Source organism: Bufo gargarizans, chromosome 7, assembly GCF_014858855.1.
Source record: "Bufo gargarizans isolate SCDJY-AF-19 chromosome 7, ASM1485885v1, whole genome shotgun sequence".
NCBI lineage: Eukaryota > Metazoa > Chordata > Amphibia > Anura > Bufonidae > Bufo > Bufo gargarizans.
In genome coordinates, this window is record NC_058086.1 from 185,421,662 (window position 1) to 185,482,609 (window position 60,948).

Below are 60,948 nucleotides of genomic sequence, written 5' to 3' on the forward strand. Positions count from 1 at the left end.
ATCCAATAGGAGGCTCATAACTATTTGCTTAGTTAAATCCAGGTGGCGACTTTTTTTTTTTGGACAGGCAGTGTATCTTGTACAGTGCTCCTGTGGACTGCAATACATCCGTAAGGCCTCTTTCACACGGCCCTTATTTGGTCAATATTTGATCAGTATTTGTAAGCCAAAAGCAGGAGTGGGTTCAAAACACAGAAGAGATGCAAATATTTCCATTACATTTTGTCTCTGTTTTGGACCCACTCCTGGTTTTGGCTTAGAATTACTGATCAAATAATCAAATACTGACCTTCTGAAAGAGGCTTTATGGAGGCTCAAAATGCAGGCTTAATTTTTTTATTTTTTTTAAGGGATCGTCTCTTTTCAAGGGTCACACTCACAGATATCTCACCAGACAACGGATTTTCATGTCCAAACTGTGCATTTATTTTGACAGTCTTCTTATAAAGAATAGTCCAGTTATACATCACTGGGTGGGGTGAGGTTCCCGCACCGCCAACACTTAAAACACAAATAAACTCCTGCCCGTCTAGGCGCTACCTAAACACAATACGTCCCTACCTCACTCATAGAGCTCAGTTCACACATGGACAACATATGTGGCTTTCCTCAGCCAACATCAATACTGCAGCCTCAAGGCTGTGGCAACTCCAGTACCTTTTGGGGGAGTGTGGCCCAGTAGTCCTCCAGACGCTGGGCATGAAACCCTCGTTCTCTAGGTCCTCCAAACCTCAGGCTATTCAATGCCTTGTGGCCCCTCAGTCCTCCTGACTGAGACCACACACAGAGCCTCTGCTTCACAGAACAATCTTGCTCTCCCTCCTCAGACTGACCTACTCTGAGGCGCTTTATGCAAGCCTGATTACAGCAGGCCTCACCTGCGATCACCTCAGGTAGAAAGAAAAACCCATACTGGAAGGGTGTGGACTGGGAACTCCCTTTACCAAGCCTAGCCACCAGTCCAAGTAAAATACAGCCCAGAAAATGTATACAAAAAGTCTCAGCAAACTATGCTTTGCTGAGACTACTGCCACTCTCTGGATTTTATCTGTCTCACATATCTGAGATTCCTGAAGTGGGACAACACACCTTCCAGCACTGTTCAGATTACCACATATCCCCCCCCCCCCCCCCCCCCCCTCTTCTTCAGACCGGAGGTCTGGGGATTTTCCCACATCGTACCATGCCCTCTGGAAGATGTGGTCAGTGTCACATATTTCTCTCTATTCTGCCACCCCCAGGCTAGCAGAGCTCGGTTTTTCATAAACACTGACTTTCTACCTAGCAGACAGTGTCTAATGGACTCCTCCTTTTCCTCTTTGCTGGAGAACTTTTTCTTAGCTTTCTGGCTTGCTCCTTTTCCAGATTTCTTCTTAGGTCCACGACCTCTAACTTCCGCAATCTTTAAAGCCGTGTTTTCCATGAGGAGCTCCCACCTCCTTTTGTTGGAGATCCGGCTGGTCAGTTTTACACCACCCTTTAGCCGCTCTGGTGTCACCTGCTCACACTCGCTTTGTTTCTTTCTTCTATCAACAGATAACACTTCACTTTTTTCTTTACTCCCCACAGGGTTTAGCTCATGTTTGGTTTCAGTTTCAGAGTCTTCTGCTTCTTCCACTTCGGCAGACTCTTCTTCAGCCTTATCTTTGGTCTGTGGTACATCTGAGAATTTCTCCCACTCCAACTCATCGGCCTTAGCTTCTTCAGCCTTTGAGTCTCCTTTGGAGTCTTCATTCCCTTTGTTGGCCTTCTCATCTTTCTTGGACACGGCATATACTTGCATTCTTAACCCCTCCTCCTCTTTCTCATCAAAGTTGGAGGTACTGGAGACACCAGAGTCCTCATCAGACTCTTCACCTTCTGGCATTTCCTCCAGAGGGTCACCCAGGATATTGTTCTCCTTTTGGGCAGGCTCTAGGAGAGCCATCTCACAGTAGTAGACAACATCTGTTTTCTGGAAGGCATTGACGGCAGAGGGGACATCTTTCATGACCCGGTCCTGGCTACTCATTGCCATGAGTCTCTTGACTTCTGCCTCCACATCAGCTTCATCAACTTGTTCAGAAGAAACTTCTTCCATCTTCTCCAACTCATAGGCGTTCTTCCCAACGATTCTCCATCTCTGCTCTGGGTTGCTTGTTCAGCCTCTCACATTCCCCTCGCTCCTCAGCTCTGTCACGTTTTTCGTCATATCGGGCCGAGCCGTACTTCTCTATATGAAACATAATTTGCCTCTGGTGGTCCAGGTCCACCATCAGATCATCCAATTCTCGCTGAAGTTTGTTCTTGGTTTTGCGCACAAACGTGAAGGAAGCGCCCCGCTCTTTGGCTTCCTGTTCTAGCTGCTCCCCGCTTTGCTCTGCTGCAGCAGCAGATGTAGGCGTACCACCATTCTCTTTTGGACACCCTGTGGTGGTTCTACCCAGAGTCTCTTTAAGCACATTGTCCATGTCTACCGCAGTTTTCTGTGCTTCTTTGGAGCCTTTACTCTTCACCTGGATATCAGGCAGTAGATCCTTCAGCTCACTCATCTCTTTCTGATTGCAGCTGTACTGACATGTCTGGTCATCTACCACTGCCTGGTTATAGGTCTCAGTCACTTTCACTAGGCTGACATCTCCCCACTTAACTCTCGTCACGTCAGGTATAACTATTGTCTGGTCACTACTAGCAACTACTTTAATTTCGCAAGACCTTGACTGGGTAGCTTCTTTCTCCGAGTTGCTATCGGCTACGGCATATGCGTCACCTATATTACTTGTGTCATTATAAGTTCTGACCTCTAGGGGCACCGATGCGCTAATCCCCACATTGGACACTTCCCCAGCAACCATAAAACCCCGTGGGTACTGCATATCCACCTCTGGTACTTGTGGTACACCCTCTGGGCTCACAACATTAATCAGCATTTTTGTATCACATATATTTTTACCAGGAGGGGGCATTTCTCTCCTGATCACATCCTGAATGCAAAAAGGCATGTCATCATCATATACTTCACATTTTCATTTTTCACTTCAACTACATCACTGTTTTCAATGGTCCTTTCCCTTAAAGGGACAGGTACAAGTTCTGCAGGAGTTTTTGCACTCTCTGCAGAAGTGTCACCATTACTCCACAACTCCCAAAACAAGGGGAAATCACGGCCTAAAACTACACTCAGTGAGAGCCACCGGCTAGTCCCTACTATCCGCATGATTGTTCCGCACATAGTCCCCAGCTACCAAGCTGGCATGTACCAGGCTCACCTGGCACCTTGCGTCCAACAACGCCTGGACTGAACTGCCATTCACTACAATGTTGCACATTTTCGGCGCAGTCTCTAGTTCCAGTGTCTCAACACCTCCTGGCCCAGCATATAGCAACTGCCCCCGGCTCACACCACAGTTCACGGTCTCTGAGGTACCAGGGCCCTGGTCAGTCACATGCCCAATCTCCAGAGCCGGGCTCACTGTCACGTGGTCTGCTACACCAGCACTTACAGGAACGATCCTACCTATTGTCGCCTCTGGTTCGTCCCTCTCACGTGCGATACGTCCATCTCCACAGTAGACATCCTTTTCCAGGATGTTGGGAACCTCCCATCTTGGATTCCTGGTTATAGGACAACCAGGTGCACACCTTCCCACTTGGCAACATCTCCAGCAGCACTCTCTCTGTTGCCGGACAGCTGCCTGCTGTTGAGGTTGGTTGCTCTTAGCAACAGCATTACGGCATCTTCGCACATCCTCTCTAGGACTCTGTACACCTTGGCAGAAAACACTTGAACTCTTGAAAGCCGCACTGCTCTCCATCTCACTCTCTTCCCGTCGGTTGCCCTTGGCAATGGCATACACCACCTCTGCATCCAACCGCATCCTGAGAACCTGCAGTTCTTGGCTCCTAGTCATGAGGTCACTGCCCAGTTCCTCCGTACAGCGGTTACCATGGGAAACGCCTTGGGTTAGGACGTCTCTTGGTTTGTCCAACCCGCACATGAGCTTTTCCTGCTCCTGTTGCCACATCATTTACCTTTGGCTAGCCTTCAGATTGGCCCGCATCAGCTGCTTGGTGAAATCCTCCATCCACCCCATAGCAACAGATAGTCCTCTCTAGCAACACAGCAAAAGGGAAAAAATATATATATATATTTTTTTTTCAAACAGGTCAGTCTCTTTTCTGGGCTTCTGGCCCTTTAAATCTCTGCACCACAGCAAAAAATAGTCCACAATAGCATGAGCAGCCCTTGCTCCACCGAATAAACAGGCTTCCTGCCTTTTAAACTCCAGCACAGCAGGATTCAGCAGCACCTGCTCTTTCTCTTGTTGTTGCCCCTAGCAACCGACTGTTGCCCTTCTCTCATGGACAACTTGCCCGCATCCGACACCATACGCAAGGGATTGTCTCTTTTCAGGGGGTCACACTCACAGATATCTCACTAGACAACGGATTTTCATGTCCAAACTGTGCATTTATTTTGACAGTCTTCTTATAAAGGATAGTCCAGTTATACGTCACTGGGTGGGGTGAGGTTTCCGCACCGCCAACACTTAAAACACAAATAAACTCCTTCCCGTCTAGGTGCTACCTAAACACAATAGGTCCCTACCTCACTCATAGAGCTTAGTTCACACATGGACAACATATGCGGCTTTCCTCAGCCAACATCAATACTGCAGCCTCAAGGCTGTGGCAACTCCAGTACCTTTTGGGTGGTGTGGCCCAGTAGTCCTCCAGACGCTGGGCGTGCAACCCTCGTTCTTTAGGTCCTCCAAACCTCAGACTATTCAAAGCCTTGTGGCCCCTCAGTCCTCCTGACTGAGACCACACACAGAGCCTCTGCTTCACAAAACAGTCTCACTCTCCCTCACATATCTGAGATACCTGAAGTGGGACAATACACCTTCCAGCACTGTTCACATTACCACACTGTATTTTGGGGATCCACAATTTGCAGACCACAAAACGGCTATGGCCGTGTGCATGAGCCATATTGTACAGAGATATAAAGATAACAGCTTTGTACACCGATCCATTGGGTTCATTTATCAGGATTGGCATTTGTAGGCTGGTTTTGTTGTCACCTCAGGATGGGTCATCAATATCAGATCAGCTGTTTGTAGAGAAGGCAGCGCTCATACAAGATGGAGCCGTCCCATATAAGCGAATGGGAACGCCATACTTGTAATTACAATGCTCACCACTGCAGTTGCTACAGCGAACAGGTAAACAGAGCAGAGATGAGCGCTGTCTTCTCTTCATACAGCTGATTGGCGGGGGTGCCTGGTGTCAGACCCCCCGCCAATCTGATATTGATAACCTATCCTGAGGATAGGTCATCAATACTAAAAAGCAGACAACCCCTTTAACCTCTCGCCGCCACAACCAGTTTTGACCTTCCTGACAATATTACATAGCCCGTCAGTGCAACACTCTTAAGCAGCTTATTGGGCCCTGCCGATGCAGTGAGAGATTGACTCTATATTCCAAAGAATAGAGCGTTATAACCGCATTTAGAAATTCGGTGGATCGCAATCTTGATGTATAATTACACCAAATTGTGGGAAGGGTTAACTAAAAATGTCCCATTTAAAAAGTACAAAATGACACGTGCAAACTAATGGTTGGTGCTGATTGTTTTGCCAAGTTTTAATATATTTCCGCAAGGAAGTTGCCAGAGGCGAAAACATTTTGCCATCTGTATACTGGGTGGTAAACTATGTCACTGATTTTCTCGCTATAAAAGGGAGTAGGATCCACATTTGGGCAGATCTCAGCCATCTACACAATGAAGATCATCATACTATTTGCACTGGCTAGTGTCGGTGTCTGCACGGGTAAGTATAGTCAGCAGCACGTTTTATATATGTACTATAAGATTTGTATGGGGTTACTTAACGGTGTCTTTTGCGTGTGTTTTAGTGTCTGGGAGCTCTGATCCGCCTCCACCAAAGGAATGCTCAACATGTGAACCATATCCTCCCACATTTGATCGCTGTGATGGCTTTGTAAATGAATACGCGAATGATGAAAACTGTTTGCCACATGCGTTGGAGGTAAAAAAATACTTTCCAATATCTAAAAAAAAAAAACATATAACTAGAGGTTTCCATGAAATGTATCAATAAATATGGTGAAGGCTATAACAAGACAGCACCTTAATTGACATCTGTCAGCAGATTTGTACCTATGACACTTGCTGGCCTGTTATATGTGCGCGTGGCAGCTGAAATCATCTGTGTTGGTCTCATGTTCATATGTGTCCGCATTGCTGAGAAATATGATGTTTTAATATATGCAAATGAGACACTAAGAGCAACGGGGGCGTTACTGTTACACCTAGAGGCTCTGCTCTGTCTGCAACTGCCGCACCCTCTGCACTTTGATTGGCAGGGCCAGGAAGTATAAATGTGATCACACCTAGCCCTGTCTTCTCCTAAAGTCAATGAAAGTGCAGAGGGTGCAGCCGTTGCAGAGAGAGCAGAGCCTCCAGGTGTAGCTGCAATGACCCCGTTGCTCCTAGAGGCTCATTTGCATATATTAGTATTTGCTTAAAAAAACAACTGCCATTTTCTCCCTTTTGGGGGAAAAAGTACATCTTATGGAGCAAAAAATATGGTGTCTTACTATATTTGTGCATTTGTATACTTGATCCACATTGTATAAGTATGTACAGTATATATATATATATGAGTAGAAGGAAATCAAGGAAGTTCAGAGCGATAGTTTATTTGCAAGTGAAGGAATCCAAAGTTAAGCGGGTCATACACATTAGATTTTGGCAGGTTTGGCCGGCCGTCTAATATGTATGGTAGCTTCCTGACTGTCCCCCGAGAGCTGATATCCGGGGAGATAGCGACTGGACACATTGGATTCAATTGCCCGATCCTTTTGGTAGCAGGGAGATAAACCGCTGCCAGAGGAGAGTGTGTATGGGGTGTGGGGAATTTGGACTTGTACATATAAAATTATCACTTTGAGCTTCTTTGGAGTTCCTTCTACTTGTATGCATTGGTTTGGAGTCCTGCTCCTTCTCTCTTCAGAACTCAGCAAGGGTGCACTTAGTATAAGAGCTTACTGTGAGTGTATACACTGCACATATATAGCGGGTGTAATTGTCTGAATATGTGCACGTCTTAGTCTGTTACAGTATATGTTATTTGCATATTCCACTTCATTGTTATCATACATGAACTGTTTATTACTATTTTATGATTTTGCATAAGTCAATTAGATGCTCAGTGCTGCTCATCAGTGACTGCCATGTGATTGTGTTTTGTTCACAGAGTGTCCCGCAACTGCTGGAAATTGCAAAGAAATTGATCTGTAAGGGAAGAAAGAATAAGGTACAGTAAATGTAATGTAAAACACATTAAAGCGGTTATCCCATGATCAATGAAAAAATTAAAATCAGACATCATCTAGTACATGTCAGTCTCTTGCTAACAAACTTAGAACCAGCCCGGTACCTCACATGGATCCAGAGATCTCCCCATTCATTGCTCCAATTGATCTGCTAGATTTATTCCAAGCTGGCAGCTTAGGGGGTGTGTACTTTCTAGAGGGGCGTGTCCCTTCTACTGCAGCTGGTAGCAGTTGAGGGCTGGAACTGAGCATGTGCTTCCATCTCAGGGAGCAGGACAGAGAAATTAGAAAAAGAGCAAACAGCAGGTGGCGCTATGCAGATACTTTTTACTCGGTGGTTATGCAAAGTGTTTAATTACATGCAGTTACAAAAGTAACAGATCCAAGTGCTGGTTCCTGAATCCTGGCTGTGGGACAGCATCTGATCAGTTTAGCATTCATGGACTCCTTTAGCGAAATTGAATTGTCTCAAGAAAATCCTATTACAATGTAAAGAAAATACCCTGTAACTTGACTTGCAGCATAAATGTGCCGTTTTCTTGTTATCTGCCAAGTGAACTGACTTTTAATGTATTTTTTGACCTTGCAGTTGGATAAGAGCTCCGTGTACTACGCAGAATTTGAAAAAGAAATGAGGGATTTTATGGTAAGAAGAGCAAACAGCTATTATTAATTATTAGAATTAGGGCTGAGTTCACACTTCAGTTATTTGGTCAGTTATTTCCATCAGTTATTGGGAGCCAGAACCAGTAGTGAAGCCTCCTGAGAGATCAGGTGTAATGGAAAGATTGGCAAATGTTCCGTGTTTTTGACCCGCACCTGGTTTTGGCTCACAATAACTGATGGAAATAACTGACCAAATAACTGAAGTGTGAACTCAGCCTAAGCAGCACATTTACATTTCAATCTCTTTATGGTTTATGAAACTGTATTGAATCCTCTTTTATCTATAAATTCAAAATGCCTTTTTGGGCTCTGCTGTTATTTCTCTTTCTTCAGTTGTTTTTGACTGTCAGAATAGATAGGAAGGTACAGCACTGCATTCAGCACAAAAGACATTCTGATACCTGACTAAGTCTTGTCTGACCCATTATACCTCAATGGAGAAAGCAGCAGGTTCTGCCCAATGAGTTATCGCTGATCACAGACTTTACCCCCAGTATCTGTTGTTTAAAACGGCAATATAATCACTTTATATTGAGCAGCCATACCGGTATGTATTAATACATTATTGAGGGATGTCCATACACATTAGCCACTTGTTGACCAAACAAGCCATTTCACCTAGTGCCCCATGTATGCTCGGCTTGGCCAAGAATGCAGGTGTTCTAAACAAAGGGAGGAGAGAAAGCAGCTGCCAGACTCCTCTGGTGGATCTCCTTGAGAAAGAAAGGATCAGGCAAGTGGAAATCCAGCTGCCCAATCCTTATGGCCTTTGGGGTACAGTCAGGAGACCGCTATACACCTTAGATCAGGGGTCAGCAACCTCTGGCACTCCAGCTGTTGTGAAACTACAACTCCCAGCATGCTTCATTCACTTCTGTGGGAGTTCTGCGAACAGCCAAGCTAGTGTGCATGCTGGGAGTCGTAGTTTCACCACACCTGGAATGTGGAAGGTTGCTGATCGCTGCTTTAGATGGTCGTCTGGTCCTGTCAAAATAACTGGTTTTGACCGGTGTACATCTATGTATGCCCAGCATAAACTGTAACGTGAATTTGTATTTAAAGATGACCTTTTATCCCTCCTGACGGGTCTGGTTACCCAACAATTGTGGAACACATTTATGACTGGGTGTTATCATGTCTCTTCATCCATTGGGTGTATCTCTACACAGTCTGGCACTGTCAGCAAGGATTGGACAGAGGCAATGTGCAGGGACACACCCAGAACTGGTGACACCCAGGTATCTACCTATTTATACATTTCGATGAGGAATAACAGAGGAACGGTGGACTGTACTGTAGTTACACACATTAGATTCTCCAGAATTGTTATTTTATAGGAACTACAATTGCAGCGTTTACTAAAACAGACGTGAGAGGCGAGAGCTCCTCTCTAACCTTATGACTAGCGCACTTTTCTCAATATCTGATATTAAATCAGAATAAACCTTTCCTGTATTTGGTGAATTAGGATTACCATAATTATTATTATTTGCCAAATGCCAGAATAATGAGAGAGAGAGAGAATGTTTTTTTAAGGGGTATTCTCATATTAATGATCACTGTTAAAATATGATCAAAATATATTTATTTAACAAATTCCCACCCCTTAGAAGTAAATAAACATATGCTTACCTGACTGTTGTCTTCCGTCTCCCCTGGTTACGGCCACGGCTCTTCTCAGGAATCGCGGTGGCCGCGCGTGCGCAGATGACTTCTTCTGTTCTCCCGGCCTGCCGCGCGCTGTACTGAACGGGCACGCCGAGGGCGCACATGTGCTTTGGTGATTTCTTCCTGGCCAGTATAGTATATTTGCCAGGAAGAAGTCACCAGGGCGCATGCGCGGCCTCGGCGTGCGCGTTCAGTACAGAGCGTGGCCCGGCCAGGAGAAGACTTCAATCAAGATGGAGCCCGCCCCCTGCCGAGTGCCGAAACCAGGAAGTGGACAGCGCGCCGGGAGCAGGTAAGTATGAAATAGAGTCTTGAGAATACCCCTTTAAGGCATTTTTATTACTTTCTGCAAAGTCAAAAGTTTACATATATTTCATTAATATTTCGTACTATTGCCCTTAAACTGTATGACTTGGGTGAAACGTTTTGGATAACCTTCCACAAGCGTCTCATAATAGTTGGTCGGATCTTGGGCCCATTCCTCCTGACAAAATTGGTAACTAAGCCATGTTTGTTGGTCGCCTTGCTCGCTCCTGCCTTTTCAGCTTTGCCCATACATTTTTAATAGGATTGAGATCAGGGCTTTGTGATGGCCACTCCAAAACATTGACTTTGTTATCCTTAAGTCACTTTGTAACCAGTTTGGCAGTACGTTTCGGGTATTGTCCATTTGGAAGAACCATTTCCACCCAAGCTTTAACTTCCTGTCTGATGTCTTGAGATGTTGCTTCACTATTTTCACATACTCTTCTTTCCTCATGATGTCAGTTATTTTGTGAATATTTTATTTCTCCCTTTTTCCTTCAAACATAACGATGGTCATTATGGCCAAAAAGTTCAATTTTAATTTCTTCAGACCACAGGACATGTCTCCAAAAATGTAGGTCTTTGTTCCTGTCTGCATTTGCAAACATTAATCTGGCTTTTATATGTTTCTTTTGGAGTAATGGCTTATTCCTGGAAGAGTGGCCTTTCAGTCCATGTTGATACAGTACTTGTTTCACTGTGGATATTGACACAATCTTACCAGCTTCCGCCAAGTCTTTTGCGTTTGTTCTTGGGTTAATATGCACATGTCGGACCAAAGCACATTCATCTATGGGGCATCTCCTTCCTGAGCGGTAAGATGGCTGGACCTTCCCATCTTGTTTGTACTTGCGTAAAATAGTTTGTACAGATGAATGAGGCACCTTCAGGAATCTTGAAATTGCACCCAAGGTTGAGCCAGGCTTGTGCAAGTCCACAATTCTCTTCCTGATGTCTTGGCTGATTTCTTTAGACTTTCCCATGATGCTACACAAAGAAGCAGTGTGTTTCAGGTGTGCATTTAAATACATCCACAGGTGTGTCTCTAATTAACTCAGATATTGCCAGCAAACCCAGCAGAAGCTTCCAAACACATGACATCATCATATGGGCAGTCCAGAATTGTTGAAAGGCATAGTAATCTTAGTGTATGAAAACTTTTGACATTGCAGAAAGTAATAAAAATGCCTTAAAATATTCTCTCTCTCATTATTCTGGCATTTGGCAAATAATAATAATTATGGTAATTCTAATTGACCAAAAACAGGAAAGGTTTATTCTGATTTCATGTCAGATATTGAGAAAAACATGAATATGTGTCATTTTATATAGTGCATATAAACCTCTGGTTCAACTGTATGTTACTTTGTAACGATGAATGACGTATTTCTTTCCCTTGGCAGGGATGTACTGGCTGTTTTGTTGGCGGGACACTTGGTCTCGAAGAGTTACTAGTAAGTGACTAAGGGTGGTTCACATATGCGTTGTATATTCCGGTATACCGTTCCGTTATAACAGGGTTATAATGGAATATAACGGAATTTAAGGACATAGTAACATAGTAACATAGTAACATAGTACATAAGGCCGAAAAAAGACATCTGTCCATCCAGTTCGGCCTGTTATCCTGCAAGTTGATCCAGAGGAAGGCAAAAAAAAATAATTAAAAAAAAAACCTGTGAGGTAGAAGCCAATTTTCTCCACTTTAGGGGAATATAAACTTCCTTCCCGACTCCAATCAGGCAATCAGAATAACTCCCTGGATCAACGACCCCTCTCTAGTAGCTATATCCTGTAATATTATTAAGCTCCAGAATGCAAAACAGAAGCCTTTAGAGGCATTCCATTCTGATCCATCCTAATATGGGCACAAATAACGGTTCCGTCTTGTTCTGTAATGTAAGACGGAAAAAAAAGTCCTGTTGAGGGATACTTGTAAAATATCTATTATTTATTTGTCCTCGAAGTAGGCCTAATTGGTTTAGGACAGGGATGCCTAACATGTGGCTCGACATCTGTTGCAAAACTACAACTCCCAGCATGCCTGGACAGCTTATAGCAGGGATGGCCAACCTGAGGGTCTCCAGCTGTTTCAAAACTGCAGCTCGCAGCATGCCCAGACTGCCTACAGCACGGCATGGTGAGAGTTGTAGTCTTACAACAGCTGGAGAGCCGCAGGTTGGTGTTGCCTGGCCTGTAGCTATTAGGGCATGCTGGGAGTTGTAGTTTTGCAACATCTGGAGGGCCACAGGTTGAACATCCCTGGTTTACAACATGAAAATAGGGAATTCTGCTATAGATTTTACTTCTTTTTTTTTTTCACTTATATAGCGCTGACATATTCCGCAGAGCTTTACAGACATCATCACTCACTGTCCCCAGTGGAGCTTACAATCTACATTCCCTATCAGTATGCCTAGGGTAGTGGTGGCAAACCTATGGCATGGATGCCAGAGGCGGCAATCAGAGCCCTCTCTGTGGGCATCCATACCTTGGAAAAAGTCTATGGTATACCAATATGCAGGGCACACATGAACGGCACAGGCAGAGCACTGAATGTAGGCAGGCTATTATAGCTACAAGATAAAGTACATGGAATATATACTATGTTGGACTGTAGTATTCAGGGTAAATTGCTGTGTTGGCACTTTGCGATAAATAAGTGGGTTTTGGGTTGCAGTTTGGGCACTCGGTCTCTAAAAAATTCGCCATCATGGTCGTAGGAACTGGAGGGGACGGGGGGATGGATCCCCCCCAGGAAATAAGGCGGGGGGGGCAGGTATGGTGAAATCCCCCCCCCCCCCCCAGCGGCAGCGCAGCGGGGCAATATGTGCGGCGGCGGCGGGGCACTCAGATGACCGGACAGCTATACAAACAGAAGGCTGTGCGGAGGAGCAGGGGAGAGGTGTGTCTCTTTCCTGTTCCTCTGATGAGAGGCCGGCGTAGGCGGCGCGATGACAACATGGCGCCGCCTGAGCCGTACAGTGCGGGACACAGGCCGGAAGAGGCCTGCATCGCTACGCTCCAAAGAGATAAGTATAAGTGTTAATTTTTTTTTAAATATATACAATATTTTGTTTTATTGGAACATGATTGGGGGGGCCAGGCCCTGTTATTACTGGCACATAATGGGGGGGCTTGTTATTACTGGCAAATAATGGGGGGGCCCTGTTATTACTGGCACATAATGGGGGGGCCCTGTTATTACTGGAAAATAATGGGGGGCCCTGTTATTACTGGCACATAATGGGGGGCCCTGTTTTTACTGGCACATAATGGGGGGGCTGTTATTACTGACACATGATTGGGGGGGCCCTGTTATTACTGGCACATGATTTTGGGAGAGCTGTTATTACTAGCACATAATGGGGGGGCCTGTTATTACTGGAACATGATTGGGGGGGCTGTTATTACTGGAACATGATTGGGGGGCTGTTATTACTGGCACTTGATTGGGGGGGCTGTTATTACTGGCACATGATTGGGGGGACTGTTATTACTGGCACATGATTGGGGGGCTGTTATTACTGGCACATGATTGGGGGGACTGTTATTACTGGCACATGATTTAGGGAGAGCTGTTATTACTGGCAGATGATGGGGGGGCCTGTTATTACTGGAACATGATTGGGGGGGCTGTTATTACTGGCACATGATTGGGGGGGCTGTTATTACTGGCACTTGATTGGGGGGGCTGTTATTACTGGCACATGATTGGGGGACTGTTATTACTGGCACATGATTGGGGGGCTGTTATTACTGACACATGATTGGGGGGCCCTGTTATTACTGGCACATGATTTGGGGAGAGCTGTTATTACTGGCACATAATGGGGGGCTGTTATTACTGGAACATGATTGGGGGGGCTGTTATTACTGGCACATGATTGGGGGGGCTGTTATTACTGGCACTTGATTGGGGGGGCTGTTATTACTGGCACATGATTGGGGGGACTGTTATTACTGGCACATGATTGGGGGGCTGTTATTACTGGCACATGATTGGGGGGCTGTTATTACTGGCACATGATTGGGGGGACTGTTATTACTGGCACATGATTGGGGGGCTGTTATTACTGGCACATGATTGGGGGGCTGTTATTACTGGCTGATGAGAGGCACTGGGGGCTGATGAGAGGCACTGGGGGGCTGCTGGAGAGGCACTGGGGTCTGCTATGAGGCATGGGGCTCTTATCTGAGGTCTGATTGGGGGTCATTCATATTGGGGTCTGAGCTGAGGTGTGATCTGAGGTCTTATTTACATTGGGGATCTTATTGGGGCTGTTAGCTGAGGTCTGATTAACACTGGGGGTCTGATTGGTGGTCTGACCTGAGGTGTAATGAAAAATATTTTTTTCTTATGGTGCCCACTTCCAGCCCGGAGCCCAGCTGCCCAGAGCACTGATCCGGAGCAGCTTGGAGTAAAAGGCCTCACAGTCTCTCACACTCCTTCTGCCCAGCCAAGCCAGCCAGCACCCCTGAGGCCAAGCCAGCCAGCATCCCTGAATCTTCAGAACTATAAGTAAATTATATATAAAGGGAGATTATTGTTTCGGCGGGGGGGGTTGCCAGAGAAAGTACCCGGAATAACTGAAATATATGCCAAACGTTTGGATAATTTCTGTGACCTAATAAACAAAGAACTGTTCCTTTTGCATATTGTTTTGTTGTGAGATTTTTCACACACACTTAAAATTTAACTATATAAAAAACTCGCAGTTTACTGAATAAGAATATATCCGGCGATTTTTGGGGGTTCCTACACCCATGTTCGCCATCACTGGCCTAGGGTATGGGAGGAAACCCACGCAATCACGGGGAGAACATACTAACTCCATGCAGATGTTGTCCTTACTCAGATTCAAATCCAGGACCCCAGAGCTGCAATGCACCAGTGCTAACCACTGAGCCGCTATGCTGCCCATTTTCTTAAAGGGAATTTACCACCAAAATTCATAGGCAGATGTTTCGGAGCACTTGCCCCTCATCAGTACAGAGTAGGATTCTGGGGGGCTGGGTGTGGTGCTTTGGATGCATTGGCCAGCACCCTGAAACAGCTCTCTATGGATGTATCTCTGGCTTGGCTATTTTCCCTTGTTATGTCCCAAGGCTTGTTAAAAAAGTTGGATTTTGACTCTGATAGGGAGCCACTTCCCCAATGTGACACTGGCAAGGCAGATCTCTTTCCTTGGGAAACACCTCTTTGCATATTGTTTTCCCACAGAGCAATACGAGCTAATAAGTCAGAGCCAGAGCCAATAAGTCTCCATAAGTCTCTCTGCAGAGTTTAGGATGGTGTAGATAAGCTGTGATATCACATATTGTGAATGGTGGATCCTGTATTATTTGTACACATACAGTTGCAAGAAAAAGTATGTAAACCCTTTGGAATTATATGATTTCTGCACAAATTGGTCATAAAATGTGATCTGATCTTCATCTAAGTCACAACAATAGACAATCACAGTCTGCTTAAACTAATAACACACAAAGAATTAAATGTTACCATGTTTTTATTGAACACACCATGCAAACATTTACAGTGCAGGTGGAAAAAGTATGTGAACCCTTGGATTTAATAACTGGTTGAACCTCCTTTGGCAGCAATAACTTCAACCAAATGTTTTCTTGACCATTCCTCTTTACAGTTCAGCAATATCCATAAGATGTCTGGTGTGAATCACTTTCTTGAGGTCATGCCACAGCATCTCAATCGGGTTGAGGTCAGGACTCTGACTGGGCCACTCCAGAAGGCGTATTTGCTTTGGGCCGTTGTCCTGTTGCAACATCCATCTTCTGTTGAGCTTCAGCTGGTGGACAGATGGCCTTAAGTTCTCCTGCAAAATGTCTTGATAAACTTGGGAATTCATTTTTCCTTCGATGATAGCAATATATCCAGGCCCTGACGCAGCAAAGCAGCCCCAAACCATGATGCCTCCACCAACATACTTCACAGTTGGGATGAGGTTTTGATGTTGGTGTGCTGTGCCTCTTTTTCTCCACACATAGTGTTGAGTGTTTCTTCCAAACAACTCAACTATGGTTTCATCTGTCCACAGAATATTTTGCCAGTACTGCTGTGGAACATCCAGGTGCTTATGTGCAAACTGTAAACGTGCAGCAATGTTTCTTTTTGGACAGCAGTGGCTTCCTCTGTGGTATCCTCCCATGAAATCCATTCTCGTTTAATGTTTTACGTATCATAGATAACAGGGATGTTAGCATATGCCAGAGACTTTTGTAAGTCTTTAGCTGACACTCTAGGAGTCTTCTGCACCTCATTGAGCAGTCTGCGCTGTGGTCTTGCAGTAATCTTTACAGGACGGCCACTTCTAGGGAGAGTAGCAGCAGTGCTGAACTTTCTCCATTTATAGACAATGTGTCTTACCGTGGACTGATGAACAGCAAGGCTTTTGGAGATACTTTTATAACCCTTTCCAGCTTTATGCAAGTCAACAATTCTTAATCGTAGGTCTTCTGAGGGCTCTTTTGTGCGAGGCATCATTCACATCAGGCAATGCTTCTTGTGAAAAGCAAACCCAGAACTGGTGTGTGTTTTTTATAGAGCAGGACAGCTGTAACCAACACCTCCAATCTCATCTCATTGATTGGACTCAAGTTGGCTGACACCTCACTCCAATTAGCTCTTGGAGATGTCTTTAGTCTAGGAGTTCACATACTTTTTCCACCTACACTGTGAATGTTTACATGGTGTGTTCAATAAAAACATAGTAACATTTAATTATTTGTGTGTTATTAGTTTAAGGCAAACTGTGATTGTCTATTGTTGTGACTTAGATGAAGATCAGATCACATTTTATGACCAATTTCTGCAGAAATCCATATCATTCCAAAGCGTTCACATACTTCTTCTTGCAACTGTAGGTGATGTCTGTCATTGTACTCCTGTCAGTAATGATAAGCAGATAACTGAAGTAAAATGATCTGTACAGAGCAAGAAGTGGTGCCTATTTTAGGCTTAGTGGCCAGTGTGAAAACTGAAGTATTTTAGGATTATAAAAAAATAGATATCACATGTTATAACGATTAAAAATAATCACCAGATATTTTTTACCCCTTAGGGACTTAGGGCGTATTGGTACGCCACGTTTGCCGAGTCCTTAAGGACTCAGGACGTACCGGTACGTCCTAACTTTAAATTGCGATTGCGGCGCGGCGGCGGTTAATTGCAACAGGATGTCAGCTGAAATCATTCAGCGGGCATCCTGTCACAACGCCAGGGGGGTCATGTGACCCCCCCCCCCCCCCGCATCGGCGATCGCAGAAAACCGCAGGTCAATTCAGACCTGCGGTTTGCTGCGTTTCCGGGCCATGCGGGTTTCCGGTGACTCGATGAACATAAAAAACTATGGCTCTCAGACTCTGGAGACACGGAAACAATTATTTTTTTTCAAAAAATCTGCGGCCCTCCAGATGTTGTAAAACTATAACTCCCAGCATGCCCAGACAACCTACAGCCATCAGCAGGGCATGGTGGGAATTGTAGTTTTACAACATCTGGAGGGCCGCAGTTTGAGGATGCCTGCTTAGTGTCTCCAAAGTCTGAGAGCCATACAAATTGGGCATCGCCGCGTCCGTAAAAATCTTCTCTATAAAAATAACATTTAACCCAATCTCCCGGATGAACAGCGTTAAAAAAAAAAAGTGTAAAGAAAAGCCATTTTGTCACCTAACATCACAAAAAGTGTAATAGCGAGCGATCATAATGTCATATGCACCCCCAATTAGTGCAAATAAAACCGCCATCTCATCCCGCCAAAAATGAGCCCCTACATTAGATAGTCGGCAAAAAAAATAATAAAAATAATGAGCTCCCAGGCTTTGGAGATACTAAAATAATTTTTGGGGGTTCCTAAAATGATAATATAGTGTAAAATCTAAATACATTTTAAAATGTAGACATATTAGGTATTGCCGCGTCCGTACGAATCTGCCCTATAAAAATAACATTTGACCAAACCCCTCGGATGAACAGCGTTTAAAATATAAAATAAAAACGGTGCCAAAACACCAATTTTTTTGCAAAATTTCCATTTGAATCCTTTTTTTCCGGTAATAAAGCAAGGGTTAACAGCCAAACAAAACTAAATATTTATTGCCCTGATTCTGTACTTTGCAGAAACACCCCATATGTGGTCATAAATGGCTATATAGCCACACGGCAGGGCATAGAATGAAGGGAACGCCATATGATTTCTGGAAGGCAGATTTTGATGGACTGGTTTATTTATACCATGTCCCATTAGCCTAGACTAGAAACTCCAAAAAAGTGACCCCATCTAAGAAACTACACCCCTCAAGGTATTCAAAAGTTACTTTACAAACTTTGTTAACCCTTTAGGTGTTCCACAAAACTAAATAGCGAATGTAGAAACAATTTTATAATTAAAATTTTTTGTTACCTTGCCTCAAAAAAGTGTAATATAGAGCAACCAAAAATCATATTTATCCTAAAATAGTCCCAAAACAACAACCACCTTATCCCGTAGTTTCCTAGATGGGGTTACTTTTATGGAATTTCTACTCATGGGGTGCATCAGGGGGCTTGAAAGGGTACATGGTGTAAATAAACCAGTCCAGCAAAATCTGCCTTCCAAAACCATATGGCGTTCCCCTTCTTCTATGTCCTGCCGTTTAGCCAAATAGTAGTTTACAACCACATATGGGGTGTTTCTGCAAACTACAGAATCAGGGCAACCCATATTGAGTTTTGTTTGGCTGTTAACCCATTTTTTTACAGTAATAAAGTAAGGGTTAAAATGGAAAATTTTCAAAAAAATAGAAATTCCAAAATTGTTTCTCCATCTGCCATTAACTCTTGTGGAACACCTAAAGGGTTAACAAAGTTTGTAAACCCAGTTTTGAATACCTTAAGGGGTGTACTTTCTTAAATGGAGTCACTTTTTTGGAATTTCTATTTTAGGGGTGCAACCCCGTTGAAATGGGGCATGGTATAAACAAAACCAGTCCTGCAAAATCTCCCTTCCAAAAACCATATGGCGTTCCCCTTCTTCTATGTCCTGCCGTTTCGCCAAACAGTAGTTTAGGACCACATATGGGGTGTTTTTGCAAACTACAGAATCAGGGCAACCCATATTGAGTTTTGTTTGGCAGTTAACCCTTACTTTTTTACTGGAAAAAATTGGTTAAAATTGAAAATTTTCCCAAAAATTTAAATTCCAAAATTGTTTCTCCATCTGCCATTAAATCTTGTGGAACACCTAAAGGGTTAACAAAGTTTGAAAACACAGTTTTGAATACCTTGAGGGGTGTACTTTCTTAGATGGAGTCACTTTTTGGAATTTCTATTCTAGGGGTGCAATGGGAGGCTTGAAATGGGACATGGTATAAACAAAACCAGTCCTGCAAAATCTTCCTTCCAAAACCCATATGGCGTTCCCCTCCTTCTATGTCCTCCTGTTTGGCCAAACAGTAGTTTAGGACCACATATGGGGTGTTTTTGCAAACTACAGAATCAGGGCAACCCACATTGAGTTTTGTTTGGCAGTTAACCCTTACTTTATTACTGGAAAAATGGGTTACAATTGAACATTTTCAAAAAAATAGAAATTCCTAAATTGTTTCTCCATCTGCCATTAACTCTTAGGGAACACCTAAAGGGCTGTCAGAGTGGTTCTATCAAGGTAGAGATTGACCAATTATTTTGGCCGAGAAATACACAGACAGATGCAAATAGATATGTCTGAGGAGATCTGATTAGACCACCCATAAGGACTTTATTTTATACACATCTCATTATAGGAGTTACAAGATGAGCTAAGATGTTTGCAGTATTATGATTGGTCAATACAAGTTATATAATTACACGTGATACATATTGGCAATGAAGAGTCTTACACAATAAGGTAATATTTCAATATGACAAGGTTCAAGATTTAAAAGGTCACGTTCCCACAGCTGGCTTGGATGCATCTTGATGCTGGCTCATCAATATCAATAGTTCTTGGTATTTCAAGTACATTGTCACAAGGCCAATTTGATGATTATCCAACAACCAAAGTTGCGCAATAGCCTACAAAAATCTCCCTAATACTCCCTTCTTACTCCGGTTATTCCTCCGGTTATTTTGACAGACTGCTGTCTCGTCTCCATTTATATTCAGATGACCTTAGTCTTAGTAAATGTGCTCAGTGGAATATATGATAAAGGTTACACCTTTAATACCTCAAGCAACACCCAACCACTCTCACAATTCCCCTCTTTTTATCACTATTCCACTGCCTATAGAAAAAGTCAGAGCCCTGACTCCCTATGTTATAATATGAGAATGGACTGGAAAATCTTCCTTCTTACACAAAGTACAAGAATACTAATTCCTATAGATTGTGGGATGTCCTGCATCTATCCAGAAGACTTTCTTACATGGCCCTCTCACTACCATCCTTCAATTCATAGTCAATGGAATAATGAATTATGAATAGTTTAGTGTTGCTCGACTGTGGGATTTCCACAGTATATACAATCGGTTATATGTTTTTGACACTCTTTTGATTACAATAAGAACAATCATCTGCAGGCACTTCTGAGCTTAGGATTGGCGTGACAATGATAGTGTCCGATTCGTTTGATGTTGAAACAGGAGACATCATAACCATAACTTGAGAAGGATTATCCTTTGGTTGTATCACAGTTGTTGTGGTTTTTCCTGAAAAACACTTAGACTTTAATATCTTTTTACAAATCAACAAGAAAATCTTTATCACTATAAAGATAATCAAGATAAGAAAGAATCCTTGCAACAACATATGGAATATTCCTGAAAACCATCCTCCTATTCCTTGGAACCAATTAAGTGGGCTAAGCCATGATAATCATTTAGGCCATCCAACATCAGGTGGGGTTTGATGTGCCTCTCGATATCCTTCCTTTTATTTATTTGCTTGTTGCAAATCATGTGATACTCGAAACATTCCTTGTGGGTCTATATAATGGCAACAGGATGGTCCTACTATCTGACATAATCCTCCTTGTGCTGCAGTAAGGTAATCTAAGACTACAGCATGCTGATTTTCAACAATGATTACTTGCCTCAGATATATTGAATTTACTTCAATTGCATCAAACAAATAATCAGTCACATTATAAAATAATTCACCCATATCTTCAATTTGCTTAGCATTTTTTTTAAACTGTAGACATATAGTATGTGCTTAAATACGGGAGATACATTCCCGCCTTGTCCCAAGCAGATGGTTCGGCATGAATTAGTTTATCAGGATGGTTGAAATAAGGTCTGGCAGGGATAGTAGGTAATACCATAGGTTCAAGATCTCGCTTTGCCAACATATGCCTGGGAATATGCTGATAAGGGAGATCATTTGTTTCCCATACCCAAGTAGCATGTTCCAGCCTAGCTAGAGTACAGGTACCTCCTGCACCACGAGGGAGCCATTTAAATGCTCGGTTTCCACATACTATATATATATTTTCCTTTAGCCAAAATTGATGTTTTCGAATCATTGCATCTACTATAGAAATTAGCATAGTGGTTTTCTCAAATATACACCAAGAGTTTGGATTTTTTCAGAAGTGACTGTAAAATAATAAATAAAGGGAGCACAACGTTTACTTGGGGTTTGCTTTCTGTTTGGGTCTATGCTCATGGATTCACTTCCGTCACCTTTATAACTTTCCAGATCTTCTTCTGTTTCACCATAGCTGGGCTCATAGGCTTCTAACATAGTACACTCACCCTTTTTCCCTAAAACAAAATAACCTGTATAATTCCATTTAACATCACGAATTTCCCTATTTAGATGGTATCGTAGTTTCTTAGTTTGGTCATTAATTTTAACATTTTCTCTAATGAAACTTATTTTAATTTCCTCTGCAGGTACCTCCGCCACTTCCAATATACTGGCAGGTCTAGTTTTCCATCCATCATTGGTAGCATCATATTCATACCAAGTTCCTATTTTCTCTGAAATATTTACCTGCCACCATGGATACTTTACCCATCCTGTAACAGGAAGTGAGACCACTGTGTCTCCCTGGGGAGATTCTAGACTCATTGGAATTAAATCTGAACATAGGTGATCTAGTAGTTCCGTCTCAGGGAGAGGATTGGCTACATATGGCATAGAAGTGGAAGAAACAGGTGAATGACTACATATCCAACAATCAGATAGATCTTTCATTTGTGCAACAATTTTATGATATTTGATGAATTTATTGTCCCATCCCATATTTTCTTTTTCTTGCTGATTAGTGAAACAGGAGTAAAGCAAAGTGTTTATTATCAAATACTTTCCTAAATTCATATTTTAGCTTTTTAGCAGCATTTTGCAGTGTGAAGCGTGGATCTAGGTTTTCCTTCTAATTTCACAGAAGTTGGCGTAGTCAACTGGACTTGGAATGGCCGTCAAATCGAGGGTCTAAAACCTTCTTGATATGTCTTTTAACCGTGACCCAATCTCCAGGAGCTAATGCATGCGTTCCCTCCAATGAAGATGGATCTGGAATGGAACTAAAAACACGGTCATGAGTTTGCTGTAATCTCTTACACAATGCTCCCACATACTGTGTCATATCTGAGTGAAGTGCCTGAAGCTGCTGTGGAAAATACAGGCCTGTCTTTGGTGTTGTTCCAAACAATATTTCATAGGGACTCAGTTTAGTTTTCCTATGTGGAGTTACTCTAACTGAGTATAATGCTATGGGCAAACATTCAGTCCGTGGCTTACCAGTTTCTGCCATGGCTTTTAGAATTTTTGATTTCAGAGTTCCGTTCAAGCGTTCCACTTTACCACTGCTTTATGGTCTGTATGGAGTATGGAACGCTTGCTCTGTACCCAAGGCATTAAGTATTTCCTGTAATACTTCTGAAGTGAAATGAGTACCTCTATCACTTTCTATTACCTCAGGAACACCAAACCTGCATACAACTTCAGACAACAGCTTTTTAGCAACAGTTTTTGCATTTGCCTTTGCTATGGGCCATGCTTCTGGCCATCCTGAAAAGAGATCTACACATACCATTACATACTTATATGTGCCAACCCTGGGAAGTTGTATGAAATCAATTTGCAGTCTCTGAAACGGGTATAATAGTTTTGGGGTGCACCGTGGGGGCACCTTTACAGTTCTCCCTATGTTATGGCAAGCACAGACCATGCACCCTTGGACAAATTCTGCAGCAGCATTGTTGAACCCCGGCGCCACCCATCCTTGTGTTACCAAACTTACCATCGCTTCTTTAGACTGGTGGTTTGGGCCATGTGACAGTGCACAGATCATTGAGTATAATAATCTAGGAAGGCAGAATTTGTCACTCAACGCATACAAACCCTCTTGATTCCTCTTGGCCCCATGTTTTTCCCACTCCTCTCTTTCTGGTTTAGTGGTTTGTTCTTGAAGTTTCTGGAGTATCTCCAGGTCTATTTCCCCAGCCTGTGGTACTATGTCCACTGAATGGCTAGCTATGGAGAGAGGTAGCAGAGCCGTCTGCTTTGCAGCCGCGTCTGCTCGTCGATTTCCTTTAGCTTCTTTTGTTTGTTCTTTTGTGTGGGCCTGAACTTTGACAATGGCCACCATTTTAGGTAGTTCCATGGCTCTAAATAATCGAGCCACAGATTCAGCATTTTTGATAGGCTTACCAGAGGATCCCACAAAGTCCCTGCTTTTCCAGATTGGGCCATAATCATGTGCAATGCCAAACCCATAACGAGAATCGGTGTAAATATTTACCGTCTGATTTTCACCCATTATACATGCCTCAGCGAGGGCTGTCAACTCCGCTTCCTGAGCCGAGCATCCTGGTGGGAGTGATCCTTGTCTCACAACTTCTTCCAAGGTAGTTACAGCATACCCTGTGTATGGTTTCCCATCCAGGTAATATCGTGATCCATCTACGAAAAACTCAACATCAGCATTAGGAATGGGTATTTCAGTTACATTATCAAGTTCTTTAGTTTCAGTTTTCATCAGTTCAAGGCAATCATGATCAGCAACATTATTTGACATTTCCTGATCTAATTGATTAGTTTCTGGAAGCAATGTTGCTGGGTTTAGAACAGTACACCTTTTGATTGTTATATTAGGTGGAGTAAGCAATGCAACTTCATATTTAGTTAATCTCATCATTGACAGATGACGAGTCTTTGCCTGAGACAGTAGTTCCTGTACAGCATGAGGGACATAGATTGTAAGAGCATGATCCAGCACTATATCTGCAATTTTTCCTGTTAATAGTGCGCAAGCTGCTACTGATCGTATACAGGAAGGAGCCCCCCTCGCTACCACATCAAGATGCAATGAGTAATAGCCTAACGGTCGATGTTTTCCTCCATGTATCTGAGTCAGTACTCCTTTGGCATGTCCTCTATTTTCATGACAAAATAGATTGAAGGTAAGGTTATAATTAGGTATTCCTAAACAGGGTGCTGACACTATTGCTAGTTTCAACCCTTCAAATCCTTCAATTGCTTTTGCAGTAAGCACAAATGGATGGCCTTGATTACAAGCTGCTAGGACATCAAATAACGGCTGCATCAGGGATGACGCAGAGGGAATCCACTCTCGGACATAACTGACGAGTCCAACAAATGTCCTCAGTTCTCGAACCGTAGTGGGTTCCCTCAGCTGGGCAACAGCTTTTTTCCTTTCCGGGGTTATGTTTTTAGCTTGCTTGGAAACACAATGACCCAGGAATACTACTTTGAATTTTGCCATCTGCAATTTGTCTTTTGATACTCTGCATCCTTCATCGTGCAGGAATATCAAGAAAGAAAGCGTCTCCTGCAGACACACTTCAACATTCACAGTACAAAGAAGCAAATCATCAACATACTGAAGTAGTAATGTGTCTTTGTTCATTGGATGCCACGAAAGCAGCACTCATGCCATGGTTTCAGAAAATTCAGAGGGAGATGTGGCACCCCCCTGAGGCAGCCTTGTCCAGCAGTATTGTTTCCCATTGAAGGAAAATGCCAAAAGCAGCTGGCTTTCTTCTTCCACTGGAACAGAAAAAAAAGCATTTGCCAAGTCTATTACAGTGAAACAGCTAGAATTGGAAGGAATCGGATTAAGCATTGTATGTGGATTTGGCACAATAGGAGTTTTATGATCATTCATTTATTAATTTCTCTTAGATCATGAATCATCCTATATGCTTGGGGCTTTCCTGGTTCAGGCTTTTTCTTTATTGGGTAAAGAGGAGTATTATAAGGGGATCGGCATTCCCTTATGACTCCCACCTTGAGATATTCTCCTACTTGTACTGCTATTGCAGCAGTTTGATCTTGACTCAAGGGATATTGCTTTATTTTAACAGGCTGCACTCCTGGTTTTAACTGGATCTTTACTGGTTCTACCTGAAGTAGACCTACATCAGTTTTGCTTTTTACCCACAACCCCGGTGGCACCTTTGCAAGCATATCTTCTATTGCTTTCAATTGTGTGGGGTCTTCTTTCTGCAACCCCCCTTCAGGCAGTGGTTTTACCAAGGCAGTTAATGCAGTTAAAACAGGTTCCATAAGGGGCCCTGTTGCCGATACTCCCTTTTTCCCAAATCTTATAATTGTATTGACAGCATGCAACATATCTGCACCAAGTAAGTTCACAGGGCAATTCTCTGACAGGGTTAACAAAGTTTGTAAACCCAGTTTTGAATACCTTGAGGGGTGTACTTTCTTAGATGGAGCAATTTTTTATGAAATTTCTATTCTAGGGGTGCAACGGGGGGCTTGAAATGGGACATGGTACAAACAAAACCAATCCTGCAAAATCTGCCTTGCAAAAACCATATGGCGATCCCCTCCTTCTATGTCCTCCCGTTTGGCCAAACAGTAGCTTACGACCACATATGGGGTGTTTCTGCAAACTACAGAATCAGGGCAACCCATATTGAGTTTTGTTTGTCAGTTAACCCTTGCTTTGTTCCTGGAAAAAATGGATTATATTGGAACATTTTCAAAAAAAAATCGAAATTCTAAAATGTTATGTCCATTTGCCATGAAGTCTTGTGGAAGACCTAAAGGGTTAACAAAGTTTGTAAAAATCAGTTTTGAATACCTTGAGGGGTGTAGTTTCAAAAATGGGGTCATTTTTGGGTGGTTTCTATTACGTACACTGGTCCATAAAAAGTGGGATTTGGAAAATTTCTGAAAAATTTCAAAATTTGCTTCTAAACTTCTAAGCTATGTAACATCCCCCAAAAATAAAATGGCATTCCCAAAATAATACAAACATGAAGTAGACAAATGGGGAATGTAAAGTCATCACAATTTTTGGGAGTATTACTATGTATTACAGAAGTAGAGAAACTGAAACTTTGAAATTTTTAAATGTTTCCAAATTTTTGGTATATTTGTTTGTTTTTTTTGCAAAAAAATTAACTTTTTTGACCCAATTTTAGCAGTGTCATGAAGCACAATATGTGATGAAAAAACAATCTCAGAACTGCCTGGGTAAGTCAAAGCGTTTTTAAGTTATCAGCACTTAAAGTGACACTGGTCAGATTTGCAAAAAATTACGGTGAAATAGGGCTGAGTCCTTAAGGGGTTAAAATAAGTCTAATATAAAAAGATGAGTTAAAAACAACAGTAAAACACCTCTCACAAACACTATTTAAAACAAGTCCCAAGACATGAAATAACAGACACTTGGTAACATCATACCCATAGCAAATGATACAGTAAGCTTACAACTCACTTACTAGGGCAGCACAGTGGCTCAGTGGTTAGCACTGGTGTCTTGCAGCGCTGGGGTCCTGAGCTCAAATCTGACCAAGGACAACACCTGCATGGAGTTGTATGTTGGTGTATGCTGAAAAAAATTAAATAAGGTTGACTGCATTTTTGCTCAAATAATATAAAGTGAATGGTAATGGTACAATGTATATGTAGCTACATAAAGAGCCACTGTTCTTATACGTAACAAAGCCTATGGTTAGGGCCACAGGAAAGTCGTACGACATTGCAATGATTGGCAATGGAGTCGCAGTACGACACTCTGTGACAGATGTGACAATTGCAGAAAATCTAACACTGCTGGAATTTTGGTCACAAGCTGCATGTGACTTTGCCATCAGGGACCACAGTGTAAGTTGTGTGTGACATAGGATGCCCCTGTGACCTGGCCATGTTGTGTACAGCCAGATTGCAGCTCTAAAGTAGCCACGAGACAGCACGTTGCAGACAAGTTGCCCGAATTCTTTTTGGTGCATGACTTTTCTGAGAAACGTGTCGCTTTGAGCAGCTATGTTGAAAAAAGTTCTAAAAAATGTTATGCAGCTTGAATGTGAATAGGCAAAATAAAAAAAATACTCATGTGCTCAGGGCTACAATTGGCCCAGTCCTCAAGGTGTTAAAAATAATGTTGTAATTTTTAGTCTTATATTTATTTTAGGGACGTCTTGCAGCTGCACTTGGCGGTGTTCTTGGAACTTCAGTTGCAACAATTCTGGAACTTATTGTAAGTTTTTGTTATAATTGTTTTATATTTGACTGGTTAGTTTGAAGTCAGAGACAATTTAGAAGATAAAGAGGAAACAGGAGCGTACACAGGAAACAGAAGTGTACACAGGAAACAGGAGCGCACAGGAAACAGAATCACACACAGGAAACAGAAGTGTACACAGGAAACACGGGCACACACAGGAAACAGGGGCACACACAGGAAACGGGGGCGCACACAGGAAACGGGGGCGCACACAGGAAACAGGATTGCACACAGGAAACAGAATCACACACAGGAAACAGAAGTGTACACAGGAAACAGGGGCACACACAGGAAACAGGAACATACATAGGAAACAGGAGCACACACAGGAAACAGGAGCACACACATGAAACAGAAATGTACACAGGAAACAGGGGCATACACAGGAAACAGAAATGTACACAGGAAACAGGGGCATACACAGGAAACAGGGGTGTACACAGGAAACAGGAACGTACACAGGAAACAGGAACGTACATAGGAAACAGGGGCATACACAGGAAACAGGGGTGTACACAGGAAACAGGGGCACACACAGGAAACAGGAACGTACATAGGAAACAGGGGCATACACAGGAAACAGGGACGTACACCGGAAACAGGGGCACACACAGGAAACAGGAGCACACACAGGAAACAGGAGTGTACACAGGAAACAGGGACGTACACAGGAAACAGGGGCGTACACAGGAAACAGGAACGTACACAGGAAACAGGAACGTACATAGGAAATAGGGGCATACACAGGAAACAGGGGTGTACACAGGAAACAGGGGCACACACAGGAAACAGGAACTTACATAGGAAACAGGGGCATACACAGGAAACAGGGACGTACACCGGAAACAGGGACGTACACCGGAAACAGGGGCACACACAGGAAACAGGAGCACACACAGGAAACAGGAGTGTACACAGGAAACAGGGACGTACACAGGAAACAGGGGCACACACAGGAAACAGGAACGTACACAGGAAACAAGGGCGTACACAGAAAACAGGAGCATACATAGGAAACAGGAACGTACATAAGAAATAGGAACATACACAGGAAACAGGGGCGAACACAGGAAACAGGAACGTACACAGGAATAGAAGCATACACAGGTAACAGGAGCGTACACAGGAAACAGGAGAGTATACATGAAATAATGGCATAGACAGGAAACAGGAGAAAAAACAGCAAGCAGGAGGGTACATAGCAAATAGTGTTTTAGGCAGGAAACAGGAGCAAAAATAGTAAATAAAAGTATACACAGGAAACTGGAAAGTACACATAAAATAGGAGAGTACACAGGAAATAATGGCGTAAACAGGAAACAGGAATGTACACATAAAACAGGAGCATACACAGGAAACAGGAACATACACAGGAATCAGCGTACACTGGAAACAGGAGCAAATGGGGAAGAGCTTACGGGTGAAAATCAAATAGCAAGAAACACATTTGTCATGTCACAAATAATAAGAAGACTTGTAACTTGTTTTTCTGCACAAGCTCCTCTCTTCTTTGCAGTCATACTGTGGCACAAAGAAACTGGATCTTTTACTCCATTTATTTTTTAATGCTAACACATACCTGCATTTTTTAATTATTACGTTTTCCTCTGTTTATTTTTCAGCACAGCACAGGCCTTACTAATCCAGCTTTAGACCTGATATGTGGTGTGGTAAGAACGGTTACCTGCCCCTTTCCCCAAATCTATATTTTTTCCAGCGCTTTTGAACAAAAGCCCTAAAACTGATCCTCTCACTAAGGCCTCATGTACATGACCGTGTCCGTATTGCGGTCCGCAAACCACACCTTCCGTGTGCTGTCCACATTTTTCTCACTCTCATCACTATAAATACGGACAGAAATAGGACATGTTCTATAATTTGTGGAACGGACACATAGATGCAGACCCATATAAATGAATAGGTCCGTGTGCAATCTGCAAAAAATGCAGAACAGACACGGAAAGAAAATACAGTTATGTGCATGAGGCCTAAGGGAGTAATTTCAGTAGAGCAGAAAGAAACATTTGTACAGAACTATTATGTTGGAGCTATATTCCAGTGATGAAATGTATCCCTGCAGAGTAATATTTGCAAATATTAAAATGTCTCATCTTCCCTTGTTGTCCATTTGTGTCTGATAAATTTGCATAATTGATAAATCCACATAGGCAGTGCTGGAAAGTGATCTGGAAGAATGGAGAGTCTTTTTTGTGTCATTGTCTGCTTGTTATATAACATTATAATAATAGTGTAATATTTTTTTTTTCTGACAGTTCACTGGGGAACTCACCTCCAAGTGTGCGGAAATTGTATCCAATGTAAGTGTCCTCCATACTCGTTGTTAGGGCTCATTCACACGGAACGGGTGTGGACCCATTTATTTCAATGGGGTTACAAAAGATGCAGACAGCACGCCGTGTCCTGTCCGCATCTGTTGTTCCGTTCCACGGCCCCGCAAAACATATGGAGCATGTCCTATTCTTGTCCGCAATCGCAGACAAGAATAGGCATTTCTACAAATTGGGCGGGATCCATGCTTTGCGGATCCGGCAAAACATGACACAGTCGTGTGAATGTGCCCTTAGGGTGTATTCACAAAGCAGAAATTTCTGCAAGGGAATATCAGTTCCAGTTCTGTTTATTTGAATGGTTTTGTTTGAGCAGCGAACAAGGGGATTTCTGCCCGAGCCATTCATATGAATAGGACATTTCTGCAACCATTCTGCTGTGTGCGAATATGGCTCATAAATACAAAGTCGGACATTAAAGTTGCTGTCACGCTATAAGGCTACATGCACACGATCGTTGTTTTGGTCCACATCCGAGCTGCAGTTTTTTTGGCTTGGATGCGGACTCATTCACTTCAATGTGGCCGCAAAAGATGCGGACAACACTCCGTGTGCTGTCCGCATCCGTTGCTCCATTCCGTTTTGCTGACAAGAATAGGCAGTTATATTAATGGCTGTCCGTGCCGTTCCGCAAATTGCAAAACACACACGGACACCATCCGTGTTTTGCTGATCCGCAATTTGCGGTCCGCAAAACACACGACGGTCGTGTGCATGTAGCTTAAGGGTACGACCAAGCGGCTTATTGGGACACGGCAGTGCTGTGATCAAGAATCACGTGGCCAAACAGGCCTTAATTATACGATAGAGACTGCACTGGTTAATTCTTAATGGGCCATGCGACCTCTATAATACCGAGCGACCATTAACAATGCAGACCGGCTTAAACAGGCCGCTCTCATTAGAGCCAGGTGTGGCCTGTTTGGCCGCCGACCACGCTGTGTGGTACTACCCTAACTGTCCACATCATAGTGACAACAAATATGAATTCCAGTACAGATATCAGATAAACGTTTAGAACGGCGCAGATTTTCCATCTAAGAATGTGCAAAGTATAATGATCACCCCCCTATGAGCTCTTTAAGGAAAAATGTCTGTGTATTTATAAGACTTGTATTTCTAAAAGTAAATCTTGAGCTGACACTGTGTCTGTGTGTTTTCTTTAGAGCGATATTACGGCAAACAAAGGCCCCTTGCAAAACCTCGCCTGCATGGTAAATCAGTAATAAAACCACTGAATTGTTTAATAGCACTGTAGCATTGTGTCACTGTAGCAGTGTCGGACTGGGTTTCCTTGGGCCCACCAGTGGAAATTATTCTCAGGGCTCAACCCCTGTATCATCAATAAAGTCTAATAGATTTTTAATCAAAGAAATACACCCTAGAGGCATGTGATTGGCTCCAAAGGCAGCCAAATATTATTTTTCTATTGAACCTTTGGAGCCCTCTATAGTATCAGAGCCTGGGCCCACCGGAGGATCCTGGTTCTCATTTGCTGCATTCAAATCAACATGAATAGATCTAGCAGAGCTAAACAGCATCTTCTACCACCCGTAGACCATTGCACTGATATATCCTCTATATGATATTCATCATCCAACAGATGATCCTCCAGGGTGGACGGTACCAGTCCTCTTCTAGTTTACTCAGAACTTGTATTAATATCCCAAAGGCCTTTTATTTCAATCTTTTTAAAACATCTTTAAATCAGACTTCAAAAATATGCAATAAATAAAAAAAAGTTTGTATTAATATAAAAATGTACTCATGGGATCTTTGCTGTGTTTTATTCCTTACTTGCCATATTTATACAGTTAGGTTCCTTTCACACGAGCGATTTTTCCACGCAGGTGCAATGAGTGATGCGAACGCATTGCCCCGCACGGAATCAGAACCCATTCATTGCAATGGGTCTGTGTACATGAGCTTTGGTCTTCACGCATCACTTGTGTGTTGCGTGAAAATCGCAGCATGTTCTATATTCTGCGAGTTTTACACAACACTGGCCCCATGGAAGTGAATAAGGGCTACGTCACAATCGCATCGCATCCGCAAGGAAGTACGGATGCGATGCGTTTTTCACTGATGGTTGCTAAGAGATGTTGCTTGTAAACATTCAGTCTTTTATCACGCCCGTGAAAACGCATAAATGCACATTTCACCCGGGCGATAAAAACTGAACCACTGAACGCAATCGCAGAGAAAACTGACTGCAATTGCTTGCGAAATGGTGCAAGTTTTCCTGAACGCGTCCGGACCTAATCCGCACACGCTCGTCTGCAAGGGGCCTTAATGCCAACTCTGTGCAAGATTGGTTTGTCCGAACAGCCATCTCTGTAAACTTTTATTTAGAGGACCCGTCACCTCCCCGGAAATGTCTGTTTTAGCAACTACTTGCATTCCCCATGTAATAGGAATTCTGGGAGAGTCTATTTTTATGACTCTCTGTTAATATCCCTCCTAGAAGTTATGAATGAATTGCCAGCAGTTTGCAACAAAGGTCCAGATGGGTGTTAGAGATGTGTCCCAGCACAGTCTGATACTATCCAATCAGTGCTGCCATTGTCAGACTGTGCAGCTCCCCCCCCCCAACTGGTAACACCAATCTGGACCTTAATGGCAAACTGCTAGTAATTAAATCATAAGTTCTTGCAGGAATAATAGAGGAATGGCAAAACACAGAGTCGAGAAAACATGCTTCAGAATTGTTACTACATGAAGAATGCAAGTAGTTACTAAAACAGACAAGTCAGGAGAGGTGACAGCTCCTCATAAATGCATAGCTAGTATTGACACCATAGACGGTAGCAATAGCATACAATGCAAATTTATTTTAATGGACGCTCTCTATAGCACAGTCATAGAAGGCGGTTTATTGCAAATTGTAACAATTGGTTACAAAAACTGAAATGAATGGTGACGAATGTACGGATGTTTATTTTTATACTCGGTGCTTTTTTGCTCTTGAAGAGGACCTTTCATGGGTGCAGACATTATAAAATAAGCCGCAGGTTATGCGTATAGGGTATAGTCCATGGATGTAAGATTGCTTACTATTTTGTCTGGGCGCAGCTCCGTTCCCACGATGTGGCCCCTGTTCACTATTCCCGCCTGATATGCTAATGTTTCTCAATGGGCGTCTCCTTCTCCTTGGCTGTAGCACTGTCCAATCACAGCGGAGATCGTCACAGCCTGGGAGAAAAAAAAAATCACCTTCTCCCTGGCTGTGACATTCTCCACTGTGATTGGACAGCGCTACAGCCAGGGAGAAGGAGACGCCCATTGAGAAACAGGGCAGTCTCCTCCTCCCTGTACCGATGCTATTCATTAGCATATCAGGCGGGAATAGTGAACGGGGGCCACATCGGGGGAACGGAGCGGGAGCGCGCTGCCTTCCTGTGAAGAGCCTGTGAGATCCAGCCCCCTGGATCTCACAGGTCGGAAGCTGTATGAGTAATACACACTGTATTACTCTGTATTACTCATACAGCCAATGCATTCCAATACAGAAGTATTAGAATGCATTGTAAAGGGAACTAGACCCCCAAAAGTTGAAGTCCCAAAGTGGGACGAAAAAAATGAAAAAAAAGTTGAAAAACGTAAGTTTTCCCCCAAAAAATTAAACGTTTCAAGTAAAAAAGAAAAAGTAATTTCCCCCAAATAAAGTTAAAAAAAAAGTGGTAAAAAATAGGCAAAAAAAAAAGTTGACATATTAGGTATCTCCACGTCCGTATTGACCGGCTCTATAAACATATCACATGACTTAACCCCTCAGATGAATACCGTAAAAAATAAAAAATAAAAACTGTGCTAAATAAATCATTTATTTGTCACCTTACATCACAAAAAGTGCAATAGCAAGCGATCAAAAAGTCATAAGTACCCCAAAATAGTGCCAATCAAACCGTCATTTCATCCCACAAAAATCATACCCTACCCAAGATAATCGCCCCAAAACTGAAAAAACTATGGCTCTCAGACTATGGAGACACTAAAACATGATTTCTTTTGTTTCAACAATGAAATCATTGTTTAAAACTTACATAAATAAAAAAAATAGTATACATATTAGGTATCACCGCGTCCGTGACAACCTGCTCTATAAAAATACCACATGATCTAACCTGTCAGATGAATGTTGTAAATAACGGTGCCAAAACAGCTATTTTTTGTTACCTTGCCTCGCAAAAAGTGTAATATAGAGCAACCAAAAATCATATGTACCCTAAACTAGTACCAACAAAACTGCCACCCTATCCCGTAGTTTCTAAAATGGGGTCACTTTTTTTAGTTTCTACTCTAGGGGTGCATCAGGGGGGCTTCAAATGGGACATGGTGTCAAAAAACCAGTCCAGCAAAATCTGCCTTCCAAAAACCATATGGCATTCCTTTCCTTCTGTGCCCTGCCGTGTGCCCGTACAGCAGTTTACAACCACATATGGGGTGTTTCTGTAAACTACAGAATCCAGGCAATAAATATAGAGGTTTTTTTGGCTGTTAACCCTTGTTTTGTAACTGGAAAAAAATATTAAAATGGAAAATCTTCCCAAAAAGTGAAATTTTGAAATTGTATTCTATTTTTCATTAATTCTTGTGGAACACCTAAAGGGTTAACAAAGTTTGTAAAATCAGTTTTGAATACCTTGAGGGGTGCAATTTCTAAAATGGGGTCACTTTTTTGGAGTATCTACTCTAGGGGTGCATCAGGGGGGCTTCAAATGGGACATTGTGTCAAAGAAACAGTCCAGCAAAATCTGCCTTCCAAAAACTGTATGGCATTCCTTTCCTTCTGTGCCCTGCTGTGTGCCCGTACAGCAGTTTACGACCACATATGGGGTGTTTCTGTAAACTACAGAATCAGGGCCATAAATATTGAGTTTTGTTTGGCTGGTAACCCTTGTTTTGTAACTGGAAAAAAAATATTAAAATGAAAAAAATCTACCAAAAAAGTGAAATTTTGAAATTGTATCTCTATTTTTCATTAATTCTTGTGGAACACCTAAAGGGTGAACAAAGTTTATAAAATCTGTTTTGAATAACTTAAATAGGTGTAGTTTCTAGAAAATGTAGTTTCATTTTTGGGTGGTTTCTATTATGTAAGCTTCACAAAGTGACTTCAGACCTGAACTGGTCCGTAAAAGTGGGTTTTTGAAAATTTCTGAAAAATTTCAAGATTTGCTTCTAAACTTCTAAGCCTTGTAACATTCCCCCCCCCCCCCCAAAAAAAAATATTATTCCAAAAATGATCCAAACATGAATTAGACATATAGGGAATGTAAAGTAATAACCATTTTTGGAGGTATTACTATGTACTATAGAAGTAGAGAAATTGAAACTTAAAAATTTGCTAATTTTTCAAATTTTTGGGTAAATTAGTTTTTTTTTTATAAATAAAAATGGGGGGGTTTTTACTCCATTTTACTAGTGTCATGAAGTACAATATGTGACGAAAAACCAACCTCAGAATGGCCTGGATAAGTCAAAGCGTTTTAAAGTTATCACCACAAAGAGTGAGATGGTCACTGGTCAGATTTGCAAAAAATGGCCTGGTCCTTAAAGAGGACCTTTCACCGATCCTGACATTGTGAACTAAGTATACAGACGTGGAGAGCGGCGCCCCGGGGATCTCACTGCACTTACTATTATCCCTTGGCGCCGCTCCGTTCTCCTGCTATGCCCTCCGGCATCTTCGGTCACTAAGTTATAGTAGTCGGAGTCTGCCCTTGCTCTGCTGTAGCGCTGGCCAATCGCATCGCAGAGCTCTAAGCCTGGGAGAAAATAACGTCCCAGGCTGTGAGCTCTGCGCTGCGATTGGCCAGCGCTACAGCAGAACAAGGGCAGACTCCACCTACTATAACTTAGTGAACAAAGATACTGGAGGGCATAGCGGGAGAACGGAGCGGCGCCCAGGGATAATAGTAAGTGCAGTGAGATCCCCGGGCGCCGCTCTCCATGTCTGTATACTCAGCTCCAGTGGCGTAGCGTGGGTAGCCAGCACCCGGGGCAAGCCAAGTATTGCGCCCCCCCCCCCCCACCTGTGACCACGCCCCCTTTTTTTTTACAAATAATGTAGTAGATGTCACCTGCAGTCCTATGTAACACCACAGATAACACAGTGATAACTCTCTGTGTACAGATAATGTAGTAGATGGGTGTGAGGCCCCAGAATTCAGAACACACACAGTGTGACCTCAAGTCTGGGGCCAGGCTGAGGCAGTGTGGGACAAATTCTATATACCCCCTCCCCCCTACCCTACCGTGAAACAGATAATTGGATGGACATAACATACATTGCTATGAAATATACAGGAGAATACAGCACCATACCTGTTACATCCAGTGACATCTCCTGTGATGTAGACTTTCCTCAACGTCCTCATTCGGAGATAGGACCATCATGATACCTTCTTTCAGCCTCGTCTCGTCTCTGCAAAGTTTCGCAGAAAATGTTTTAGATGCCTCACTTTACTATCATCCTCAGATAACAGACGTCCCCCTTCCCCTGTAGTGCCCATAAGTATAATGCTCTCTGTATAATTATAATATATAATGGCCCCCTCTGTATTATTATTATAATGACCACCTCTGTAGTATTATAGTAATAATTATGGCCCCCTTCAGCCCCTCAGTCCTGTGTAAGATACAACACTCCCCCTGCCTATAGTCCTTCTTGCAAACAGTCCTATGTAAAATACATCACTCTCCCTTCAGCTCCTCCAGCATACAGTCCCATGTAAGATACAACCCCCAGAGGATGCCATCTGCCCATCTCTCCTGTCCATATACCAGGCCTACCAGTATTACCCCTTCATATACCGCCTGGTCACCCCACTAACAGTCTGAGTCACTTGTCTCCCTGAGTGTTAGGTGGGGTAACCAGGCAGGCAGCTGGTATATCAAGGGCTAATGCTGGTAGACCTGGTATATGGACAGCAGAGATGGGCAGATGGCATCCTCTGGGCAGTACTGTCTCTCTGGTCTTCCTTCACCAGCACCCTGACTGCCACCTGCTTGGCCTGGCTCTCATGGCACTTCACTGCCTGGTGCTCGGCTATCGGCACTGAGTCACTCAGCGCTGATAGCCAAGCACGAGGCAGTGAAGTGCCATGAGAGCCAGGCCAAGCAGAACCGTGGCAGTCAGGGTGCTGGTGAAGGATGACCAGAGAGACAGTACTGCCCAGAGGATGCCATCTGCCCATCTCTGCTGTCTATATACCAGGGTAGGCCTGGTATATGGACAGCAGAGATGGGCAGATGGCATCCCAGAGAGGCAGTACTGTCTCAGTGTCCCTGGTCATCCTTCACCAGCACTCTGACTGCAGTGCCATGGTGCCATCTGCTTGGCAGCCTTGGCCTGGCTCTCATGACACTGACTGGCACAGTGGCACTTAACTCATATTATCATATATTACCCCTAAAGCCTGCCTGCCCTCAGCCCATGCCAACACAGTAAACTACTGACCAAATTACACACTCAGGGTGGGACTTTGGGACTCTGGGACAGTGACACTGACTGTCACTCACTCTGTCTCAGGGTCGCTTGAATCCAGGGCCGGCGCCACCCATAAGCAGAGTAGGCCACCGCGTAGAGCGCACTCTGCCTGGGGGCGCCGGCGCTCTGGAGTCCGAATCCCGACTAGCCGGCGCCCGTGCCACGCTCCCTACTTGTGATCCATCCATCTAAGTTCTAACATCTTCTCCTGATTCCTAGCCACCGCCCGCGCCATGCCCCCTACCTGGCTGTCATCGATCTAACTCCTCCTGTTCGGCTGTTCCTGTACTTTCCGGCCGGCCAGATCATGGTGGATTGTGCGAGGGCATGCGTTTGTTCAGTCACTTAGTATTACTTAGTGGGCCACTGGGGGGCAAATAACATAATGGAGGGCATTGTGCACTGTCTGTGGGGGCAGTTAGTATTACTTAGTGGGGGCACTGGGGGGAAAATTACATAATGGGCAGTGTGCAGTTAGTTGTGCACTGTCTGTGGGGGCAGTTAGTATTACTTAGTGCGGGCATTGGGGGGTAAATTACATAATGGGCACTGCCCATTACGTAATGTGCCCCCCAGTGCACCAACAAAGTAATACTGCCCCCACAGACAGTGCACAACTCACTGCACACTGCCCATTATGTAATTTTCCCCCCAGTGCCCCCACTAAGTAATACTAACTGCCCCCACAGACAGTGCACAATGCCCTCCATTATGTCATTTGCCCCCCAGTGGCCCACTAAGTAACACTGCCACAACTGTGCACGGTCTGTGGGGCAGTATTACTTAGTGGGGGCACTGGGGGCAAATTACGTAATGGGCAGTGTGCAGTGAGTTGTGCACTGTCTGTGGGGGCACTGGGGGGCAAATTACGTAATGGGCAGTGTGCAGTGAGTTGTGCACTGTCTGTGGGGGCACTGGGGGGCAAATTACGTAATGGGCAGTGTGCAGTTGTGCACTGTGTGTGGGGGCACTGGGGGGCAAATTACATAATGGGCAGTGTGCAGTGAGTTGTGCACTGTCTGTGGGGGCAGTTAGTATTACTTAGTGGGGGCACTGGGGGGCAAATTACATAATGGGCAGTGTGCAGTGAGTTGTGCACTGTCTGTGGGGGCAGTTAGTATTACTTAGTGGGGGCACTGGGGGGCAAATTACATAATGGGCAGTGTGCAGTGAGTTGTGCACTGTCTGTGGGGGCAGTTAGTATTACTTAGTGGGGGCACTGGGGGGCAAATTACGTAATGGGCAGTGTGCATTACGTAATTTGCCCCCCAGGGCCCCAACAAAGTAATACTGCCCCCACAGACAGTGCCCCCCACTAAGTAATTCAAGTGTAATCACTGTCTCCAGGCTCATGGCTGGACTACAGTCTCCTACTGATTCAGCTGCAGCCAATCCAGCCATGATCTTCTGCTTCTTCTTGCTGCCTCCGGCTCCTGGCTCTGCAGTCTGCACTGTCTTTCCCGCCTGGGAGGTGGGCGGAGCCTATCGGGAACTGCCGTGCATGCCCCGCCCCCTCTCGCCTCCTCACTCTGCTCTGCAGCCGGACGCTGTGTGAAGAAAAAAAAACACAGTGTCGGCGATTTAACTTGTGCCAGCCCAGCACACGGCGCCCCCCTGCAGAGTGGCGCCCGGGGCAACGGCCCCCCTGGCCCCCCCCACGCTACGCCCCTGCTCAGCTCACAATGTTAGGATCGGTGAAAGGTCCTCTTTAAGGTGAAAATGATCCTGGTCCTTAAGGGGTTAAATAGTTATTGTATTGATTTATTACAAAAGCAATCACTGAGGCTTAGTCATTAAACAGAGACTGAAATGACCTTTTATTGAATAATGTAAACCCCTTTAGTATTTCTAACAAGCTGATGAATGCAAAGCACAGAGGGAAGTTATCGAGCTCTGCACTCCAGAATTCTGTTTTAAAAAAATGCCATAATAGGGCTTTGACACTTTTCGGACTTAGTTGCTCACAAATATTGAGACATTTTGCATGTTTACTCCACTCACTACAGTTTTGAAAAGTGGATGGGAAAATTGGATTGTTTAGCCCATTAAGCTGATTTAAGCCAGATTTATCAGCTGAGACAATTTAAAAAGTCCCAAAAATTGTCTGAATCTTGCTCCAGTGAAGGGGAGGGGGGGGGTGTACAAGGTAAAGAACATCTCAAGACAGAATTTATAGACTTATAGGGTGTTCATAAGCAGATTTGTACCTATGACACTGGCTGACCTGTTACATGTGCGCTTGGCAGCTGAAGGCATCTGTGTTGGTCCCATGTTCATATGTGCCCGCATTGCTGAGAAAAGTGACATTTTATTATATGCAAATGAGTCTCTAGGAGCAATGAGGGCGTTGCCGTTACACCTGAGAAAAATGTTTTTAATATATGCAAATGAGCCTCTAGGGGCAATGGGGGCGTTGTCATTACACCTAGAGGCTCTGCTCTCTCAGCAACTGCCGTGGCACCAGATCCGCACCAAAAATTACATGTGTTACTTGCGGTTTTTGGTGCACATTTGATGCAGATTTTCTGCAGATCTCACCCTTCCATTGAATAGGTTGAAGAGGGGAAAGTCCGTACCATAAATCACTCAAACAATTGCCACGCTGTAGATTTCTAAATCTGCACAACAGGTCAATTTCCACACAGGAAAAAGCAAAGTGTACGTGAGAATTGTCTAATTTCTCACACTTTGCTGGCACTGTATTACCCTGTGGTTTCTCCGCACATCAATCTGCGCTAAAAAGTCTGCGTATTCCGCAACGTGTGCAGGTACCCTACTTGTAAAGAAATATGATAAGTGCGAAAACAATATAACAAATGAAAACAAAAATGTTTAAAACTTCCGGTAGCCTTGCCATAACCCCTGCGCGCCTAAACTCCATCTGTAAAGCTAAGGCACTGCAAACAAATCACAATAAATGCTATTATAGGTCAGAGAGGGACTGATGCCGATGCCTGGAAACGAATGAACAGAGAATGTCGATCGGAGGGAAGTGACTTTATTTAACTACAGCTGATTCCTGTTTTTCAATGTTTTAATTCTAGGCAAGAAAAGAAACTCTGGATTTGCCAAACACTATCCAGAATTTGGTAAGAAAACGTTTTTCAGACGTTTTTGCTATTATAAACCATATTACCAACATATTTCGAAGTACCTACTAGAGAGGCAGGAGGAGGGTACTGCACCGTAATACAACCCTCCTATATAAAGTGCAGGTAGTGAGGGTGTAAGAAGAGCATTGGACCTGCTGTGCATATTAACCCTTTCAAGACCCTGGGATTTTCCTTTTTTTTTTTTTTGTTCCCTGCCTCTTCCCAGAGCCATAACTTTTATACTTTTTCATTCACATAGCCGTATGAGGGCTTGATTTTTGTGGGACAAAGTTGTACTTTCTAATGGCACTAATTAATATTGCACACGGTGTAGTGGGAAGCTGGAAAAAAATTCCAAATAAGGAGTGGAATTGGTAAAAAATTTAATTCAGCCATAGTTTCTGGGTTTTCTATTTACAGCGTTCACTAGGCGATAAAACTGACTTGTGATTTATTTATTTTTTTAAGTCACCATAGGTGACCACAGCAAGCAATCATTACATTGTTATTATATTTATTAATTAATTTTTATCAGTTACCAAATACACAAGTCAGTATATTCCAATGCAGTGCTGCCACCTGCAGGCTCTGGCCTATCACTACAGGGGTAACAGCTTCCCCAATCTTAGCCAGAGGAAGCTGTTACCGGTGCTGGAGCACTAGGATCCTGCATTTTAACCATGCAGATACTGTGGCCACATTTGACCATGGCATCTGAGGGGTTAAACGTCTGCGATCGACTTTATCGCCGATCGGAGACATCGGCCCCTCGTGTCTGTTGTGTGAAACAGCAGGCACCCTGTGGCTTTGGTGCTCGCTCTATTCCAGAGCTGGCCCCATCTTTAATAATATGGTGCAGGTCGGGAAGGGGTTAAATGCAGAATGATGAGAGGTCACAATAATGGAGGAAAGAAACGATGAGCATGATAGTAACGCACTTCCTGAACTCACTTGCTATAATGATGTCTTGGTGAAGTTGGGGTTTGTTTCAAGTTTTAAGTGATCTCTTGTGTGATGAGAAGTTCATACAGTACCACTCCCTTATCTGAGAAAGTACAATAACCATTTCTAATTGGACTGTGTAACAATTCAAATATTAAGTTCTCTAATTCATTTAACCCCTTAAAGAGGTTTTCCAGTTTGCATCGACATTCTTTAAAATAATAATTTTTTTTTAAAGGCAGCTGTAATTTTGTAATGTATTGTATCTTTATTGCTCCTACCTCCTGTTCTGGGCTGACTATGTCCATGCAGATCTTTCTTATTTCCTATGTTGTCCATAGGCGTGTCAAAGCAGCAAAAGGGGCAGTGATGGGGGAGCTTCCATGTGACTGGGTGGGAGGAGCTATAAAGTAGCTGGGAGGTGTTAGGGGCGGTGCCGGGGCTGTGGCAGAGAAAGTGCATCATGCATTACAATATCACGGTGAAAAATTCTTTGTGAGGTTAAACGGAAAAAACAATTGCACTCATTTTTAAGGGTTTGTTTTCATGGTATGTGCTAAAATTACGATATCCTTATTGTGCAGATCAATATGATTACATCAATACCAAACTCATATTGCTTTATTATGGTTTTACCATTGAAAAATATAATGCTTTGAGAAAAAAAAAAAATTGCATCGCCATATTCTGACACCCACATGTAGCAGAAGGAATAAATACTTTCATAATTTGATATATCAGATATTTTCAGATGCAGTGATGCCAATTATTATTATTCTTTATGTTTATTTACTTTTATATGCAAAATTGGGAAAGGCGGATTATTTGAAATTATTTATATATTTGTGTGTTATTTTTTAAACTTTCTAATTTTCTTTTACTTTTTAACATTTTAATTCCTCTTTGGGGATTTGGACATTGCTTATAACATAGACTGCAATATTATACTAATACAGTTTATGGGAATTCTTCTCACTGCCTATTAAGCCATGCCTGAGGCAGAGCTTAAAGGCTATGTACACCTTTGAAGGCTTCTTTTATTATTGCACTGTACTCATTATAAGCTAAAAATCATTTTTCAGCACCTTGTGCTGTCCACATCCATAGTCCTGTTCCGCAGCCCCGCATAAAATATAGAGCATGTCCTAATCTTGTCCCCAACTGCAGACAGGAATAGAGATGTCCTGAACTATTCGCCGGTGAACAGTTTCTGGCGAACATCGCTTGTTCGCCGCAGCGGATGAACATATGCGATGTTCGGTCCGCCCTCTATACGCCATCATTGAGCAAACTTTGACCCTGTACCTCACAGTCAGCAGACACATTCCAGCCAATCAGCAGCAGACCCTCCCTCCCAGACCCTCCCACCGCCTATTAAAAAGCAAGGACAGCATCCATCTTAGATTCATTCGGAAGCTGCAGTGTTAGTGAAAGGAGGGACAGTGCAGCTGCTGCTGATTTAATAGAGAAATCGATAGCTAGGCCGGTGTATAAGCAGCACACAAACTCAAAGCCACCATCCTCCTCCTGGTCCAACATCTTCAGCCACGTCAACCACTGCTGTCCTCCTTGCCGCCTCTCAACCATCCACCACTCCGCCTCTCACCTTCAGCAGTTCCTGCTCATCTGCCCACAGTCAGGTGTCTGTCAAGGAAATGTTTTAGTGTAAGAAGCCAATGTCACAGGGTCACCCCCTTGCCCGGCGTCTGACAGCTGGCTTGTCGGAACTCTTAGCCCGCCAGCTTTTACCATACAAGCTGGTGGAGTCTGAGGCCTTCAAAAAATTTGTAGCTATTGGGACACCGCAGTGGAAGGTACCCGGCCGAATTTTTTTTTCACAAAAGGCAATCCCCAACCTGTACTCTATGGTGGAAAAGGAAGTCATGGCATGTCTGGCACACAGTGTTGGGGTAAGTGTCCATCTGACCACTGATACCTGGTCTGAAAAGCACGGTCAGGGTAGGTATATCACGTACACTGCGCATTATGTAAGCCTGCTGACGGCTGCCAAGCATGGAATGCGTGGCTCTGCAGAGGAGTTGGTGACACCGCCATTACTTGCAGACAGGCCTGCTGCCACCTCCGCTACTCCTCCTACTCCATCCTCTTTGCTAAACTCCTCGGCTGAGTACTCTTCTGCTGCTGCGTCTTGCTCAACATTAACTGCACCCCCCCCCCCCAGCTCCCCAGGGGCTATTCCACATCCCAGATACGACAGTGTCACGCCGTCTTGGGGTTGACTTGTCTTAAAGCAGAGAGTCACACCGGACCAGCACTCCTGTCCGCCCTGAACGCACAGGTGGATCAGTGGCTGACTCTGCACCAACTGGAGATCGTCAAAGTGGTGTGTGACAATGGAAGCAATTTGTTGGCGGCATTGAATTTGGGCAAGTTGACACATGTGCCGTGCTTGGCACATGTGTTGAATCTGATCGTACAACGCTTTGTGCATAAGTACCCAGGCTTACAGGACGTCCTCAAGCAGGCCAGGAAGGTGTGTGGCCATTTCAGGCGTTCCTACATGGCCATGGCGCACTTTTCCGATATTCAGCGGTGAAACAACATGCCAGTGAGGAGCTTGATTTGCGACAGCCCGACACGTTGGAATTCAACACTCCTAATGTTCGACCGCCTGCTCCAACAAGAAAAAGCCGTCAACGAGTATTTGTATAACCGGGGTGCTAGGAAAGCATCTGCGGAGCTGGGTATTTTTTTGCCACGTTACTGGACGCTCATGCGCAATGCCTGTAGGTTCATGCGTCCTTTTGAGGAGGTGACAAACCTAGTCAGTCGCACCGAAGGCACCATCAGTGACATCATCCCATACGTTTTCTTCCTGCAGCGTGCCCTGCAAAGAGTGCTGGATCAGACCGTAAATGAGCTTGAAGAGGAAGAGTTGTGGTCACCATCACCACCAGAAACAGCCTTGTCATCATCACTTGCCGGACCTGCAGCAACGCTGGAAGAGGAATCTGAGGAAGAGGAGTCAGAGGAGGAATGTGGCTTTGAGGAGGAGGAAGACCAACCACAGCAGGCATCCCAGGGTGCTCGTTGTCACCTATCTGGTACCCGTGGTGTTGTACGTGGCTGGGGGTAAGAACAGACCTTCAATGAGATCAGTGAGGACGAGGAACGGGACATGAGTAGCTCGGCATCCAACCTTGTACAAATGGGGTCTTTCATGCTGTCATGCCTGTTGAGGGACCCTCGTATAAAAAGGCTGAAGGAGAACAACCTGTACTGGTTGGCCACGCTACTAGACCCCCGGTATAAGCAGAAAGTGCCTGAAATGTTACTGAATTACCGGAAGTCGGAAAGGATGCAGCAGTTCCATAACAAGTTAAAAAGTTTGCTTTACACAGCATATAAGGGTGATGTCACAGCACAACGGGAATCTAACAGGGGAAGAGGTGAAAGTAATCCTCCTCCTACCACAACAACGCCGGCAAGGACAGGACGCTTTACAGACGTGTTGTTGATGGAGGACATGCGGAGCTTTTTAAGTCCTACGCATCGCCACAGCCCTTCGGGGTCCTCCCTCAGAGAAAAAGGCACATACATGTGTTAATTCCCCTTCATGATCATTACCTTGTTGTGGTGAAGGGGCTTGCGTATCACAATGAAGCGATCACCTCTATGAGTGTGTTGGCAATGGCAATGTTGGCACACCCCAGATGATAAGGTCGTTGCTTCATTGTGAACGGACCAAAAGCAATCGGCTGGATAATTTTGCATGGAAAAAACATTAATTTTCTTTGTGATCATCTAAGGTGATCATTAAAGCCTACTAGGCCAACAATGGGCCCACACTGCAGAATCATTGTTTTCTGGGTCACTTAACTGTCACTGAACTACCTCAGCATGACCATAGGCTTTTAAAAACCGCCATCGCCTGCAATCTACCAAACGTACACACGAACACAGTCATCACTACACCAAGATTGACGCATAGATGAATAAAATTTATGTCATGAGTGAGTCAACTATTGACAACTCTTTGCTGTTGTCTAAACTCTATTTGATACACGTCCCCTGATAGGGAAAGTAAAAGGGATTAAACTGATAGGAATAGTACTACTTAACATACCACTCATATCGGGTAGCCCAGTACATTGCAAGGTGCATGCACAGTGCCCCAAATTGGAAGTAAGAGGACCGACTAAGCATCTTTTTCCATCTCCCGGTTCTTAAAATCTATTCCATACACCGGCCCCTGATAGGGGACAAAACAGAGATTAAACTGGTAAGAACAGATTTTTTTTAAGTAAAAAAAAAAAAAGAGGACAGCCTCTGCGGAGCTGGGTATTTTTTGCCGCGTTACTGAACACTCATTCACAATGGCTGTAGGCTCATGCGTCCTTTTGCGGAGGTGACAAACCTGGTCAGTCAAACCCAAGGCAATATCATCGACCTCATCCCATATGCGTTTTTTTCAGGAGCGTGCCCTGCGAAGAGTGCTGGATCAGGCCGTAGATGAGCATGAAGAGGAAGAGTTGTGGTCACCATCACCACCAGAAGCAGCCTTGTCGTCGTCGATTGCTGGACCTGCGGCAGCGCAGAGAGAGGAGTCTGAAGAAGAGGAAGGTAGCTTTGAGGAGGTGGAAGACCAACCACAGCAGGCGTCCCAGGGGGCTTGTTGTCAGCTTTCGGAACCCTTGGTGTTGTACGTGGCTGGGTGGAGGAAGAGAGTTTGGTCTGTCACTGTGAAGCGGGTGTAACCCTTACACTACCTTACACTACCTGATCGATACAAAATCATACCTGATGTTTTAAAGCACGTTATTCCAAACAATTTAGGAATGTTAGGTGATTTATGCCCTTTATGGATTAAAACCCGACTCTGCGTCAACTGCGTAATTTTCCATGGGAGTTTTGCCATGGATCCCCCTCCGGCATGCCACAGTCCAGGTGTTAGTCCCCTTGAAACAGTCCAAGTGTTAGTCCTCTTGTGGGTTTTAAAATTCGCCTGCCTATTGAAGTCTATGGCGGTTCGCCCGTTCGCGAACATTTGCAGAAATTTTATGTTCGCGACATCTCTAGACAGTAATAGGCATTTTCTATGATAGCTGCGGCCCTGTGTGGTTTGTAAATTGTGGAACCCACACAGGCTGGTATCCGTGTTTTGCGGATGGACCGCAAAACACTACAGTTAAGTGAATGTAGCCTTATGGTTACAGGAACCAGGAGAATTATTTAATTTAAAATATTCTTTTTACATTACCTATAATGTTTAAAAGGGTTTACTGGGATCACTATGGTTTTTAACAGATATTCTCATGTACATCTTCCCCATGCTTTTTTTTTTTGTTTGGATCCTCCTGACCCGTTTTCACCATATAAACCAATCCTTCTCTTTTTTTTTTTTTTTCACCCTGTACGTAGCACTTCCTGTTCCTGTATCCAACCAAACCCATGATGCACTTTTTCTCTCTCTGCCACAGCTCCAGCCCTGCCCCTAACAACACCCAGCTCGTTTATAGCTCCTCCCACCCAGCTAGTCATATAGACACACCCCTATCACTGCTCTGCCCATGGACATGACATCACAGGAAATAATAAGGAGCTGCATGGGCATGATCATGTGACCACAGCCCAGAACTGAAGAAAGAAGCAATAGAGGTCAACGATACATCACAAAAAAATGACAGCTACCTTCATCAATGAATATTTTAAAGGATGTGGATGCAAACTGGAAAATTCCTTTAAGGAAAGCCTGAGATGAATATATAAGAAAGTTTTGCAGTATCCTGTTTCTAGTGACCTAGCAGTATGGATAGTGTTTGCTTCATGGTGACCTCGATCTAGTGAAACTGAGACAAAATGTGATGTTACAAATGATTATGGTTTACTTTGCCTTTTTATTATTAATAGGAGGTTCTTGGCTGCATACAGAAGGACTTACTGGGCATTAAAGATGCATTGGTAAGATACTTAAGTTAATATTGGATATAGGTAGAAATAGCATTTAAAAAAATGCCTTTTCCCAATGAGCAGGAAACAAATTGTTATTATAAACAAGCAGAATTTTATAATTATTAAAAATTGTTTAGAAAACTAAAAAAATTGAAGACTACAGTATGCTACAATACAGATAAGGATAACATCACTATAGATGACATCTATTCCTTTCCAATTTTTGACATGCACTAAATATAAGCTCCCTCTTCAAGAACTGGGGAAGCTATATGACAACTGGGAAAGCTGAGTGACAAGCTGTAAGGTCCCCACTCCAAGGGTTGAGAAAGCTTTCTGACACCTATAATGCACCTCAAGAACTGGGAAAGCTGAGTGACAACCTATAACTGAGTGACAAGCTAATCTTCCTGCCCAAAGACAGAGACCACATGATGGATTAAAATTACATCCCACACTACCAAACATACAGGAGAATACAGCACCACATATGTATTACACCCAGTGATGTTTCCTCTCATGTAGACATTCTCTTTCCTCACCTCCTCCATTCAGACCAGACTGCCATGTTGACTTCCTTCAGCCATATGTTGTCTCTGCAGGGTTTGACATGCAGACATCTTAGTTTTCTACTTTTCCATTATCCTCTCCACCCTCTGAACACCCCATCCTGCCACCCTCAATGCCGTGCCCACTGTCTTCCCCAATATTATACTGCAGAAACAGTCTCCCTGAAAATACTAGTAGCACACAGATAGTGCCCCCTTCAATAATTGGCACACAGTGCCCTGAATGATAATTGCACCCAGCAAATATTACAGTAACAATGCTTCATACATAGTGTCTGCCAAAATAATTGTGCATACAATATACATCCTTATAATGTGTGCCAGTATAAACAATACCCCTATAATGCATTCCAGTATGAAAATACCCCCTTATAAAATATGCCAGTACAAAAAATTCTCCATATAATGTGTTTCAGTACAAACAATGCCCCCTTATAATATGTACCAGTACAAAAAATACCCCATTATAATGCATTCCAGTACAAACATATCCCCTTATAATGCATTCCAGTACAAAAAGTGTCAGTGCAAAAAATGCTCCCTCATAATGTGTGCCAGTACAAAAATACCCCTTTATAATGTGTGCCAGTACAAAAAGGCCCCTTATAATGTGTGCCAGTATAGAAAATGCCCCAAATGTGTGCCAGTAGAAAAATAGATACAACTGATTAGGAACCGCCTAAGAGGAAACCCATTGGGAATGTATATCTCCAAAGCAGCGGCTCGTAATAATCCCTCTATTGGCCTCTCATACATAAACTTAAAACTTAACTTTATTGTGAAAATAATAATAAAATTTTAAAAGTGTCACACAAATAATTATAAAGCTCAAAAACCGTTACCAGTGAGTGAGAAACTGGGGATCCGTGAGGCAATAATAGAATTCTGTTAACAGCCAATAGGTCATATAGCCCATTCTGATGCATCTACTTACACCTGCACGGACACACTGTCACTCGCTCTGCACACTTCAAACAATTATTGCGACGCCCTGAAAGTTTTATAATTACATGTGAGGCAATAATTTTTTACTATTATTTTCACAATAAAGGATAAGTTTTAAGTTTATGCATGAGGGCCCAATAGAGGTATTATTACAGGCTTTTTAGCCCTTTGCTGTTTTCCAGTACAAAGATGCCTCCTTATGTGTGCCAGTACAAAAATGCCTCTTTATAGCATGTGCCAGTACAAAACATGTCCCTTTTAGTGTCTACAGTAGAACTAAGGTTTCCATAGTGCCCGCTTATGTGTGCCAGTACAAAAAATACCACATTCCCTTGATATACCACACCGTACGGTCACAGCTCTCGCCTGGTGCTAGAAAAAGCCCTGATGAAGGAGTCTGGACATCTTTTATGATTCACACTGAAAATCTGCTTTCTCCCAGTGGAGTCTAAATATATGATTTGTGATATGCATTTATATGTGTATATAATGATATATATATACATCTATTAAATTAAAATTTTCCAGGGAACTCTTACTCCAGGCATTCTCAAAATACTTGATTCCGTTGTTAAGACTGTTATTGGTGCAGTGCTGGTAATGTATACTATATTTTCATAATTTTTATCCTAGTTTATTATTTTCTTTAGGAAATGTCTCGTTTGTGAGCTTGATTGGACTTCCCAATCAACTTGTAAAGGGATTGCATGAGCGAAGGATCACACTTCATACAATTTCACACACTCATTTTTGCATTTTCTGACAATTATTAAAGAATCCTAGCAATAATATATACATTGTATGCCGGTTTGGATTCCCCCTGTGTAGCTGGAGGATGAGCCAAATTTATGCAGAGGAAAACTCCTCTCATAGATCCAGCGCATCTTCATGCGACACACTGTAATCTACGGCAGCCTTCTAGCTGCCATAGATATGTCTTTATTCACACCAGAAAAATGGGGTGAATAAAGATAACTGTGGCAGGCCAGCTGCACCACCCACTCCACGCCTACGGCACACGCGCTTTTCTCGACACTTCTAAAAAGTGGGTGAATAGGAAAGAGTGCAACAAAATTTGCGACCTATTAGAAAACGTCCCCCTATATTTTTATAGAGAGAGTTACGCAGGTTGAAAAAAAAGACATATGCCCATCAAGCTCAACCCTTCTCAGACAAATTATACAACATTATGTTACGTTCATATCTGCGCTAGTTATATTCGTTCTTCTGCTCTGTTCAGGGGCGGATTGGCCATAGTCCCTACAGGGAAATTTCCCAGTGGGCTGATTCCCAGGGGACCATCAAAAGCTCCCCTGATGGCCGCAGGCCAGGTACATACTGTAATGATCTGATGCTCAACGGCCACAGCTACCCTCCTGAACTCAACTGTATTACCATCCTTAGGACGATGATACAGTTGAATACAGTGGAGAGGGCGGCAGTATATTGTGCTGCACGGTGGTATTTGGTTCTGCAGTGGCGGTACGTTGTGCTGCACTATGGTATTGCAGGCCCTGTCTACTTATGTTGCCCTGCCTGTTGTCAATTTAGTCCCACCTACAACATGGGGCCACTTTAAAGAAAAATTTCAGGGCCACTTTAAGTTGCCAATCTGTCCCTGGCTCTGATAGAGGGGCATAAAGGCAAAAGTAATAGAAGTGCCGGATTTAGCACATAACAGATGATAACAGAGCTGAACAGACCCCATTGATAATTACCCCTTAATGGATTCTGCAGTATTTGTATATGCATTAGCGTGCCAGCTGAGCTCACTCCATACAAGGTGTCCCAGCAGTGACTGGGATTGGTAATGTCACCGATCCTGGTCATTTAATCCATCAGATGCGGTTGTCAATAGCGACCACGGCATTTCTGGGGTTAGACTGAGGATGGAGTCTCCCCCTGTCCAATGATCGAAGCTTCCACAGCGAAATCATGGGGGTCAGATCAATTGCCATGACAATTTTGGCCTTGTGAAAGATCCCAAGCCAGCAAAGATCCCAAGAGGCAATATGGACAATCACAATACATCAGTAAGTGCCTTGTATTAACTTTCTCTACATGATAAATGCCACTTGGTGAAGAGAGAGAACCCCTTTAGGGGGATAATGGGGTCCTTTCAGTTTCCGTTTAGGTGTCTGCTTTTTTTAGCGGAAAAACATCCTGCATGTAGGCCTTTTTTTTTCACTCTTTTTGTCGGAACCTGCACCAGACAGAGCCTCCAAAGTAGATGTGAACAGGCCCTAAATTTTTAGTTTAATTATAAACCTCAATGTTGTTTGCTATTAGATAAGCATCTAGCCCTTTTTTAAATGCTGACATATTATCTGCCATTACTACATCTCGGGGTAGGACATTCCACAGTTTGACTGCTCTAACTGGAAATAACCATTTTCTGTATTGATGTCTATATATAACTTCACACCTAATGAACATCCCCTGGTCCTTTGTAAGGTCTTTGGAAAGAATATTAAATAAGATCACCTCTAAGGTGTCTTTTATCCAAGCTGAACAGGCCTGACTATTCAAGCCTCTCATTATAAGGGCTCATTTAGGATCTGTGAAATAAGGATGCCGGCTGTGTGCAACGGAGCGGCCAGCCTAATGATAGAACTGCCTATTCTTGTCTGCAAAACGGAGAAGAATAGGACATGTTCTATCTTTTTTGTGGGGCCGTGGAATGGAAGTACGAATGCGGACAGCACACAATGGGCTGTCCACATCTTTTATGGCCCCAATGAAGTGAATAGACAGAAATATGCATTTGTCTGAATGAGCCCTAAGGCTGAGACTTCTCAGTGATCTTGGGCGTGTTGGGGCAAAAACCCCTTCTCTATAATTGTCGGGGTTGATGAGAACTCAGAAGAGCTGACACAGGCGCATCGCAGAATCAGATACACTCTCATACTTTATTCCATACAAGCATATATCTTTATACAGATAATCATAGATAAATCTGGCACACCGCCAAGGGGGTGGAAATCGAAATTAATGATTTGATTGGTTATTCATAAAAGGTAATACTTCCGTACCATACTAAAATATTTCTTCCTAATTAAAACGTTTCTGCAACATCTTATCTCAAAGTTAGTATTCGTTAGCAGCGCATCCCGAATACAGAGGGAATATAACTCTCTCTTGTATGTCAGACTCTTATAAGGAAGTGAGGGGGTTACTACCTGGGCCTTGCAGCTAGGAACATTTGATCTATATACACAGAGACTCCCTAATCCTGCCAGCTGGTTCATTAATTCTACCACACATGTACAAGATGGAGGACATGTTCATGCAAAATGGATTCTCATCCCTCACAGGCGTGACATGTGTGAATGAATGGGGTCCCAGCAGGGACTGGGGACTCGCAGCTGCTACCCCAGAATCACAGAAAATCCAACCCTGCTGTCACACCCAAGATCGCTGTGTAGCCCCAGCCTAAGCCTCTCATTAAAGCCCATCTCTGAACCCTTCCTAGCCCTCCCATGTCCATCATTGGATATGGAGACCAAAACTGAATCCCATATTCAAGAAGTGGCCTTACAAGAGATTATAAAGGAGTTATATTACATTGGGGTCACTGTTTTTTCTCTCTTTTTATAATATCATATAAATCTTAGTTTTAACATAACACATGCTATTACAGAACATCCCTGTGGTTGGAAACCTTCTAGGGCAACTCGAATGTACAGCGGTGAGTATGGTTTATATGGTTTGTTTATACAATATACCACCTTTTCCACAATACACAAGGACAACTTATATTTCTGATATATTTGATATGTGACTGTTTCATAAAAATGTTGTGAAGGTGGCCTATACCTGTGTCATACTATGGTCATTTTCTGTAGGACCCTCATTCACGATGGCTCTGAGGAGGTTGTTGTTTAGCCAACAAAAGATACAGTACAAGTTAAAACAACCTTCAATCTCTGCTGTGATCTAAGTCCTAGTCTGGGCATCCATTTATGCAATGCAGATTTGTCATTTGGCATGAGCCACTGTTCAACTACAGCAAAACAAGAGGAAAATGTGATACAGGGTAGGAGCTCAGGGAAAAGGACCAGGACGATGTGATACCCACTGTGGTGGTGAAAATCGTATCTATAAGAAGAGATGATATGGTTCAATACCAATATTATATTTACATATAAATCTTTTTTATTGAGAATAAAGGAGTATAAACAAGGCAGCATATAGCCATACAGAGATTTGTGATCAGCAGTATTCGCCCATTGCTGACGCCACAAATATTTAAGCCAAACAAGGGTGACGCATAAAAGGAGAGGTCTCATATACAAGGGGAGATGTGTTCAATCTGACGTTCACGTTGTAATAGTCCATCCTGATCTAGAGTCCATGGATAGTAATGGAACAAATGTTTGGCAACTGTATAGATACATCATGACAGCTGTATAGGTCGAGGTCAAGTCAAGAATGCAAAACATAGCATACGCCCAAATTAAAATGCCACGGTAAAGGCCACATCAAAATCCCCAAATGCCAATATTATATTTAAAATATCCACAGATATTGTGTATCAGGGTCCGTGTACCTCTTGTAAGACTGGACACTGATGTGGTGAGTGATTATGATCCACAATGTCTCCAAGGTTTTAGATCTTCAGATGATTTTTAGGTCCAAAGAACAATAATACAAAGAATTACACATAGGCTGAGTTCACATCAGCGTTCAGCCTTTCGGTTCTCCTGCTCTGTTATAGTAACATAGTACATAAGGCCGAAAAAAAAAAATTGTCCATCCAGTTCGGCCTGTCATCCTGCAAGTTGATCCAGAGGAAAGAAAAAAAAAATACCCTGTGAGGTAGAAGCCAACTTTCCCCACTTTAGGGGAATAAAAAATTCCTTCCCGACTCCAATCAGGCAATCAGAATAACTCCCTGGATCACCGACCCCTCTCTAGTAGCTATAGCCTGTAATATTATTACACTCCAGAAATACATCCAGGCCCCTCTTGAATTCCTTTATTGTACTCACCATCACCACCTCCTCAGGCAGAGAGTTCCATAGTCTCACTGCTCTTACCGTAAAGAATCCTCTTCTATGTTTGTGTACAAACCTTCTTTCCTCCAGACGCAGAGGATGTCCCCTCGTCACAGTCACCGTCCTGGGGATAAATAGATGATGGGATAGATCTCTGTACTGACCCCGGGAGCAGGAGAACTGAAAGGATGGCTTCTTAACGGAGCCGAACGGAGCCTACAGACCCCATAGACCATAGTGGGGTTCGTTAGGTTTCCGCTCAAAGGAAGATTTTTGAAGTGGAAACAAAAGTCCTGCCTGCACAACTTTTGTCTCCGCTTCAAAAATCTTCCTCCAAGAGGAAACCTAGCGGACCCCATTATAGTCTAAGGGGTCTGTAGGCTCTGTTTAGCTCAGTTCTGTGTTGAATCCATCCTTTCCGTTCTCCTGCTCCGTTATAGGAGCAGGAGAACGGAAAGGCTGAACGCTGATGTGAACTCAGCTTAAGAAGTTGTCATAATGGAAGTTCTCCGGTAAATACTTGTGCAGTATAAAAAAAAAGATTTAATATAACAGGCTCTTCCAATGGAATAATTATACTATTGTGCCCAAAGGCATAAGTTCTTCATTTCTACAGTATTTTAGTATTTTCCCACATTATTGATGAAGATAAATTTATCTAGAGAAGAGAAGTTAACTATACTATGTAACCAAAGGTATGTGAACACCAGACCACCATGAGCTTATGTTTCCAAAAAAACATAAGCATTGATATGGAGTTGGGCCCCCTTTTTTGAGAAGGCTTTTCTAAAGATTTTTGTGAGGCTAGACACTGATGTTAGATGGGAAAGTTCTGGCTTGAAATCAGAGTTTCCAATTATCCCAAACAATATGCAAAGAGGTATCTCTCTGGAAAATAGAACCATCTCGCAAGCGACAACTTTTGGAAGTGTCCCGCTCTGAATCAAAGTCTGACTTTTTAACAGGACTTGGGACCTGACAAGTGAAAATCGCCAAACTAAATATCTCTCTGTAGACAGTTGTCTACGGCCTGGCCTCGTCCACATTTCTGTGTCCATTCATTTGTGAGGATGTCTGTGAAGGATCTGTGTTTGGTCCATGTATCCGTTTTTTAACCCTCCGTGTGTCATCTGTAATCCACAGACATCCACAGACATTGCTCAGGTGAAAATTTATTTCCAGAGCATCAGTGACCAAAGTAGTGCGTGTCTCCATGATTTTTTTACTGACCCGCAATCAGTTAAAATATACTGATGTGTGAACGGACACATTCCAATGAAATGTCACATAATAATAATTACTATATATTATGATGAAAATGTTATTTCCCTTCATATAATTCAAGTATTTATTTCCTACAGTTGGATCTTCTAAATGGTTTACTGGGTGGTCTTGGCGGATAGACAAAGAAACATAATACAGTTGTGGTAAGTAAACGCCTTTATCTAGCTCCTATGGGTGCCAGTACATAGTGCTGCTCGGCAGCAGAATCCAAATGCTGTCAGCCGCATCTGTACTCGCCATTGTTTCAAGTGTATACGTACAGGCGCATCCTTGCATTTAATGGCAGTCTGCATGCGGATCTCGCAGCCAGCCTGCACCCTAAAGTATGGATTTCAGAAATGCTTTTAGAGACAATTTGTCCACTTAAAAGCCACACGGCCATATGGATGAAAACGGCACAGGATTTTCTAGGTAACCACCTTCCATTATTTTCAATGGGAGTCTGTGTTGTCATTGATGTGGCCACGGAAACCACGGTGGTGGGTGTGCCCTTGCAGGTTAGCCCAGCAGAAAAGGGTTAAAGCCACAATAGCATCTTCCAAATTCAAAAGGCCAAACAAAAGTGCCATCTTTCTGATGTGTGGGGTGCTGGAGCCCCACCGATCAGATAGTGATGGCCTATCCTGAGGCCTAAGACATCCATATTAGGAGTTTTCTGGGAATACAATATTGATGACCTATCCTCAATATAAGTCATCACTATCTGATCGGTGGGGGTCCAACTCCAAGTAACCTACCGATCAGGTGTTTGAAAAGCGCGATACAGTGCCGGGCAAGGGAGAGCATCGGAGCAGAGGGGCCAAAGGTGCGAAAAAGGAGGATATGTCCAGTTTAAGCTCTGAACCCGGACAACCCCTTTAAAATGCTTGAAAACTTTGAAAAAATGTGCCCAAGAGCGTGAGAGTGTGTATTGCCCACTGAGAGCAATTGGAAGCTGTTGGTGGCATTTTGGACATGTATTACACTACATAAAGTAAGCTTTTTTGTGCAATATAATATGCAGCGTTCCTGGATGTGAACACAGCTTCAGGCCTCATGCACACAACCGCACATTTTTGGTGCATGTCTGATTCGCATTTTTTGTGGATCGCATACAAACCAATTCATCTCTATGGGTCCCCAAAAAAATAAAAATGTACAGGACACATGGATGCAACCGGGCCACAAATTATAGAACCGGTCCTATTCATGCTTTTGTGGACAAGAATGGGCTTTTTTTTTTACAGTAGGTCCTGTATAAATTGTGGGATGCACATGGACTGCATTCAATTTGCGGAGTGTGCAGGAGGCCTAACAGGGATTCGTCTCATCACCTTTCATCTAAAGGATGTCCAGACTTTCAGCTAAGGCTATTTTCACTTCTGTTCTTCATATTTCAATTCTTCTCTGTTATACAACAAACATAATGGAAGTGCCAGATTCGGCACATAACTGAGGCAAACTGAGCCTAAGAGACCCCCCTGACTATAATGGGATCTGTTCAGTTTCCATTCAGAAGAATGGTTTTGTAGCAGAGAACAAAGTCCAGCATCCAGGACTTTTTTCTCCACCATTTAAAAAAAATTCTGTGACAGAGGTCCCCGATGTGAAAGGAGCCTTAGCACATTATTCACATTATTCCATGATGGCATGTCTAATATATGTAATATACTGTACACTCCTTTATTCTCCACAGGAACTCAAGCTTCCAACTTGGAGGAATCTAAAAAATGAAAACTGACAAAATGGATCATTTTCAATCTTCTGATTTTCTGAAATGTTTTTGATCATCTTTTTATAGAGATTTACATATTGATTGTTTCTATTTTTTTCTCTTTTCTTCAAACCACACAATAAATTCCCTGCAGATGAAACCTGTGTTCTCTTTTTTTAATAAAACATTTTTTGTTTATAAAATGACACTGAACAAAAATATAAACACAACACTTTCGGTTTTGCTCCCATTTTTCATGAGCTGAACTCAAAGATCGGAAAAATATTCTACATACACAAAAGACCCATTACTCTCAAATATTGTTCACAAATCTGTCTAAATCTGTGTTAGTGAGCACTTCTCCTTTGCCAAGATAATCTATCCCACCTCACAGATGTGGCATATCAAGGTGCTGGTTAGACAGCATGAATATTGCACAGGTGTGTATTAGACTGCCCACAATAAAAGTCCACTCTGAAATGTGCACGGTTTTGCCTTACTGGAGGGGGGAGGGGGGATCAGAAAGCCAGTCAGTATCTGGTGTGCCACCATTTGCCTCACGCAGTGTAACACATCTCCGTTGATCAGGTTGTTGATTGTGGCCTGTGGAATGTTGGTCCACTCCTCCTCAATAGCTGTGCGACGTTGCAGAATATTGGCAGGAACTGGAACACGCTGTTGTATACGCCGATCCAGAGCATCCCAAACATGCTCAATGAGTGACATGTCCGGTGAGTATGCTGGCTATGCAAGAACTGGGATGTTTTTAGCCTCCAGGAATTGTGTACAGATCCTTGCAATATGGGGCCGTGCATTATCATGCTGCAACATGAGGTGATGGTCGTGGATAAATGGCACAACAATGGGCCTCAGGATCTCGTCACGGTATCTCTGTGTATTCATAATGCAATCAATAAAATGCACCTGTGTTCATTGTCCATAACATACACCCTCCAATACCATAACCCCACCTCCACCATGGGCCACTCAATCCACAACGTTGACGTCAGCAAACCGCTCAGAAATTCTTTGGTTATGCAAACCAATTGTTGCTGCAGATGTCCGGTGGCTGGTCTTAGACAATAATGGAGGTGAACATGCTAGATGTGGAGGTCCTGGGCTGGATTGGTTACACGTGGTCTGCAGTTGTGAGGCCAAATTCTCTGAAACGCCTTTGGAAACTACTTATGGTAGAGAAATAAACATTTATTGCATGGGCAACAGCTCTGGTTGACATTCCTGCAGTCAGCACGCCAACTGCACGCTCCCTTAAATGTTGAGACATCTGTGGCATTGTGCTGTGTGATCAAACTGCACATTTCAGAGTGGTCTTTTATTGTGGGCAGTCTAAGGCACACCTGTGCAATATTCAAGCTGTCTAATCAGCACCTTGATATGCCACACCTGTGAGGTGGGATGGATTATCTCGGCAAAGGAGAAGTGCTCACTAACACAGATTTAGACAGATTTGTGAACAATATTTGAGAGTAATGAGTCTTTTGTGTATGTAGAAAATGTTTCAGATCTTTGAGTTCAGCTCATGCAAAATGGGAGCAAAACCAAAAGTGTTGCTTTTATATTTTTGTTGAGTGTAAATTGTGTAACCTGTGAAGCTACCGATATATGTCATATATCTCATCATGATACGCTACCGACAGAAATAAAACTGTATGTGAATCAATGATCATAGTAACGATCATTCATCCTCCTACAGTATGATGATTGCTGCGTGTAAATGGAGGTAAATGAGCTGTATTTTTTATCAGAGCTCATTAATGACAGATCAGTGACCCATGTAAATTGAACTTAAGGGACAACCCAAGCAAGGTTGATGAGCAGTGTCGTTCTTTTCACAGTGGTCACTCTTCAATGGGGAGAAAGGACTAGGCAGTCAAAAATGTCCCCTTAGGTCCTTCTCCTAAGGCAGGGATGTCAAACTCGTGACCCCACATCTGTTGCAAAACTACAAATCTCAGCATGCTCTGATAGCTGTAAGCTGTTTGAGAATGATGGTAAAGTTGTAGTTTGGAAACAGCTGGAAGGCCAAGATTTTGATATATGTGTCCTAAGGCCTCGTTCACATCTCCATTTGAAGATACAGCAGGCTGTTTCGACACAAAGCAGCCTGCCAGATCCTGTACTCCAGCCAGGTTTTGGCATACAACGGTTTATGTCCGGCCAAAACCCGGCAATTACAGTATGCCAGAAATTGTCTGGATCACCACTGGACCCCATTGCAGTGTAGGAATCCGGCAGTGAAGTAAAAGATCCGACAAATGAAGATGTGAATGAGGACTAAGATGATTTGGTTATGTAATGATTTTTATAATGAGCTAGTGGGTTCTTCTACAGTGATCTCTGGAAATAAAACAAAACATTTTTTCCCCTTAAAACTGTGGTTTAAGGCTGTTATTACAAAAAAAAAAAAAGAAATATGTTTTTCGTACAGTTTTTTGCTGCATTTAAATGATGTTTTTATTCATGCAGTGTTTTACAAAACCATGAAAAACCCATTGCAAAAAAATCAATGATTAACAAAATTTCAAATGTAGTGCATTTCATAATGCACTATAGACTTTGAAATAACATCTGGCTACGTGAAAAAACGTGAAAAGACATAGTTAAAACTGCTACTTAAAAATGCCACAAAAAAAGGTAAAAAAAAAAAAAAAAGAGGGGCATATTTAATGTGTGTGCGTGCACCTAACATAAAGAGTCACAATTTGGCGCATCTAAGTTTAAGGAAAGATTCTGCCCATTGTTGGAAAAGGGGTGTGGGTTATTGGGAAGAGGTGTGATGTTGCAGGAAAGGGGTGTGGCTTAACATGCAATATGTTGTCGTAAAATTGTGCCACATTTCTGGTGTAAAATTCTACCTCAACGTGAGCCAGCCAATCAATAGTTGAGCCACTGTCATAAATTAGGTACAGGTCTAGACAGCCTGTGTAAGGTTAAGCCATCGACAGTCTTAGAAAATGTTTAAAATTTAGCAAAAATATGAAAAAAATATACTACAATTTTAAAGGGGTTTTGCAGGATAGCTTATCAATATCTAATCGGCAGGGGTCCAACATCCGGCACTCTGTTTGAAGAGAAGGCGGTGCTCCATGTGCAATGAGCATGACCGTGGTACGGTTAGGCGGACGCCAAAATATGCAGTGGGTCCGGACATGGGTATAATAGTCTATGCTTTTTGTTCGTGACGCCAATTGCAGCGTGCGCAGAGTACAGTCTCAGGGCCCTTTAAGATGTTGAAACTCACGTACCAGGTGAGGAATGCCAGAGTGGGGTAATGTCTCTGTTTGCTAATGGCAATAGTGTCAACGGTGTCTCCTACCTGGGTACGGCTGGACTCCTGGATCCTGGCTCACTTTCAATAAATGAGTGTGTTGCTAGTAGGAGTAATTGAGGCACTTGGTAGTAATGAATGAGATCCAGACTTGGAATATACTTCAACTTGTCTTTACTTGATGCAGCATTAATCCACATGAGATACAGCAATAGTCTTGGGTCCCAGCAGGTATTGGCAATGCATGGCAGGGATCAATATCTCTTCTGCTTCTATCATGTGCCTGGAGCTCTCTTGCAGGATTAGTCGTCTGCTTATGGCTCTGTAATATGTGGCAGGAATCTGTCTTCTGCTCTATCTTCTGCTGTGTATGGGACTGGCTAGCTGAGGAGGAATTTGGCTTCTCCTGGTCTCTGGATGTTACTCACAGTTAGCTAACAGGGAATGGTTCTTCCTGGAGTTCTGGAGGTGCTGCTTGCTTGTCACCAGTTGAGGCTGAAGGGTTCAGATTGGGAATTAAGATCTTTGGTCTCAACCGAGACAAGATCCTGGTTTGGGATCCCTATTTCTGGGAGCTCCTACTTGCACAGCCTTCCTCTAGCCGGGGTGGCTGGCACACTCTAAGGCCGAATGCACACGGCTGTTTTTCACGGCCTTTAGCAGTCCGTGGAACCACGGGCTGGATTCCTGCTGAGAGCAGGAGCGCACAGCATCATTGGTTGCTATGACGCCGTGCGCTCCCTGCTGCCGCCGCAATACATTAATACACTGGTATGTGTGCATTCGGCCTAACTATAACTTCCTTCTCCTCCCCATGAGGCAGGACATGGGAACATTCCACACCTCCTCAAAGAGGGGGGAGTAAACTGGAATAAACTATTCCAGTTTAGAAACACTAAACTGACACTAAGGCCTTGCT

At 43.2% G+C, this 60,948-nt stretch overlaps 1 protein-coding gene across 1 annotated transcript; it reads left to right on the plus strand.

Moving 5' to 3' along the window:
• The first annotated feature begins 5,655 nt into the window (after positions 1-5,655).
• Positions 5,656-56,900, plus strand: LOC122943195. Its single transcript, XM_044300753.1, has 15 exons — positions 5,656-5,816; positions 5,902-6,035; positions 7,266-7,325; positions 7,934-7,990; positions 11,388-11,438; positions 27,373-27,438; positions 29,088-29,135; positions 29,739-29,783; positions 30,980-31,027; positions 40,350-40,394; positions 47,211-47,261; positions 49,295-49,363; positions 52,407-52,454; positions 55,125-55,190; positions 56,723-56,900. Exons 1-14 carry the CDS (start codon positions 5,768-5,770, stop codon positions 55,164-55,166), a joined length of 813 nt encoding a protein of 270 aa, XP_044156688.1. The 5' UTR covers positions 5,656-5,767; the 3' UTR covers positions 55,167-55,190; positions 56,723-56,900.
• Positions 56,901-60,948: the final 4,048 nt, after the last annotated feature.

Excerpts from the sequence above, each read along its gene's own strand:
- LOC122943195 (XM_044300753.1), top strand. The coding sequence starts at position 5,768 with ATGAAGATCATCATACTATTTGCACTGGCTAGTGTCGGTGTCTGCACG. Across the intron at positions 5,817-5,901 it reads TAGTGTCGGTGTCTGCACGG|TGTCTGGGAGCTCTGATCCG; the intron begins GTAAGTATAGTC and ends CGTGTGTTTTAG. Across the intron at positions 29,136-29,738 it reads TAGACCTGATATGTGGTGTG|TTCACTGGGGAACTCACCTC; the intron begins GTAAGAACGGTT and ends TTTTTCTGACAG.